Genomic DNA, 72,089 nt, shown 5'->3' with positions numbered 1-72,089 from the left:
GCATGTTTTAGCTGAAGGAAGAATCCCTTAAACCTGGAGAGTTGAGAACCATGGAATGGGTACCATGCAATATGAATTCAAAGGGTCTGCATTTGCTCACCGAACCTCACCAATCCTATCACTGCTGCGTTTATGCCGCTGTACACACGCTTGATTCTCTTTCGAAGACATATAAATCCATAGGTTTTAAGATTCTTACTAGTCAGGTATATTCTTAGGCGTATAATATGGGGTGTTGAGTCCACTTCGTTGAGCAAGCAGTAGCTCTTGTCTATTACATATTTGGCTTATGGAAAGGTATCTGTGGTAATTTCAACCTCTGGTTTTATGCAGCACCCCAACTCACCTTTCCCCTTAAGCAAGCAGAAGTTGGTTTTCTACATTTGAGACCCTATTCTGTTTTGTAATTCAGTTCCTGTGTAGCCAAGTTTACATTCCGTGTATTAGTGATATCTTATGATGTTTCTTTTTCTGTGTGACTTATTTCACTTAGAATCATCGTACCTGAATCCACTCATTATGCTGCTACTGGCCTGATGACATAGATTTCATTGCTGAGTGATATTGCATTGTACGTAAGTACCACAACTTCTTTATCCATTTTTCGCTTTCTGCCATATTGAACTTGTACCGTAAACGAGGTTCTTGTAAACAGAGCCGTTCCAAACTTACTGGTGGCTGTGTCTTTTTGATTTTAATTTCCCTAATCTATAGGACCATAAGTGGAAGTGCCCTAGGCTCTGTTGCTTTGTTTTTTAGATGTTTCAGGAAACACCATACACTTCTCCAGAGTGGCTGTTGGCAATTTACATCATGCCCATCAGCATAACAAGGCTCCCAGTTCTCCATGGCCTGTCCTGCCTTTCTGGATTTTACACTTTTTTCAGATGGCCCTTTTGACCGGGGGGCAGTGAGACTTCATTGTAGTGCAGATTTCCTTTGCAAGCTTGCTTGGTTGGCCAAAAAGGGCGTATGCGTTTTTTCCTGAATATATTCAGGAAAAAACGCATACGCCCTTTTTGGCCAAGTGCATCATTGTGGACGTTCTGCCTCTTTTCCTATGCTTTACATGCAATTCCAGTCTACCTCCTGAAATCGGTTTCCTGCAATTCTGCCCCGCTTTCAAGTCCTCTTGACAGCCTTACTTCAATATATTTTTGGACGATAGCTGTCATTTAGAACTCTGCAGGTGTGTGAATTACAGGGCCCCTGAGCTCCTTTCTTCAACTCGCTTTCTTGTGAGCTGGCCGCAACACCGCAGGATTGCTTCAGGCCCTAGTGTGGTTCCGGCATGGCTCGCTGAGCCTTTGGTTAATTCCTCTTCTTGGTGGGAAATGAGAGTTAAATTTACCTCTCCAGACACCTCCAGCTAGTCTCTCATTGGTTCTCCCTATTCCTGTTCATTTTCCGCAGAAATTGCAAACTGGGCCAAACAGGAGGTTAAAGGCACTGACTCTCCAAGTGGGGAGAGTGTTAGTAAAGCGTCTGGAATGTTGCACCCGAGTACCAGGGGACGAAAACTGAGACACATATGAACACGTTTCCCGATCACACGGTGGATCATACTCTGGGTTCCACATGCATGTTTTAGCTGAAGGAAGAATCCCTTACCTGGAGAGTTGAGACGCATGGAATGGGTACCATGCAATATGACTTCAAAGGGTCTGCATTTGCTCACCGAACCTCACCAATCCTATAACTGCTGCGTTTATGCTGCTGTACACACGCTTGATTCTCTTTCGGAGACATATAAATCCATAGGTTTTAAGATTCTTACTAGTCAGGTATATTCTTAGGCGTTTAATATGGGGTGTTGAGTCCACTTCATTGAGCAAGCAGTAGCTCTTGTCTATTACATATTTGACTTATGGAAAGGTATCTGTGGTAATTTCAATCTCTGGTTTTATGCAGCACCCCAACTCACCTTTCCCCTTAAGCAAGCATAAGTTGGTTTTCTACATTTGAGACCCTATTCTGTTTTGTAATTCAGTTCCTGTGTAGCCAAGTTTACATTCCGTGTATTAGTGATATCTTATGATGTTTCTTTTTCTGTGTGACTTATTTCACTTAGAATCATCGTACCTGAATCCACTCATTATGCTGCTATGGGCCTGATGACAGAGATTTCATTGCTGAGTGATATTGCATTGTACGTTAGTACCACAACTTCTTTATCCATTTTTCGCTTTCTGCGATATTGAACTTGTACCGGAAACGAGGTTCTTGTAAACAGAGCCGTCCCAAACTTTGGGGTGGCTGTGTCTTTTTGATTTTAATTTCCCTAATCTATAGGACCATAAGTGGAAGTGCCCTAGGCTCTGTTGCTTTGTTTTTTAGATGTTTCAGGAAACACCATACACTTCTCCAGAGTGGCTGTTGGCAATTTACATCCCGCCCATCAGCATAACAAGGCTCCCAGTTCTCCATGGCCTGTCCTGCCTTTCTGGATTTTACACTTTTTTCAGATGGCCCTTTTGACCGGGGGGCAGTGAGACTTCATTGTAGTGCAGATTTCCTTTGCAAGCTTGCTTGGTTGGCCAAAAAGGGCGTATGCGTTTTTTCCTGAATATATTCAGGAAAAAACGCATACGCCCTTTTTGGCCAAGTGCATCATTGTGGACGTTCTGCCTCTTTTCCTATGATTTACATGCAATTCCAGTCTACCTCCTGAAATCGGTTTCCTGCAATTCTGCCCCGCTTTCAAGTCCTCTTGGCAGCCTTACTTCAATATATTTTTGGACGATAGCTGTCATTTAGAACTCTGCAGGTGTGTGAATTACAGGGCCCCTGAGCTTCTTTCTTCAACTCGCTTTCTTGTGAGCTGGCCGCAACACCGCAGGATTGCTTCAAGCACTAGTGTAGTTTCGGCATGGCTCGCTGAGCCTTTGGTTAATTCCTCTTCCTGTTGGGAAATGAGAGTTAAATTTGCCCGTCCAGACACCTCCAGCTAGTCTGTCATTGGTTCTCCCTATTCCTGTTAATTTTCCACAGAAATTGCAAACTGGGCCAAACAGGAGGTTAAAGGCACTGACTCTCCAAGTGGGGAGAGTGTTAGTAAAGCGTCTGGAATGTTGCACCCGAGTACCAGGGGACGAAAACTGAGACACATATGAACACGATTCCCGATCACACGGTGGATCATACTCTGGGTTCCACATGCATGTTTTAGCTGAAGGAAGAATCCCTTACCTGGAGAGTTGAGACGCATGGAATGGGTACCATGCAATATGACTTCAAAGGGTCTGCATTTGCTCACCGAACCTCACCAATCCTATCACTGCTGCGTTTATGCTGCTGTACACACGCTTGATTCTCTTTCGGAGACATATAAATCCATAGGCTTTAAGATTCTTACTAGTCAGGTATATTCTTAGGCGTTTAATATGGGGTGTTGAGTCCACTTCATTGAGCAAGCAGTAGCTCTTGTCTATTACATATTTGACTTATGGAAAGGTATCTGTGCTAATTTCAATCTCTGGTTTTATGCAGCACCCCAACTCACCTTTCCCCTTAAGCAAGCATGAGTTGGTTTTCTACATTTGAGACCCTATTCTGTTTTGTAATTCAATTCCTGTGTAGCCAAGTTTACATTCCGTGTATTAGTGATACCTTATGATGTTCCTTTTTCTGTGTGACTTATTTTACTTAGAATCATCGTACCTGAATCCACTCATTATGCTGCTACTGGCCTGATGACATAGAGTTCATTGCTGAGTGATATTGCATTGTACGTAAGTACCACAACTTCTTTATCCATTTTTCTCTTTCTGCGATATTGAACTTGTACTGTAAATGAGGTTCTTGTAAACAGAGCCGTCCCAAACTGTGGGGTGGCTGTGTCTTTTTGATTTTAATTTCCCTAATCTATAGGACCATAAGTGGAAGTGCCCTAGGCTCTGTTGCTTTGTTTTTTAGATGTTTCAGGAAACACCATACACTTCTCCAGAGTGGCTGTTGGCAATTTACATCCCGCCCATCAGCATAAGAAGGCTCCCAGTTCTCCATGGCCTGTCCTGCCTTTCTGGATTTTACACTTTTTTCAGATGGCCCTTTTGACCGGGGGGCAGTGAGACTTCATTGTAGTGCAGATTTCCTTTGCAAGCTTGCTTGGTTGGCCAAAAAGGGCGTATGCGTTTTTTCCTGAATATATTCAGGAAAAAATGCATACGCCCTTTTTGGCCAAGTGCATCATTGTGGACGTTCTGCCTCTTTTCCTATGCTTTACATGCAATTCCAGTCTACCTCCTGAAATCGGTTTCCTGCAATTCTGCCCCGCTTTCAAGTCCTCTTGGCAGCCTTACTTCAATATATTTTTGGACGATAGCTGTCATTTATAACTCTGCAGGTTTGTGAATTACAGGGCCCCTGAGCTCCTTTCTTCAACTCGCTTTCTTGTGAGCTGGCCGCAACACCGCAGGATTGCTTCAGGCCCTAGTGTGGTTCCGGCATGGCTCGCTGAGCCTTTGGTTAATTCCTCTTCTTGGTGGGAAATGAGAGTTAAATTTGCCCGTCCAGACACCTCCAGCTAGTCTCTCATTAGTTCTCCCTATTCCTGTTCATTTTCCGCAGAAATTGCAAACTGGGCCAAACAGGAGGTTAAAGGCACTGACTCTCCAAGTGGGGAGAGTGTTAGTAAAGCGTCTGGAATGTTGCACCCGAGTACCAGGGGACGAAAACTGAGACACATTTGAACACGTTTCCCGATCACACGGTGGATTATCCTCTGGGTTCCACATGCATGTTTTAGCTGAAGGAAGAATCCCTTAAACCTGGAGAGTTGAGAACCATGGAATGGGTACCATGCAATATGAATTCAAAGGGTCTGCATTTGCTCACCGAACCTCACCAATCCTATCACTGCTGCGTTTATGCCGCTGTACACACGCTTGATTCTCTTTCGAAGACATATAAATCCATAGGTTTTAAGATTCTTACTAGTCAGGTATATTCTTAGGCGTATAATATGGGGTGTTGAGTCCACTTCGTTGAGCAAGCAGTAGCTCTTGTCTATTACATATTTGGCTTATGGAAAGGTATCTGTGGTAATTTCAACCTCTGGTTTTATGCAGCACCCCAACTCACCTTTCCCCTTAAGCAAGCAGAAGTTGGTTTTCTACATTTGAGACCCTATTCTGTTTTGTAATTCAGTTCCTGTGTAGCCAAGTTTACATTCCGTGTATTAGTGATATCTTATGATGTTTCTTTTTCTGTGTGACTTATTTCACTTAGAATCATCGTACCTGAATCCACTCATTATGCTGCTACTGGCCTGATGACATAGATTTCATTGCTGAGTGATATTGCATTGTACGTAAGTACCACAACTTCTTTATCCATTTTTCGCTTTCTGCCATATTGAACTTGTACCGTAAACGAGGTTCTTGTAAACAGAGCCGTTCCAAACTTACTGGTGGCTGTGTCTTTTTGATTTTAATTTCCCTAATCTATAGGACCATAAGTGGAAGTGCCCTAGGCTCTGTTGCTTTGTTTTTTAGATGTTTCAGGAAACACCATACACTTCTCCAGAGTGGCTGTTGGCAATTTACATCATGCCCATCAGCATAACAAGGCTCCCAGTTCTCCATGGCCTGTCCTGCCTTTCTGGATTTTACACTTTTTTCAGATGGCCCTTTTGACCGGGGGGCAGTGAGACTTCATTGTAGTGCAGATTTCCTTTGCAAGCTTGCTTGGTTGGCCAAAAAGGGCGTATGCGTTTTTTCCTGAATATATTCAGGAAAAAACGCATACGCCCTTTTTGGCCAAGTGCATCATTGTGGACGTTCTGCCTCTTTTCCTATGCTTTACATGCAATTCCAGTCTACCTCCTGAAATCGGTTTCCTGCAATTCTGCCCCGCTTTCAAGTCCTCTTGACAGCCTTACTTCAATATATTTTTGGACGATAGCTGTCATTTAGAACTCTGCAGGTGTGTGAATTACAGGGCCCCTGAGCTCCTTTCTTCAACTCGCTTTCTTGTGAGCTGGCCGCAACACCGCAGGATTGCTTCAGGCCCTAGTGTGGTTCCGGCATGGCTCGCTGAGCCTTTGGTTAATTCCTCTTCTTGGTGGGAAATGAGAGTTAAATTTACCTGTCCAGACACCTCCAGCTAGTCTCTCATTGGTTCTCCCTATTCCTGTTCATTTTCCGCAGAAATTGCAAACTGGGCCAAACAGGAGGTTAAAGGCACTGACTCTCCAAGTGGGGAGAGTGTTAGTAAAGCGTCTGGAATGTTGCACCCGAGTACCAGGGGACGAAAACTGAGACACATATGAACACGTTTCCCGATCACACGGTGGATGATACTCTGGGTTCCACATGCATGTTTTAGCTGAAGGAAGAATCCCTTACCTGGAGAGTTGAGACGCATGGAATGGGTACCATGCAATATGACTTCAAAGGGTCTGCATTTGCTCACCGAACCTCACCAATCCTATAACTGCTGCGTTTATGCTGCTGTACACACGCTTGATTCTCTTTCGGAGACATATAAATCCATAGGTTTTAAGATTCTTACTAGTCAGGTATATTCTTAGGCGTTTAATATGGGGTGTTGAGTCCACTTCATTGAGCAAGCAGTAGCTCTTGTCTATTACATATTTGACTTATGGAAAGGTATCTGTGGTAATTTCAATCTCTGGTTTTATGCAGCACCCCAACTCACCTTTCCCCTTAAGCAAGCATAAGTTGGTTTTCTACATTTGAGACCCTATTCTGTTTTGTAATTCAGTTCCTGTGTAGCCAAGTTTACATTCCGTGTATTAGTGATATCTTATGATGTTTCTTTTTCTGTGTGACTTATTTCACTTAGAATCATCGTACCTGAATCCACTCATTATGCTGCTATGGGCCTGATGACAGAGATTTCATTGCTGAGTGATATTGCATTGTACGTTAGTACCACAACTTCTTTATCCATTTTTCGCTTTCTGCGATATTGAACTTGTACCGGAAACGAGGTTCTTGTAAACAGAGCCGTCCCAAACTTTGGGGTGGCTGTGTCTTTTTGATTTTAATTTCCCTAATCTATAGGACCATAAGTGGAAGTGCCCTAGGCTCTGTTGCTTTGTTTTTTAGATGTTTCAGGAAACACCATACACTTCTCCAGAGTGGCTGTTGGCAATTTACATCCCGCCCATCAGCATAAGAAGGCTCCCAGTTCTCCATGGCCTGTCCTGCCTTTCTGGATTTTACACTTTTTTCAGATGGCCCTTTTGACCGGGGGGCAGTGAGACTTCATTGTAGTGCAGATTTCCTTTGCAAGCTTGCTTGGTTGGCCAAAAAGGGCGTATGCGTTTTTTCCTGAATATATTCAGGAAAAAACGCATACGCCCTTTTTGGCCAAGTGCATCATTGTGGACGTTCTGCCTCTTTTCCTATGATTTACATGCAATTCCAGTCTACCTCCTGAAATCGGTTTCCTGCAATTCTGCCCCGCTTTCAAGTCCTCTTGGCAGCCTTACTTCAATATATTTTTGGACGATAGCTGTCATTTAGAACTCTGCAGGTGTGTGAATTACAGGGCCCCTGAGCTTCTTTCTTCAACTCGCTTTCTTGTGAGCTGGCCGCAACACCGCAGGATTGCTTCAAGCACTAGTGTAGTTTCGGCATGGCTCGCTGAGCCTTTGGTTAATTCCTCTTCCTGGTGGGAAATGAGAGTTAAATTTGCCCGTCCAGACACCTCCAGCTAGTCTGTCATTGGTTCTCCCTATTCCTGTTAATTTTCCACAGAAATTGCAAACTGGGCCAAACAGGAGGTTAAAGGCACTGACTCTCCAAGTGGGGAGAGTGTTAGTAAAGCGTCTGGAATGTTGCACCCGAGTACCAGGGGACGAAAACTGAGACACATATGAACACGATTCCCGATCACACGGTGGATCATACTCTGGGTTCCACATGCATGTTTTAGCTGAAGGAAGAATCCCTTACCTGGAGAGTTGAGACGCATGGAATGGGTACCATGCAATATGACTTCAAAGGGTCTGCATTTGCTCACCGAACCTCACCAATCCTATCACTGCTGCGTTTATGCTGCTGTACACACGCTTGATTCTCTTTCGGAGACATATAAATCCATAGGCTTTAAGATTCTTACTAGTCAGGTATATTCTTAGGCGTTTAATATGGGGTGTTGAGTCCACTTCATTGAGCAAGCAGTAGCTCTTGTCTATTACATATTTGACTTATGGAAAGGTATCTGTGCTAATTTCAATCTCTGGTTTTATGCAGCACCCCAACTCACCTTTCCCCTTAAGCAAGCATGAGTTGGTTTTCTACATTTGAGACCCTATTCTGTTTTGTAATTCAATTCCTGTGTAGCCAAGTTTACATTCCGTGTATTAGTGATACCTTATGATGTTCCTTTTTCTGTGTGACTTATTTTACTTAGAATCATCGTACCTGAATCCACTCATTATGCTGCTACTGGCCTGATGACATAGAGTTCATTGCTGAGTGATATTGCATTGTACGTAAGTACCACAACTTCTTTATCCATTTTTCTCTTTCTGCGATATTGAACTTGTACTGTAAATGAGGTTCTTGTAAACAGAGCCGTCCCAAACTGTGGGGTGGCTGTGTCTTTTTGATTTTAATTTCCCTAATCTATAGGACCATAAGTGGAAGTGCCCTAGGCTCTGTTGCTTTGTTTTTTAGATGTTTCAGGAAACACCATACACTTCTCCAGAGTGGCTGTTGGCAATTTACATCCCGCCCATCAGCATAAGAAGGCTCCCAGTTCTCCATGGCCTGTCCTGCCTTTCTGGATTTTACACTTTTTTCAGATGGCCCTTTTGACCGGGGGGCAGTGAGACTTCATTGTAGTGCAGATTTCCTTTGCAAGCTTGCTTGGTTGGCCAAAAAGGGCGTATGCGTTTTTTCCTGAATATATTCAGGAAAAAATGCATACGCCCTTTTTGGCCAAGTGCATCATTGTGGACGTTCTGCCTCTTTTCCTATGCTTTACATGCAATTCCAGTCTACCTCCTGAAATCGGTTTCCTGCAATTCTGCCCCGCTTTCAAGTCCTCTTGGCAGCCTTACTTCAATATATTTTTGGACGATAGCTGTCATTTAGAACTCTGCAGGTTTGTGAATTACAGGGCCCCTGAGCTCCTTTCTTCAACTCGCTTTCTTGTGAGCTGGCCGCAACACCGCAGGATTGCTTCAGGCCCTAGTGTGGTTCTGGCATGGCTCGCTGAGCCTTTGGTTAATTCCTCTTCCTGGCGGGAAATGAGAGTTCAATTTACCCGTCCAGACACCTCCAGCTAGCCTCTCATTGGTTCTCCCTATTCCTGTTCATTTTCCGCAGAAATTGCAAACTGGGCCAAACAGGAGGTTAAAGGCACTGACTCTCCAAGTGGGGAGAGTGTTAGTAAAGCTTCTGGAATGTTGCACCCGAGTACCAGGGGACGAAAACTGAGACACATTTGAACACGTTTCCCGATCACACGGTGGATCATACTCTGGGTTCCACATGCATGTTTTAGCTGAAGGAAGAATCCCTTAAACCTGGAGAGTTGAGACCCATGGAATGGGTACCATGCAATATGACTTCAAAGGGTCTGCATTTGCTCACCGAACCTCACCAATCCTATCACTGCTGCGTTTATGCCGCTGTACACACGCTTGATTCTCTTTCGTAGACATATCAATCCATAGGTTTTAAGATTCTTACTAGTCAGGTATATTCTTAGGCGTTTAATATGGGGTGTTGAGTCCACTTCGTTGAGCAAGCAGTAGCTCTTGTCTATTACATATTTGTCTTATGGAAAGGTATCTGTGCTAATTTCAATCGCTGGTTTTATGCAGCACCCCAACTCACCTTTCCCCTTAAGCAAGCATAAGTTGGTTTTCTACATTTGAGACCCTATTCTGTTTTGTAATTCAGTTCCTGTGTAGGCAAGTTTACATTCCGTGTATTAGTGATATCTTATGATGTTTCTTTTTCTGTGTGATTTATTTCACTTAGAATCATCGTACCTGAATCCACTCATTATGCTGCTACTGGCCTGATGACATAGATTTCATTGCTGAGTGATATTGCATTGTACGTAAGTACCACAACTTCTTTATCCATTTTTTGCTTTCTGCGATATTGAACTTGTACCGTAAATGAGGTTCTTGTAAACAGAGCCGTCCCAAACTTTGGGGTGGCTGTGTCTTTTTGATTTTAATTTCCCTAATCTATAGGACCATAAGTGGAAGTGCCCTAGGCTCTGTTGCTTTGTTTTTTAGATGTTTCAGGAAACACCATACACTTCTTCAGAGTGGCTGTTGGAAATTTACATCCCGCCCATCAGTCTAACTAGGCTCCCAGTTCTCCATGGCCTGTCCTGCCTTTCTGGATTTTACACTTTTTTCAGATGGCCCTTTTGACCGGGGGGCAGTGAGACTTCATTGTAGTGCAGATTTCCTTTGCAAGCTTGCTTGGTTGGCCAAAAAGGGCGTATGCGTTTTTTCCTGAATATATTCAGGAAAAAACGCATACGCCCTTTTTGGCCAAGTGCATCATTGTGGACGTTCTGCCTCTTTTCCTATGCTTTACATGCAATTCCAGTCTACCTCCTGAAATCGGTTTCCTGCAATTCTGCCCCAGTTTCAAGTCCTCTTGGCAGCCTTACTTCAATATATTTTTGGACGATAGCTGTCATTTTTAACTCTGCAGGTTTGTGAATTACAGTGCCCCTGAGCTCCTTTCTTCAACTCGCTTTCTTGTGAGCTGGCCGCAACACCGCAGGATTGCTTCAGGCCCTAGTGTGGTTTCGGCATGGCTCGCTGAGCCTTTGGTTAATTCCTCTTCCTGGTGGGAAATGAGAGTTAAATTTGCCCGTCCAGACACCTCCAGCTAGTCTCTCATTGGTTCTCCCTATTCCTGTTCATTTTCCACAGAAATTACAAACTGGGCCAAACAGGAGGTTAAAGGCACTGACTCTCCAAGTGGGGAGAGTGTTAGTAAAGCGTCTGGAATGTTGCACCCGAGTACCAGGGGACGAAAACTGATACACATTTGAACACGTTTCCCGATCACACGGTGGATCATACTCTGGGTTCCACATGCATGTTTTAGCTGAAGGAAGAATCCCTTAAACCTGGAGAGTTGAGAACCATGGAATGGGTACCATGCAATATGACTTCAAAGGGTCTGCATTTGCTCACCGAACCTCACCAATCCTATCACTGCTGCGTTTATGCCGCTGTACACACGCTTGATTCCCTTTCGGAGACATATAAATCCATAGGTTTTAAGATTCTTACTAGTCAGGTATATTCTTAGGCGTTTAATATGGGGTGTTGAGTCCACTTCGTTGAGCAAGCAGTAGCTCTTGTCTATTACATATTTGGCTTATGGAAAGGTATCTGTGTTAATTTCAATCTCTGGTTTTATGCAGCACCCCAACTAACCTTTCCTCTTAAGCAAGCGTAAGTTGGTTTTCTTCATTTGAGACCCTATTCTGTTTTGTAATTCAGTTCCTGTGTAGCCATGTTTACATTCCGTGTATTAGTGATACCTTATGATTTTTCTTTTTCTGTGTGATTTATTTCACTTAGAATCATCGTACCTGAATCCACTCATTATGCTGCTACTGGCCTGATGACATAGATTTCATTGCTGAGTGATATTGCATTGTACGTAAGTACCACAACTTCTTTATCCATTTTTCGCTTTCTGCGATATTGAACTTGTACCGTAAACGAGGTTCTTGTAAACAGAGCCGTCCCAAACTTTGGGGTGGCTGTGTCTTTTTGATTTTAATTTCCCTAAGCTATAGGACCATAAGTGGAAGTGCCCTAGGCTCTGTTGCTTTGTTTTTTAGATGTTTCAGGAAACACCATACACTTCTCCAGAGTGGCTGTTGGCAATTTACATCCCGCCCATCAGCATAAGAAGGCTCCCAGTTCTCCATGGCCTGTCCTGCCTTTCTGGATTTTACACTTTTTTCAGATGTCCCTTTTGACCGGGGGGCAGTGAGACTTCATTGTAGTGCAGATTTCCTTTGCAAGCTTGCTTGGTTGGCCAAAAAGTGCGTTTGCGTTTTTTCCTGAATATATTCAGGAAAAAACGCATACGCCCTTTTTGGCCAAGTGCATCATTGTGGACGTTCTGCCTCTTTTCCTATGCTTTACATGCAATTCCAGTCTACCTCCTGAAATCGGTTTCCTGCAATTCTGCCCCGCTTTCAAGTCCTCTTGGCAGCCTTACTTCAATATATTTTTGGACGATAGCTGTCATTTAGAACTCTGCAGGTTTGTGAATTACAGGGCCCCTGAGCTCCTTTCTTCAACTCGCTTTCTTGTGAGCTGGCCGCAACACCGCAGGATTGCTTCAGGCCCTAGTGTGGTTCTGGCATGGCTCGCTGAGCCTTTGGTTAATTCCTCTTCCTGGCGGGAAATGAGAGTTCAATTTACCCGTCCAGACACCTCCAGCTAGTCTCTCATTGGTTCTCCCTATTCCTGTTCATTTTCCGCAGAAATTGCAAACTGCGCCAAACAGGAGGTTAAAGGCACTGACTCTCCAAGTGGGGAGAGTGTTCGTAAAGGGTCTGGAATGTTGCACCCGAGTACCAGGCGTCGAAAACTGAGACAAATTTGAACACGTTTCCCGATCACACGGTGGATCATACTCTGGGTTCCACATGCATGTTTTAGCTGAAGGAAGAATCCCTTAAACCTGGAGAGTTGAGACGCATGGAATGTGTACCATGCAATATGACTTCAAAGGGTCTGCATTTGCTCACCGAACCTCACCAATCCTATCACTGCTGCGTTTATTCCCCTGTACACATGCTTGATTCTCTTTCGGAGACATATAAATCCATAGGTTTTAAGATTCTTACTAGTCAGGTATATTCTTAGGCGTTTAATATGGGGTGTTGGGTCCACTTTGTTGAGCCAGGAGTAGCTCTTGTCTATTACATATTTGGCTTATGGAAAGGTATCTGTGTTAATTTCAATCTCTGGTTTTATGCAGCACCCCACCTCACCTTTCCCCTTAAGCAAGCATAAGTTGGTTTTCTACATTTGAGACCCTATTCTGTTTTGTAATTCAGTTCCTGTGTAGCCAAGTTTACATTCCGTGTATTAGTGATATCTTATGATGTTTCTTTTTCTGTGTGACTTATTTCACTTAGAATCATCGTAGCTGAATCCACTCATTATGCTGCTACGGGCCTGATGACATAGATTTCATTGCTGAGTGATATTGCATTGTACGTAAGTACCACAACTTCTTTATCCATTTTTCGCTTCTGCGATATTGAACTTGTACCGTAAAAGAAGTTCTTGTAAACAGAGCCGTCCCAAACTTTGGGGTGGCTGTGTCTTTTTGATTTTAATTTCCCTAAGCTATAGGACCATAAGTAGAAGTGCCCTAGGCTCTGTTGCTTTGTTTTTTAGATGTTTCAGGAAACAGCATACACTTCTCCAGAGTGGCTGTTGGCAATTTACATCCCACCCATCAGCATAAGAAGGCTCCCAGTTCTCCATGGCCTGTCCTGCCTTTCTGGATTTTACAATTTTTTCAGATGGCCCTTTTGACCGTGGAGCAGTGAGACTTCATTTTAGTGCAGATTTCTTTGCAAGCTTGTTTGGTTGGCCAAAAAGGGCGTATGCGTTTTTTCCTGAATATATTCAGGAAAAAACGCATACGCCCTTTTTGGCCAAGTGCATCATTGTGGACGTTCTGCCTCTTTTCCTATGCTTTACATGCAATTCCAGTCTACCTCCTGAAATCGGTTTCCTGCAATTCTGCCCCACTTTCAAGTCGTCTTGACAGCGTTACTTTAATATATTTTTGGACGATAGCTGTCATTTATAACTCTGCAGGTTTGTGAATTACAGGGCCCCTGAGCTCCTTTCTTCAACTCGCTTTCTTGTGAGCTGGCCCCAACACCGCAGGATTGCTTCAGGCCCTAGTGTGGTACCGGCATGGCACGCTGAGCCTTTGGTTAATTCCTCTTCCTGGTGGTAAATGAGAGTTAAATTTGCCCGTCCAGACACCTCCAGCTAGTCTCTCATTGGTTCTCCCTATTCCTGTTCATTTTCCGCAGAATTTGCAAACTGGGCCAAACAGGAGGTTAAAGGCACTGACTCTCCAAGTGGGGAGAGTGTTAGTAAAGCATCTGGAATGTGGCACCCGAGTACCAGGGGACGAAAACTGAGACACATTTGAACAGGTTTCCCGATCACACGCTGGATCATACTCTGGGTTCCACATGCATGTTTTAGCTGAAGGAAGAATCCCTTAAACCTGGAGAGTTGAGACCCATGGAACGGGTACCATGCAATATGACTTCAAAGAGTCTGCATTTGCTAACCGAACCTCAGCAATCCTATCACTGCTGCGTTCATGCCGCTGTACACACTCTTGATTCGCTTTCGGAGACATATAAATCCATAGGTTTTAAGATTCTTACTAGTCAGGTATATTCTTAGGCGTTTAATATGTGGTGTTGTGTGTCCCTCGTTGAGCAAGGAGTAGCTCTTGTCTATTACATATTTGGCTTATGGAAAGGTATCTGTGTTAATTTCAATCTCTCGTTTTATGCAGCACCCCAACTCACCTTTCCCCTTAAGCAAGCATAAGTTGGTTTTCTACATTTGAGACCCTATTCTGTTTTGTAATTCAGTTCCTGTGTAGCCATGTTTACATTCCGTGTATTAGTGATACCTTATGATGTTTCTTTTTCTGTGTGACTTAAATCACTTAGAATCATCGTACCTGAATCCACTCATTATGATTCAACGGGCCTGATGACATAGATTTCATTGCTGAGTGATATTGCATTGTACGTAAGTTCCACAACTTCTTTATCCATTTTTCGCTTTCTGAGATATTGAACTTGTACCGTAAATGAGGTTCTTGTAAAGAGAGCAGTCCCAAACCTTGGGGTGGCTGTGTCTTTTTGATTTTAATTTCCCTAAGCTATAGGACCATAAGTAGAAGTGCCCTAGGCTCTGTTGCTTTGTTTTATAGATGTTTCAGGAAACACCATACACTTCTCCAGAGTGGCTGTTGGCAATTTACATCCCGCCCATCAGCATAACAAGGCTCCCAGTTCTCCATGGCCTGTCCTGCCTTTCTGGATTTTACACTTTTTTCAGATGGCCCTTTTGAAAGGGGAGCAGTGAGAGTTCATTTTAGTGCAGATTTCCATTGCAAGCTTGCTTGGTTGGCCAAAAAGGACGTATGCGTTTTTTCCTGAATATATTCAGGAAAAAACGCATACGCCCTTTTTGGCTAAGTGCATCATTGTGGACGTTCTGCCTCTTTTCCTAGGCTTTACATGCAATTCCACTCTGCCTCCTGAAATTGGTTTCCTACAATTCTGCCTCGCTTTCAAGTCCTCTTGGCAGCCTTACTTCAATATATTTTTGGACGATAGCTGTCATTTATAACTCTGCAGGTTTGTGAAATACAGTGCCCCTGAGCTCATTTCTTCAACTCGCTTTCTTGTGAGCTGGCCGCAACACCGCAGGATTGCTTCAGGCCCTAGTGTGGTTCCGGCACGGCACGCTGAGCCTTTGGTTAATTCCTCTTCCGGGTGGGCAATGAGAGTTAAATTTGCCCATCCAGACACCTCCAGCTAGTCTCTCATTGGTTCTCCCTATTCCTGTTCATCTTACGCAGAAATTGCAAACTGGGCCAAACAGGAGGTTAAAGGCACTGACTCTCCAAGTGGGGAGAGTGTTAGGAAAGCGTCTGGAATGTTGCACCCGAGTACCAGGGGACGAAAACTGAGACACATTTGAACACGTTTCCCGATCACACGTTGGATCATACTCGGGGTTCCATATACATGTTTTATATGAAGGAAGAATACCTTAAACCTGGAGAGTTGAGACCCATGGAATGTGTACCATGCAATATGACTTGAAAGGGTCTGCATTTGCTCACCGAACCTCACCAATCCTATCACTGCTGCGTTTATGCCGCTGTGCACACGCTTGATTCTCTTTTGGAGACATATAAATCCATAGGTTTTAAGATTCTTACTAGTCAGGTATATTCTTAGGCGTTTAATATGGGGTGTTGAGTCCACTTCGTTGAGCAAGCAGTAGCTCTTGTCTATTACATATTTGGCTTATGGAAAGGTATCTGTGGTAATTTCAATCTCTGGTTTTATGCAGCACCCCAACTCACCTTCCTCTTAAGCAAGCATAAGTTGGTTTTCTACATTTGAGACCCTATTCTGTTTTGTACTTCAGTTCCTGTGTAGCCAAGTTTACATTCCGTGTATTAGTGATACCTTATGATGTTTCTTTTTCTGTGTGACTTAAATCACTTAGAATCATCGTACCTGAATCCACTCATTATGCTGCTACTGGCCTGATGACATAGATTTCATTGCTGAGTGATATTGCAGTGTACGTAAGTACCACAACTTCTTTATCCATTTTTCGCTTTCTGTGATATTGAACTTGTACCATAAACGAGGTTCTTGTAAACAGAGCCGTCCCAAACTTTGGGGTGGCTGTGTCTTTTTGATTTTAATTTCCCTAATCTATAGGACCATAAGTGGAAGTGCCCTAGGCTCTGTTGCTTTGTTTTTTAGATGTTTCAGGAAACACCATACACTTCTCCAGAGTGGCTGTTGGCAATTTACATCCCGCCCATCAGCATAAGAAGGCTCCCAGTTCTCCATGGCCTGTCCTCCCTTTCTGGATTTTACACTTTTTTCAGATGGCCCTTTTGACCGGGGGGCAGTGAGACTTCATTGTAGTGCAGATTTCCTTTGCAAGCTTGCTTCCTTGGCCAAAAAGGGCGTATGCGATTTTTCCTGAATGTATTTAGGAAAAAACGCATACGCCCTTTTTGGCCAAGTGCATCATTGTGGATGTTCTGCCTCTTTTCCTATGCTTTACATGCAATTCCAGTCTACCTCCTGAAATCGGTTTCCTGCAATTCTGCCCCGCTTTCAAGTCCTCTTGGTAGCCTTACTTCAATATATTTTTGGACGATAGCTGTCATGTATAACTCTGCAGGTTTGTGAATGACAGTGCCCCTGAGCTCCTTTCTTCAACTCGCTTTCTTGTGAGCCGGCCGCAACACCGCAGGATTGCTTCAGGCCCTAGTGTGGTTCCAGCATATCTCAGTGAGCCTTTGGTTAATTCCTCTTCCTGGTGGGAAATGAGAGTTAAATTTACCCGTCCAGACACCTCCAGCTAGTCTCTCATTGGTTCTCCCTATTCCTGTTCATTTTCCGCAGAAATTGCAAACTGGGCCAAACAGGAGGTTAAAGGCACTGACTCTCCAAGTGGGGAGAGTCTTAGTAAAGTGTCTGGAATGTTGCACCCGAGTATCAGGGGACGAAAACTGAGACACATTTGAACACGTTTCCCGATCACACGGTGGATCATACTCTGGGCTCCACATGCATGTTTTAGCTGAAGGAAGAATCCCTTAAACCTGGAGAGTTGAGACCCATGGAATGGGTACCATGCAATACGACTTCAAAGGGTCTGCATTTGCTCACCGAACCTCACGAATCCTATCACTGCTGCGTTTATGCCGCTGTACACACGCTTGATTCTCTTTCGGAGACATATCAATCCATAGGTTTTAAGATTCTTACTAGTCAGGTATATTCTTAGGTGTTTAATATGGGGTGTTGAGTCCACTTCGTTGAGCAAGCAGTAGCTCTTGTCTATTACATATTTGGCTTATGGAAAGGTATCTGTGCTAATTTCAATCTCTGGTTTTATGCAGCACCCCAACTCACCTTTCCCCTTAAGCAAGTATAAGTTGGTTATCGACATTTGAGACCCTATTCTGTTTTGTAATTCAGTTCCTGTGTAGCCAAGTTTACATTCCGTGTATTAGTGATACCTTATGATGTTTCTTTTTCTCTGTGACTTATTTCACTTAGAATCATTGTACCTGAATCCACTCATTATGCTGCTACTGGCCTGATGACATAGATTTCAATGCTGAGTGATATTGCATTGTACGTAAGTACCACAACTACTTTATCCATTTTTCGCTTTCTGCGATATTGAACTTGTACCGTAAATGAGGTTCTTGTAAACAGAGCCGTCCCAAACTTTGGGGTGGCTGTGTCTTTTTGATTTTAATTTCCCTAATCTATAGGACCATAAGTGGAAGTGCCCTAGGCTCTGTTTCTTTGTTTTTTAGATGTTTCAGGAAACACCATACACTTCTCCAGAGTGGCTGTTGGCAATTTACATCCCGCCCATCAGCATAAGAAGGCTCCCAGTTCTCCATGGCCTGTCCTGCCTTTCTGGATTTTACACTTTTTTCAGATAGCCCTTTTAACCGGGGGGCAGTGAGACTTCATTGTAGTGCAGATTTCCTTTGCAAGCTTCCTTGGTTGGCCAAAAAGGGCGTATGCGTTTTTTCCTGAATATATTCAGGATAAAACGCATACGCCCTTTTGGCCAAGTGCATCATTGTGGACGTTCTGCCTCTTTTCCTATGCTTTACATGCAATTCCTGTCTACCTCCTGAAATCGGTTTCCTGCAATTCTGCCCCACATTCAAGTCCTCTTGGCAGCCTTACTTCAATATATTTTTGGACGATAGCTGTCATTTATAACTCTGCAGGTTTGTGAATTACAGTGACCCTGAGCTTCTTTCTTCAACTCGCTTTCTTGTGAGCTGGCCGCAACACCGCAGGATTGCTTCAGGCCCTAGTGTGGTTCCTGCATATCTCACTGAGCCTTTGGTTAATTCCTCTTCCTGGTGGGAAATGAGAGTTAAATTTGCCCGTCCAGACACCTCCAGCTAGTCTCTCATTGGTTCTCCCTATTCCTGTTCATTTTCCGAAGAAATTGCAAACTGGGCCAAACAGGAGGTTAAAGGCACTGACTCTCCAAGTGGGGAGAGTGTTAGTAAAGCGTCTGGAATGTTGCACCCGAGTACCAGGGGCCGAAAACTGAGACACATTTGAACACGTTTCCCGATCACACGGTGGATCATCCTCTGGGTTCCACATGCATGTTTTAGCTGAAGGAAGAATCCCTTAAACCTGGAGAGTTGAGAACCATGGAATGGGTACCATGCAATATGACTTCAAAGGGTCTGCATTTGCTCACCGAACCTCACCAATCCTATCACTGCTGCGTTTATGCCGCTGTACACACGCTGGATTCTCTTTCGGAGACATATAAATCCATAGGTTTTAAGATTCTTACTAGTCAGGTATATTCTTAGGCGTTTAATATGGGGTGTTGAGTCCACTTCGTTGAGCAAGCAGTAGCTCTTGTCTATTACATATTTGGCTTATGGAAAGGTATCTGTGTTAATTTCAATCTCTGGTTTTATGCAGCACCCCAACTCACCTTTCCCCTTAAGCAAGCATAAGTTGGTTTTCTACATTTGAGACACTATTCTGTTTTGTAATTCAGTTCCTGTGTAGCCAAGTTTACATTCCGTGTATTAGTGATATCTTATGATGTTTCTTTTTCTGTGTGACATATTTCACTTAGAATCATCGTACCTGAATCCACTCATTATGCTGCTACTGGCCTGATGACATAGATTTAATTGCTGAGTGGTATTGCATTGTACGTAAGTACCACAACTTCTTTAATCATTTTTCGCTTTCTGCAATATTGAACTTGTACCGTAAATGAGGTTCTTGTAAACAGAGCCGTCCCAAACTCTGGGGTGGCTGTGTCTTTTTGATTTTAATTTCCCTAATCTATAGGACCATAAGTGGAAGTGCCCTAGGCTCTGTTGCTTTGTTTTTTAGATGTTTCAGGAAACACCATACACTTCTCCAGAGTGGCTGTTGGCAATTTACATCCCGCCCATCAGCATAAGAAGGCTCCCAGTTCTCCATGGCCTGTACTGCCTTTCTGGATTTTACACTTTTTTCAGATGGCCCTTTTGACCGGGGGGCAGTGAGACTTCATTGTAGTGCAGATTTCCTTTGCAAGCTTGCTTGGTTGGCCAAAAAGGGCGTTTGCGTTTTTTCCTGAATATATTCAGGAAAAAACGCATACGTCCTTTTTGGCCAAGTGCATCATTGTGGACGTTCTGCCTCTTTTCCTATGCTTTTCATGCAATTCCAGTCTACCTCCTGAAATCGGTTTCCTGCAATTCTGCCCCGCTTTCAAGTCCTCTTGGCAGCCTTACTTCAATATATTTTTGGATGATAGCTGTCATTTATAACTCTGCAGGTTTGTGAATTACAGTGCCCCTGAGCTCCTTTCTTCAACTCGCTTTCTTGTGAGCTGGCCGCAACACCGCAGGATTGCTTCAGGCCCTAGTGTGGTTTCGGCATGGCTCGCTGAGCCTTTGGTTAATTCGTCTTCCTGGTGGGAAATGAGAGTTAAATTTGCCCGTCCAGACACCTCCAGCTAGTCTGTCATTGGTTCTCCCTATTCCTGTTAATTTTCCACAGAAATTGCAAACTGGGCCAAACAGGAGGTTAAAGGCACTGACTCTCCAAGTGGGGAGAGTGTTAGTAAAGCGTCTGGAATGTTGCACCCAAGTACCAGGGGACGAAAACTGAGACACATTTGAACACGTTTCCCGATCAAACGGTGGATCATACTCTGGGTTCCACATGCATGTTTTAGCTGAAGGAAGAATCCCTTACCTGGAGAGTTGAGACGCATGGAATGGGTACCATGCAATATGACTTCAAAGGGTCTGCATTTGCTCACCGAACCTCACCAATCCTATCACTGCTGCGTTTATGCCGCTGTACACACACTGGATTCTCTTTCGGAGACATATAAATCCATAGGTTTTAAGATTCTTACTAGTCATGTATATTCTTAGGCGTTTAATATGGGGTGTTGAGTCCACTTCGTTGAGCAAGCAGTAGCTCTTGTCTATTACATATTTGGCTTATGGAAAGGTATCTGTGTTAATTTCAATCTCTGGTTTTATGCAGCACCCCAACTCACCTTTCCCCTTAAGCAAGCATAAGTTGGTTTTCTACATTTGAGACCCTATTCTGTTTTGTAATTCAGTTCCTGTGTAGCCAAGTTTACATTCCGTGTATTAGTGATATCTTATGATGTTTCTTTTTCTGTGTGACATATTTCACTTAGAATCATCGTACCTGAATCCACTCATTATGCTGCTACTGGCCTGATGACATAGATTTCATTGCTGAGTGGTATTGCATTGTACGTAAGTACCACAGCTTCTTTAATCATTTTTCGCTTTCTGCAATATTGAACTTGTACCGTAAATGAGGTTCTTGTAAACAGAGCCGTCCCAAACTCTGGGGTGGCTGTGTCTTTTTGATTTTAATTTCCCTAATCTATAGGACCATAAGTGGAAGTGCCCTAGGCTCTGTTGCTTTGTTTTTTAGATGTTTCAGGAAACACCATACACTTCTCCAGAGTGGCTGCTGGCAATTTACATCCCGCCCATCAGCATAAGAAGGCTCCCAGTTCTCCATGGCCTGTACTGCCTTTCTGGATTTTACACTTTTTTCAGATGGCCCTTTTGACCGGGGGGCAGTGAGACTTCATTGTAGTGCAGATTTCCTTTGCAAGCTTGCTTGGTTGGCCAAAAAGGGCGTTTGCGTTTTTTCCTGAATATATTCAGGAAAAAACGCATACGTCCTTTTTGGCCAAGTGCATCATTGTGGACGTTCTGCCTCTTTTCCTATGCTTTTCATGCAATTCCAGTCTACCTCCTGAAATCGGTTTCCTGCAATTCTGCCCCGCTTTCAAGTCCTCTTGGCAGCCTTACTTCAATATATTTTTGGACGATAGCTGTCATTTATAACTCTGCAGGTTTGTGAATTACAGTGCCCCTGAGCTTCTTTCTTCAACTCGCTTTCTTGTGAGCTGGCCGCAACACCGCAGGATTGCTTCAGGCCCTAGTGTGGTTCCTGCATATCTCACTGAGCCTTTGGTAAATTCGTCTTCCTGGTGGGAAATGAGAGTTAAATTTGCCCGTCCAGACACCTCCAGCTAGTCTGTCATTGGTTCTCCCTATTCCTGTTAATTTTCCACAGAAATTGCAAACTGGGCCAAACAGGAGGTTAAAGGCACTGACTCTCCAAGTGGGGAGAGTGTTAGTAAAGTGTCTGGAATGTTGCACCCGAGTACCAGGGGACGAAAACTGAGACACATTTGAACACGTTTCCCGATCAAACGGTGGATCATACTCTGGGTTCCACATGCATGTTTTAGCTGAAGGAAGAATCCCTTACCTGGAGAGTTGAGACGCATGGAATGGGTACCATGCAATATGACTTCAAAGGGTCTGCATTTGCTCACCGAACCTCACCAATCCTATCACTGCTGCGTTTATGCCGCTGTACACACGCTGGATTCTCTTTCGGAGACATATCAATCCATAGGTTTTAAGATTCTTACTAGTCAGGTATATTCTTAGGCGTTTAATATGGGGTGTTGAGTCCACTTCGTTGAGCAAGCAGTAGCTCTTGTCTATTACATATTTGGCTTATGGAAAGGTATCTGTGTTAATTTCAATCTCTGGTTTTATGCAGCACCCCAACTCACCTTTCCCCTTAAGCAAGCATAAGTTGGTTTTCTACATTTGAGACCCTATTCTGTTTTGTAATTCAGTTCCTGTGTAGCCAAGTTTACATTCCGTGTATTAGTGATATCTTATGATGTTTCTTTTTCTGTGTGACATATTTCACTTAGAATCATCGTACCTGAATCCACTCATTATGCTGCTACTGGCCTGATGACATAGATTTCATTGCTGAGTGGTATTGCATTGTACGTAAGTACCACAACTTCTTTATCCATTTTTCGCTTTCTGCAATATTGAACTTGTACCGTAAATGAGGTTCTTGTAAACAGAGCCGTCCCAAACTCTGGGTTGGCTGTGTCTTTTTGATTTTAATTTCCCTAATCTATAGGACCATAAGTGGAAGTGCCCTAGGCTCTGTTGCTTTGTTTTTTAGATGTTTCAGGAAACACCATACACTTCTCCAGAGTGGCTGTTGGCAATTTACATCCCGCCCATCAGCATAAGAAGGCTCCCAGTTCTCCATGGCCTGTACTGCCTTTCTGGATTTTACACTTTTTTCAGATGGCCCTTTTGACCGGGGGGCAGTGAGACTTCATTGTAGTGCAGATTTCCTTTGCAAGCTTGCTTGGTTGGCCAAAAAGGGCGTATGCGTTTTTTCCTGAATATATTCAGGAAAAAACGCATACGTCCTTTTTGGCCAAGTGCATCATTGTGGACATTCTGCCTCTTTTCCTATGCTTTTCATGCAATTCCAGTCTACCTCCTGAAATCGGTTTCCTGCAATTCTGCCCCGCTTTCAAGTCCTCTTGGCAGCCTTACTTCAATATATTTTTGGATGATAGCTGTCATTTATAACTCTGCAGGTTTGTGAATTACAGTGCCCCTGAGCTCCTTTTTTCAACTGGCTTTCTTGTGAGCTGGCCGCAACACCACAGGATTGCTTCAGGCCCTAGTGTTGTTCCAGCATGGCTCGCTGAGCCTTTGGTTAATTCCTCTTCCTGGTGGGAAATGAGAGTTAAATTTGCCCGTCCAGACACCTCCAGCTAGTCTCTCATTGGTTCTCCCTATTCCTGTTCATTTTCCGCAGAAATTGCACACTGGGCCAAACAGGAGTATAAAGGCGCTGACTCTCCAAGTGGGGAGAGTGTTAGTAAAGCATCTGGAATGTTGCACCCGAGTACCAGGGGACGAAAACTGAGACACATTTGAACACGTTTCCCGATCACACGGTGGATCATACTCTGGGTTCCACATGCATGTTTTAGCTGAAGGAAGAATCCCTTAAACCTGGAGAGTTGAGAACCATGGAATGGGTACCATGCAATATGACTTCAAAGGGTCTGCATTTGCTCACCGAACCTCACCAATCCTAACACTGCTGCGTTTATGCCGCTGTACACACGCTTGATTCTCTTTCGGAGACATATAAATCCATAGGTTTTAAGATTCTTACTAGTCAGGTATATTCTTAGGCGTTTAATATGGGGTGTTGAGTCCACTTCGTTGAGCAAGCAGTAGCTCTTGTCTATTACATATTTGGCTTATGGAAAGGTATCTGTGCTAATTTCAATCTCTGGTTTTATGCAGCACCCCAACTCACCTTTCCCCTTAAGCAAGCATAAGTTGGTTTTCTACATTTGAGACCCTATTCTGTTTTGTAATTCAGTTCCTGTGTAGCCAAGTTTACATTCCGTGTATTAGTGATATCTTATGATGTTTCTTTTTCTGTGTGACTTATTTCACTTAGAATCATCGTACCTGAATTCACTCATTATCCTTCTATGGGCCTGATGATATAGATTTCATTGCTGAGTGATATTGCATTGTACGTTAGTACCACAACTTCTTTATCCATTTTTCGCTTTCTGTGATATTGAACTTGTACCGTAAATGAGGTTCTTGTAAACAGAGCCGTCCCAAATTTTGGGGTGGCTGTGTCTTTTTGATTTTAATTTCCCTAAGCTATAGGACTATAAGTGGAAGTACCCTAGGCTCTGTTGCTTTGTTTTTTAGATGTTTCAGGAAACACCATACACTTCTGCAGAGTGGCTGTTGGCAATTTACATCCCGCCCATCAGCCTAACTAGGCTCCCAGTTCTCCATGGCCTGTCCTGCCTTTCTGTGTTTTACACTTTTTTCAGATGGCCCTTCTGACCGGGGGGCAGTGAGACTTCATTGTAGTGCAGATTTCCTCTGCAAGCTTGCTTGCTTGGCCAAAAAGGGCGTATGCGTTTTTTCCTGAGTATATTCAGGAAAAAACGCAGACGCCCTTTTTGGCCAAGTGCATCATTGTGGACGTTCTGCCTCTTTTCCTATGCTTTACATGCAATTCCAGTCTACCTCCTGAAATCGGTTTCCTGCAATTCTGCCCCGCTTTCAAGTCCTCTTGGCAGCCTTACTTCAATATATTTGTGGACGATAGCTGTCATTTAGAACTCTGCAGGTGTGTGAATTACAGTTCCCCTGAGCTCCTTTCTTCAACTCGCTTTCTTGTGAGCTGGCCGCAACACCGCAGAATTGCTTCAGGCCCTAGTGTGGTTCCGGCATGGCTCGCTGAGCCTTTGGATAATTCCTCTTCTTGGTGGGAAATGAGAGTTAATTTTGCCCGTCCAGAACCCTCCAGCTAGTCTCTCATTGGTTCTCCCTATTCCTGTTCATTTTCCGCAGAAATTGCAAACTGGGCCAAACAGGAGGTGAAAGGCACTGACTCTCCAAGTGGGGGAGAGTGTTAGTAAAGCGTCTGGAATGTTGCACCCGATTACCAGGGGATGAAAACTGAGACACATTTGAACACGTTTCCCGATCACACGGTGGATCATACTCTGGGTTCCACATGCATGTTTTAGCTGAAGGAAGAATCCTTTAAACCTGGAGAGTTGAGAACCATGGAATGGGTACCATGCAATATGACTTCAAAGGGTCTGCATTTGCTCACCGAACCTCACCAATCCTATCACTGCTGCGTTTATGCCGCTGTAAACACGCTTGATTCTCTTTCGGAGACATATAAATCCATAGGTTTTAAGATTCTTACTAGTCAGGTATATTCTTAGGCGTTTAATATGTGGTGTTGAGTCCACTTCGTTGAGCAAGGAGTAGCTCTAGTCTATTACATATTTGGCTTATTGAACGGTATCTGTGCTCATTTCAATCTCTTGTTTTATGCAGCACACCAACTCACCTTTCCCCTTTAGCAAGCATAAGTTGGTTCTACATTTGAGACCCTGTTCTGTTTTGTAATTCATTTCCTGGGTAGCCAAGTTTACATTCCGTGTATTAGGGATATCTTATGATGTTTCTTTTTCTGTGTGACTTATTTCACTTAGAATCATCGTACCTGAATCCACTCATTATGCTGCTATGGGCCTGATGACATAGATTTCATTGCTGAATGATATTGCATTCTACGTATGTACCACAACTTCTTTATCCATTTTTTGCTTTCTACGATATTGAACTTGTACCGTAAACGAGGTTCTTGTAAACAGAGCCGTCCCAAACTTTGGGGTGGCTGTGTCTTTTTGATTTTAATTTCACTAAGCTATAGGACCATAAGTGGAAGTGCCCTAGGCTCTGTTGCTTTGTTTTTTAGATGTTTCAGGAAACACCATACACTTCTCCAGAGTGGCTGTTGGCAATTTACATCCTGCCCATAAGCACAAAAAGGCTCCCAGTTCTCCATGGCCTGTCCTGCCGTTCTGGATTTTACACTTTTTTCAGATGGCCCTTTTGACCGGGGGGCAGTGAGACTTCATTGTAGTGCAGATTTCCTTTGCAAGCTTGCTTGGTTGGCCAGAAAGGGCGTATGCGTTTCTTCCTGAATATATTCAGGAAGAAACGCATACGCCCTTTTTGGCCAAGTGCATCATTGTCGACGTTCTGAGTCTTTTCATATGTTTTCAATGCAGTTCCTGTCTACCTCTTGAAATCGGTTTCCTGCAATTCTGCCTTGCTGTCAGTGCCTCTTCATAGCCTTACCTCAATATACTTTTGGCAAATAGTTGGCCTTTATAACTCTGCAGGTTTTTGAATTGCAGTGGCCCTTAGCTCCATTTTTCAGCTCTTATTTTTGTGATCTTGCCTCATATCCACAGGATTTCTTCAGGCCCTATCCTTCTTCTGGGGCGCCTTGCTCTGCCTTTGGTTAATTCTTCTTCCTGATGTGAAATTAGAGTGACATGTGCCCATTGAAACCGCTACAGCTATTTTCTCACTGGTTCCCCCTATTCCCATTCATCCTCCGCACTAACTGCAGACTGTGTGATACCGGAACTTAAAGGCATTGACTCTCCATGTGGAGATGTTGTTAGTAAAGTGGCTGGAATGTTGATCCGGAGCCCCAGGAGAGGAAAATGAGGTGCGTTTTAGAAACCTTTCCCGATCATATGGTATACCATCTGCTGGATTCCCCATGCATGGTTTAGCTGTAGGAAGATTCCCTTCAACCTGGAGTGTTGGGACCCTTGGAATGAGTAGTATGAAGTATTGCATTAAACTTTCGGCAGTTGCTCACCAAAGCTCACCAATGCTCTCAGCCCCAAGTGTCCAGCCTTATGTCTTATCCAGCTGTGGGTTTATATGTGGTCATTACAGGTTGCATCACAGCCCCTGAGCGAATTTTGTAAGAATTTTTCTCTCTTTCATTGTTTCTGCGTTTTGGTTTTAAAATTTATTTCTATAATGGGGTTTAGCTCATTTTCACTGCTGTGTTTGTGCCGCTCTGCACACACTTGATTCCCTTATGGAGATATATCAATACATGGGTTTTAAGATTCTTATTACTCAGATATATTTCTCTGCGGTGTATAGGGTGTGTTGAGGCCAGTTCATTGAGCAAGGTGTAGATCTTGTCTAATACCTATTTGGTTTATTGAACGGTATCTGTGCTAATTTCAAACTCTGGTTTTATGCATCACCCCACCTCTCCTTTCCCCTTAAGCTGACATAAGTGTGTTTTCTAAATGTGAGACACTGTTCTGTTTTGTAATTCATTTTTTGTGCAGCCATATTTATCCTCCCTCTATAAGTGATATCTTATGATATGTTTCTTTTTCTGTTTGACTTATTTCAAGTAGTATTATCGGACCTAAATCCACTCTTTATCCTTCTACTAGCCTTATTACATTGATTTCATGGTGAAGAGATATTCCATTGTACATAAGTACCACATTTTCTTTATCCATTGTTCTCTTTCCTGGGATATTTAAGGTGTACTGAAGTTGAGGTTCTTGTAAACAGAGTAGCCCTAAACTGTGGTGTGCTTGTGTCTTGTTGATTTTTAGACTTCCCTAGATATACTTCCATGATTGGAAGTGCCCTATGCTCTGTAGCTCTGTTTTTTAGATGATTTAGGAACCACCATACACTTCTCCAGAGTGGCTCTCGGCAGTTCACACACTGTCCATCAGCGTATAAAGGCTCCCTGTTCTCCATGGCCTGTCCTGCATTTCTGGTTTTTACAATTTTTTCGGATGGCCCTTTTGACCGGTGGGAAATGAGACTTCTTTGTTGTGCACATTTGCATTGCTTGCTTGCTTGGTTGCCCATAAAGTGCGTATGCATTTTTTCCTGGATATATTCAGGAAAAAACGCATACTCCCTTTTGGGCCAACTACATCATTGTCGAAATTCTGCCGCTTTTCATGTACTTTAAGGACGAGTCCAATCTATCTCTTGAAATCTGTTTCTTGCAATTCTGTCTTGCATTCAGATCCTCTTCTTTGCCTTACCTCAACATATTTTTGGACGTTAGTTTTCATTTATAACTCTGCAGGTTTGTGAATTGCAGTGACCCTGAGCTCCATTTTTTAAGTTGCTCTTTTGTGAGCTGGCCTCAAAGCCGCAGGATTGCTTCAGGCCCTATTTTGGCTCCGGCGAGGCGGGCTGAGCCTTTTTTTAATTCTTACTCTTAATGGGAAATTAGAGTGACATGTGCCCGTCCAAACCCCTACAACTATTCTCTCATTGGTTCCCCCCTTCCCGTTCATCCTCCTCACAATTTGCAAAATGTGTGAAACAGACGTTTAAATGTGCTGATTCTCTAAGTGGGGAGATTCTAAGTAACGTGGCTGGAATGATGAACAGGAGCACCAGGAGAGGATAAATGAGGTGCATTTTAGACACATCTCCCGATCACATGGTGTTTTCCATGCATGTTTTCCATGCATGTTTTAGCTGTAGGAAGATTCCTTGAACCTGCAGATTTGGGACCCATTGAATGGGTACCAGGTAGTATTACTTTAAAGGGTGTGCATTTCCTCACCCAACCTCACATTTCTCTTAGCGCGAACAGTTTCCAGCCTTATGTCTCATCCTGCTGTGGGTCTAGATGTGTTCAATCCATGTTGCATCACCGTCCCTGAGGAAAAGTTGTAAGAGGTTTTCTCTGTCTCTCTGTCATTTATTTTTTTCAATTTATTACTATATTGGTTACAACTGATTTTCAAAGCTCTGTTTCTTGCTGCTGTACATCCACTTGATTCACGTACAGAGAGACATCAATAAATTCTTTTTCAGATTCTTACCAGTCATAGATATTCTTTTCCGGTGACTTGAGTGTGCTGAGTGCAGTTCTTTTAGCTACCGTGTAGGCCTTGTTGATTATCAGTTTGGTATTTGGAATGGTATCTTTGCTAATTTCAACCTCCTGGATGATGCCTCACCCCTCCCCACCTTTCCCGTTTAGCAGCCTTATGCGTGTTTTCTACATATTTGACTATGTTTTTGTTTTGTAATTTATTTCATGTGTAGCCATTTTGGATTCCACCTTTAAGTGATATCTTATGATATGTGTCTTTTTCTTTTTGAATTATGTCACTTAGAATGATCATACGTAACTCCTCCGGAGTTGTTACAACTGGCCATATTTCATTGATTTCCAGGCTGAGTAATATTCCACTCTACATAAGTACCACATCTCTATCCATTTTTTCCCTCCAGAGACATTTAAGTTATATCCTAGTCGAGGATCTTTTAAACAGAGAGGCAGTAAACATTGGGGTGCCTGTGTCCTCTCGATTTTTGTTTTTCCCAAGATATACGCCCATGAGTGCAAGTGCCCTATGCTCTGTAGCTCATTTTTTAGATGCTTTAGTAAACACAATACACTTCTCCAGAATGGCCGTTGGCAATATACATTTCCACTATAAGCCTCACAGGGCTCCCTCTTCTCCTTGCCCTGTCCTGCATTTCTGGTGTTTACACTTTATGAGGATGGCTTTTCTGACTGATGCGAAGTGATATCTTTTGTAGTATTGATTTCCAGTGCCCACCTGTTTGGTTGGCTAAAAAAGTGTATGCCCTTTTCTTGAATATATACAGAAAAAAACGCATACAGCCTTTTTGGCCAACTGCAATGTTGGCAATGTTCAGCCCCTTTTCTTGTGCTTAATGGCGAGTCCTTTCTACCTCCTCAAATCCCTTTCCTGCCATTCTCCCTTGCTTACCAATCCTTTTCTTTGACTTTCCTCAAGACATTTTTCAGTGATAGATATTTTCAACTCTGCAGTTTCGTGAATTTTACTGCCCCTGAGTTCCATTGTTCAACTTGTGTTTATGGGAACTGGCCACAAAGCAGTGGGATTTCCTCAAGCCCTATACTGTTTCCATGGGCAACCCTAGCCTTTGGTCAATTCGTCTTCCTGATTGGAAATTAGAGTGACATGTGCCTGTCTGAACACCTAGGACTTGTCTCTCATTGTTCCTCATCCTTCCGCTTCATCCTCTGGGCAAATTCCAAACTGTACGCAACAGGATGTTGACAGTGCTGACATCTCCAAGTGGGGAGACTGTTAGTAAAGACGCTGGAGGGGTGAACCCGAGCACCAGGAGATGAGGAGATGAGATGCCTTTTCCAAATTCTTCCCGATCAGACGGTATACCATCCTCTGGGTGTGACAGACATGTTTTAGCAGTAGGAAGGGTCCCATTCATGTAAGGAGAACACCAGGGCTTTTTCAAAATCAGTGTCTCCCCGAAACCCAAACTGGGGAAATTTTTAAGCTACGGCTACACATATGTTCATTAAGGGCCTTGGGAAGTAGGCAGAGTCCAAACTTTAGATGATTGAAGTCTTCAGGGTCAGAAGCACTCACCACCGGCTTCCCTTAGGTTACACTTTAACTGTCATTGATAGATGATGTCAATAAAAATATCTATTCTTTTTCCGATTATTTCCCCTTATAGGTTATTGCAAAATATTGAGTGTAGTTCCCTGTGCTATACAGTAGTTCCTTGTTGATGATCTATTTTATACATAGCAGTGTGTATGTTTTAATTCCAAACTGTTAATTTATCCCTCCTCCCACCTTTCCCCTTTGGTAATAATAAATTATAAGATTTTATACTTCTCAGAAATGGGGGAGCTGAAAGAGAGGTATCATTTTCAATGGAAAAGCATTTAAAACAAGATTGAAGCTTTAACCAAGATTATTAGATGTACATCCTTGGAAAGAAATCACTTCATTTCTCTAATATTGACCTGACAAATAAGACAAACCTTTTCACTGAACTTGCTTATAATAAAGTGATGGAAATATCAAATGGAAGTGTTAGAAACATCTTATTTTACCCGAGCCTTATAAACTGTTCTATGTTAACTACAGTTTGGCTCACACATCTGTTCATTGAAGTTACAGTAGTCTCAATTTCTGTTACTGATCCTCCAGAGTGGACCCCAACAAGTGTCCCCCTGCCCAGTGTCATTGGGGCCAACAGATCGAGACTGAGTTTGGTTCACAAGCAAAGGAAACTTTATATTTTGATCAGAGAATGGAGAGGTGAGAGCATGCACTACCCCGTGGGCTGTGGGCTGGGCTGCTGTGTAGAGATCCTGTCAGAGTCAGTGGGAGGGAGGGGGCGGAGCTCTCGAGGGCTGGGTTGGCTGCAGCTCAGGCTCTATATCTCGGAGTCTGCACTGGGCCCCAGGAGCTGAGGTGTCGACCCAGCCATTCTGCACTAGGAAATCTGGTCTGAAGTGCCGGGTGTGGAACCTCTGTATGCGGGACCCTAGGAGCACGTGAAATTAGACAAAGCACAAAGGATAAAAAAGGTCAGACTTGACTTTATTGCCCAGATTCTATTTTTATCTCCCAGGGATTTTTAATGGGCTTTGCTGGGGACAAACCCCTCCTCTGCCTTTTGTCCCATTCCTCATTCTTGGAGTGCTGAGGGTGCAGACCCTTCTTCTGTAACTGCTGAGTGCTGAGTTGGGAGCCCTCATACCAGGGGACGAGGGTCAGAACTTCTCCCCAGCAGCCTCCAGGTGACGTTGATTGGCCCCAGGACCCCTGCCTCCCTGCTCGTCCGCCTGAGCACCAGCATTGGAAGTGTTATAGATTCTAATGACCTTTAAGGGTCCAGGAAAGAGATGTGCAGAGACGCTGTGGGGGCCGGTTTCACCCCGCCCCACATTTGTTCGGCCACCTTAGGCTGACCGTTTCTGCCAGCCTAGATGCTCTGACCAGTAGTCTGCTCTTTCTTCAATTAGGTCCCTGAATTAACGTAAAAACAGCACCAGGTGTCAGAGCCCTGCCCGCTCAACTCCCAGACAGTCCAGGGTCAGTGGTGATCAAGGACCATGATGGCCACTGAGTCAACAGCCTTTTGAAGTAAACAGGAGTCCAGCCGGTCTTATTGGCCACCATCATCACGGTGTCTGTAGGCTTTTCTATGGTGACAGTGTGATATACGGTTCCCCCGCCAAGATTATTAGCTCCCCTCCGGGTGCAGTAAGTCCTGCAAGCAGTAGTCTACTCCTTCGGGACACACTATTGTTGTTTTATGAGAGAAACTCCAGGTCAAGTGATGTTCACACGAGTCGTCATGGTGCCCTGCTGCCCCCGGTTATCTCTCTGGTTGTTGGAGTTGGAGGGCCTCCTCACTCGAGGTCGGTGTGCCCACGGAGCGAACCCTGCAACTTCAGGGCATGGTTGGTGATTAGGATCACCACGTGGGGTCCTTTTCCCTTAGGAGGGAGGTGGCCTTTTGGGCTGCTGATTTCCAGGTTTTTAGATACCGCCAGTATCTTGGCCAGATGTGGCAGTGGGCCAAGCCCCTTGGTGACTGTAGTTTATCCTACCTGGATGGCATTCTTGCGTTGTTCCATTTCAAGTGGTCCCAGTTTTTGCACTAATTCTCCAATGGCGATTCACCTTTCACCGGGAATGGAAAGGTCAAAGGGTTTAGCTCAATTAGGGAGTTCCAGGGCAAGGGTCTGAATTGACTGCTCTTTCCATTCTTGAAAGGCCACTTCTGGATTCTGTTCAAAAGGATCATCATCTTTTCCTTTCAGTGTTTCATATAGAGGCCCAGCTAGTAGACTGTAGTTAGGGATCCAGAAGCAGCAAACCCTGGCCTCCCCAGGAACCCCTAAGCTGTCTTCTCGTTTTAGAAAGGGGTAAGGCTGCAAATGGTTTCTTCCCTTTCCTGGGATGGGCTTCTCCGACCTTGTGTGAGAATGAAGCCCAGGCAGGTCACCGCAGTCTGTGATATTTGAGCTTTTTCTTGGACAACTTCTATCCTTTATTGGCTTGGTAGTTCAGAGGCCTCCTTAGTAGGGCTGGCGATCAGAATGTCGTCTGCATATTGAAGGAGGGTTTCCTTTTCCAGAGGTAGAACTTTTCGGTCTTTAGCTAAGCTTTCCCCAAAGATGGTGTGGGAATTTTTGAACCCTTGGGGCAAGACGGCCCGGAAGTATTGTTTTAGTTGTATGTTGAGTCCTGCCACTCACAAGCCAAAATTTCTTGTGACTCTGGGACTAATGGAATACAAAAGAAGGCATCATTGAAGACTAATACAGAATACCATGTCCTGGTGGTTGGTAGAATGACCAGCAGGGTGTAGGAATTAGGAGCAACTGGAGGTATATCCTCGGTGGCTTCACTGACTGTCCTGACATCCTTTACCAGGTCCCCAGCAGCCCATGGAGCTCTCGTGGTCAGGCCAATCCCAGGATATGGAGCTCTCCTGGGCAGGTACCCCACCCCCAAGCCAGCCCACGGGGCTCTCGTGGTCAGGCCCCTCCCAGGATACAGAGCTACCCTTGCAGGTACCGTGGCAGGGCTGGGCACACAGGAACCGTGCACATAGCCCTCATTGAAGAGCACCCCCAGCTCACCTGTCGCTCAGAGCTGACACAGAGCACCTCAGAGCAGGACTTGAACTAACAAACAGCAGCTCCGACAGGTCTGTGACCCTGGGCATCACTCTGTGTGGCCTCCCTCCACCTGGTCTTCCAGAGACTTCCACTGCACCCGGGGCACCAGGCCTCTGTCTCCAACCACCACCCACCCCTCCTCTCCCTGACTCCTGGGTTCCTCTCATTAGGAGAGGGTTTTCTTGAAGTTGTCTCCCACTCATGGGCCAGATAAAATGATTAGAAAACAAGCCAAAGCTGCAGCCCCTTGTCTATCCTGACTCTCAGGAGCCCACACCTGTTCCTTGGACCTGGCCGGTTCAGCAAGTTCCATTTTCTGCAACTGTGAGCCCCTGAGGGGTGACGATTGGCTGACCTGGGCAGCCTTACGGTGCCGGCCAGCCCTCCCCAGGTGTGCCTGGGTTGAGATCAATATAAATACCACTCCAGGCAGCAAGAGCCCCTGCAGCTGTGTCTGACGCCATTTTCTCTGCCCTGTCAGCAGTCTCGGGGCTGGGCTGGTGGGAGGGAGTGAGAGGCCACGGCTTTGTGGGTGGCCCAGTGTGAGTGGGGCTCTGCTGGACTTTCTGCAGCAGTTGCCAGGCTGCCACCTGCTAAAGAAGAGGATGTGTCACCCATACCTGCTGCTGGAATTGCTCCCTGGGCAGAGGTGAGGAAGGAAAAAAGCAGTGGGGGCAGGGACAGGACGGGTATCTCAGGCAGGGAAATGGAAATCTTCCAGAAGAGCACCCAGGGCCAGGACCATCCTGGCTGGCCTGCAGGCACCAAGTCAGCTGGCATGCTGTCACTCGTGTGGCTCCATGGCCCTTCCTCTAGGCTTTCAAGTCCTTGTATATATTCAGGTGTTTTACCTGGGAAGGGTGGGAACAGTTCAGCAGCAACTGGCCTGGGGCTCAGCTCACGTTTACTCACAGATGCCTCGGCACGGTGCCCCAGCTTTGCAATGAGGACGCTTGTTGTGTGGGGGCTGCTGGCTGAATGGGAGACGATTCCCCACCACTGACCAACTTCAGAATTGTTTACAACTGGAGCAAGTGCCCTGATACGGTTTTCCTCTGAGTAACTGGTGGGTTCTGTTTTTTTTTTCTCTTTTTTGTTTTTGGTTCAAGGTAGATTTTATTCCTCTTTTTTGTATTTACAGATATAAGCATGGAAATAATTTATTCATATAAATACATGTATGTGAAGGGAATAATTGTTTTTTCTGTTTTATTTTTTAAATTTTATTTCTTTTTAATTTTGAATTTTATTTTATATTTTTATACAGCAGGTTCTTATTGGTTATCTATTTTATACATATAAATGTTTACATGCCAATCCCAATCTCTCAACTCCTCCCACCACCACCACCCCCAAGAGCTTTCCCCCCTTGTTGTCCATACGATTGTTGTCTACATCTGTTGCTCTATTTATGCCTTGCAAAACGGTTAATCTGTACAGTTTTTCTAGGTTCCACATATATGCATGAATATACAAGATTTGTTTTTCTCTTTCTGACTTACTTCACTCTGTATGACAGTCTCTAGATCCATCGACGTCTCTACAAATGACCCAATTTCATTCCTTTCATGGCTTAGTAATATTCCATTTTATATATGTACCACATCTTTATGCATTCGTCTGTCTGTGGGCATTTAGGTTGCTTCCATTACCTCGATATTGTAAATAGTGATGCAATGAACATTACGGTGAATGTCTCTTTTTGATTTATGGTTTTGTCTGGGTATATGTCCAGTACTGGGATTGCTGTATCATATGGTAATTCTATTATTAGTTTCTTAAGAAACTCCATATTGTTCTCCATAGTGACTGTATCAATTTATATTCCCAACAATAGTGGAAGAGGCTTCCTTTTCTCCACACCCTTTCCAGCATTTGTTGTTTGTAGATTTTCAGATGATGCCCATTCTAACAGGTGTGAGGTGATACCTCATTGTTGAGTCCATTTCGATGAACAAGGGGTAGGTCTTGTCTATTACATATTTGGCTTATGGAACGGTATCTGTGCTAATTTCAAACTCTGGTTTTATGCAGCACCCCAACTCACCTTTCCCCTTAAGCAAGCATAAGTTGGTTTTCTAAACTTGAGACCCTGTTCTGTTTTGTAATTCAGTTCATGTGTAGCCAAGTTTACATTCCGTGCATTAGTGATACCTTATGATGTTTCTTTTTCTGTGTTACTTATTTCACTTAGAATCACCGTGCCTCAATCCACTCATTATGCTGGTACAGGCCTGGTGACACAGATTTCATTGCTGAGTGATATTGCATTGTACATAAGTACCACAACTTCTTTATCCAGTTTTTGCTCTCTGTGATATTGAACTTGGACCGTAAACGAGGTTCTTGTAAACAGAGCCGTCCCAAATTTTGGGGTGGCTGTGTCTTTTTGATTTTAATTTCCCTAAGCTATAGGACCATAAGTGGAAATGCCCTAGACTCTGTTGCTTTGTTTTTCAGATGTTTCAGGAAACACCATACACTTCTCCAGAGTGGCTGTTGGCAATTTACATCCCACCCATCAGCATAACAAGGCTCCTTTTTCCCCATGGCCTGTCTTGCCTTTCTGGATTTTACACTTTTTTCAGATGGCCCTTTAGACCGGGGGGAAATGACACTTCATAGTAGTTCGGATTTCCATTGCAAGCTTGCTTGGTTTGCCAAAAAGGGCGTATGTGTTTTTTCCTGAATATATTCAGGAACAAACTCATACGCCCTTTTTTTGCCAAGTGCATCATTGTCGATGTTCTGCCTCTTTTCCTATGCTTTAAATGCAAATCCAGTCTACCTCCTGAAATCGGTTTCCTGAAATTCTGCCCCGCTTTCAAGTCCTCTTGGCAGCCTTACTTCAATATATTTTTGGACGTTATCTGTCATTTATAACTCTGCAGGTTTGTGAATTACAGGGCCCCTGAGCTCCTTTCTTCAACTCGCTTTCTTGTGAGCTGGCCGCAAACCCGCAAGACTGCTTCAGGCCCTAATCTGCTTCTGGCAGGGCACGCTGAGCCTTTGGTTAATTCCTCTTCCTGGTGGGAAATGAGTGTTAAATATGCCCGTCCAGACACCTACCTCACTCTCAACCCCTTGGTGATGTGGGTCCTCTGGTTTGTGGCCACCTTTGCTGGGTTCCTCACCTTTCGATGATGTGGCCCCACTAGTGTGAGGACACTCCTGCCTGGTTCTCATCTACGTGGTTATGTGGACCCCCTGGTGAGAGTCTGTTCCTGGCTGTGTTCCTCACCCTTCTCTGAGGGAGGTCACTGCTGATAGGTCACTCCTGCATGGCTGGCACACATTGCCTTGGTGAAGTCAGCCATGTGGTGGCAGTAGGAGCGTGCTGAGGATCTCCTCCCCTCGGTGATGAGGGCCCTCTTGCGTCAGGCCCTAACTGCTGGGCTCACCAACTTTTCTTAGTGAGCCCAATGATGCTTGGGCACTCCTCTTAGGATCCCATCTCGATGGGGATGTGGGCCTTCTGCTCTGAAGTCCCAACGGCTGGGTTGTTCACATTTTCATGATGTGGGCTCTCTGGTGTTAGTTCACAGAGGCCTGGATCCCATAGCCTCTGTGCTCTTGGCCACCTGTTGGGAGGTTCCAACTGCTGGATTCCTCACTTTTTTAATTTTTTGGGTCTTCTGTTGTGAGGATCCTCCTGCCTGCCTCACTCCCAGCCCCTTCGTGATGTGTGTCGTCTGGTCTGAGGCCACATGTGCTGGGTTCCTCACCTTTCGATGATGTGGGACCAATGGTCTTAGGAGACTCCTGCCTGGTTCACATCCCCTTGGTGATGTGGGCCCTCTGTTGAGAGTCTGATCCTGGCTGGGTTCCTCACCCATCTGTGAGGTGGGCCGTCTGCTGTGAGGTCAGTCCTGCCTGGCTTGCTCACCTCGCCTTGTGGACATGAGCCCTCTGGTGGCACTTGGAGCCTGCTGGGAGCCTCCTCCCCTCGGTGATGAGGGCCCTCTGGCGTCAGGCCCTAACTGCTGGTCTCCCCACATTTTGTGATGTGCGCCCAGTGGTGCGAGGACACTCCAGCCAGGTTCACCTCCCCATTGGGATGTGGGCCTTCTGCTCTGAGGTACCAACGCCTGGGTTGCTCACAGTTTCATGATGTGGGCTCTCTGCTATTAGTTCACTCCTGCCTGCATCCCATAGCTTCTGTGCTCTCGGCCACCTGCTGGGAGGTTCCAACTGCTGGATTCCTCACCTTTCTTATTCTTTGGGCCCTCTGTTTTTAGGCTACTCCTGCCTGCCTCACTCCCATTCCCTTTGTGATATGTGTCCTCTGATTTGAGGCCACATGTGCTGGGTTCCGCACCTTTCGATGATGTGGCCCCACTGGAGGGAAGACAGTCCTGACTGGTTCCCATCCCCTTGCTGATGTGGGCCCTCAGGTGAGAGTCTGATCCTGGCTGGGTTCCCCACCCGTCTGTGAGGTGGCCCCTCTGCTGTGAGGTCATTCATGCCTGTCTGGCACACATCACCTTGGTGACGTGGGCCCTCTGGTGGCAGTTGGAGTGTGCTGGGATCCTCCTCCCCTCAGTGATGAGGGCCCTCTTGCCTTAGGCCATAACTGCTGGGCTCCCCACATTTTCTGATGTGTGCCAAGTGAGTGAGGACACTCTTGCCAGGTTCCCATCCCCATGGGGATATGGGCCTTCTGCTCTGAGGTCAAAACGGCTGGCTTGCTCACAGTACCATGATGTGGGCCCTCTGCTGTGAGTTCACTCCGGCAAGGATCCCTTATCATCGGTGCTCTGAGCCGCCTGCTGGGAGGTTCCAACTGCTGGATTCCTCAACTTTTTTATTCTATGTGCCCTCTGTTGTGAGGCTCCTCCTGCCTGCCTCACTGCCAGCCCCTTGGTGATGACTGTCCTATGGCTTGAGGCCACATGTGCTGCGTTCCTCACCTTTCGATGATGTGGCCCCACTCGTGTGAGGACACTCCTGCCTGGTTCCCATCCCCTTGGTGAGGTGGGCCCTCTGGCGAGAGTCTAATCCTGGCTGGGTTCCTCAACGTTCTGTGAGGTAGGCCCTCTGCTGTGAGGTCACTCCTGCCTGGCTGGCACACGTCACCTTGGAGACGTGAGCCCTCTGGTGGCAGTTGGAGCGTGCAGGGTGCCTCCTCCTCTCGGTGATGACGGCCCTCTGGCATCAGGCCCTAAATGGTGGGCTCCCCACATTTTCTGATGTGCGCCCAGTGGTGCGAGGACACTCCAGCCAGGTTCCCATTCCCATGGGGATGTGGGCCTTCTGCGCTGAGGTCCCAACGCCTGGGTTGCTCACAGTTTTATGATGTGGGCCCTCTGCTGTGAGTTCACTGCGGCCTGGATCCCATAGCCTCGGTGTTCTGAGCCGCCTGCTGGAAGGTCTAAATGCTGGAATCCTCACGTTTTTTATATTATGTGCCCTGTGTTGTGAGGCTGGCTACTCCTGCCTGCCTCACTCCAAGGCCCTTGGTGATGTGGGTCCTCTGGTTTGAGGACACATGTGCTGGGTTCCTCACCTTAAGATGATGAGGCCCCACTGGTGTGAGGATAATCCTGACTGGTTCCCATCCCCTTTGTGATGTGGGCCCTCTGGTGAGAGTCTGATCCTGGCTGGGTTCCTCACCCATCTGTGAGGTGGGCCCTCTACTATCAGGTAACTCTTGCCTGGCTTGCTCACCTCGCCTTGTTAACATGAGCCCTCTGGTGGCACTTGGACCCTGCTGGGAGCCTCCTCACCTCTGTGATGAGGGCCCTCTGACGTCAGGCCCTAACTGCTGGGCTCCCCAACTTTTCTTAGTGAGCCCAGTGATGCTCGGGCACTCCTCTTAGGTTCCCATCTCCATGGGGATGTGGGCCTTCTGCTCTGAGGTTCCAACGGCTGGGTTGATCACAATTTCATGATGTGGGCTCTCTGGTGTTAGTTCACTGTGGCCTGGATCCCATAGCCTCTGTGCTCTTGGCCGCCTGCTGGGAGGTTCCAACTGCTGGATTCCTCACTTTTTTAATTTTTTAGGCCCTCTGTTGTGAGGATCCTCCTGCCTGCCTCACTCCCAGCCCCTTCGTGATGTGTGTCGTCTGGTTTGAGGCCACATGTGCTGGGTTCCTCACCTTTCGATGATGTGGGACCAATGGTCTTAGGAGACTCCTGCCTGGTTCACATCCCCTTGGTGATGTGGGCCCTCTGTTGAGAGTCTGATCCTGGCTGGGTTCCTCACCCTTCTGTGAGGTGGGCCGTCTGCTGTGAGGTCACTCCTGCTTGGCTTGCTCACCTCGCCTTGTGGACATGAGCCTTCGGTGGCACTTGGAGCCTGCTGGGAGCCTCCTCCCCTTGGTGATGAGGGCCCTCTGGCGTCAGGCCCTAACTGCTGGGCTCCCCACATTTTGTGATGTGCGCCCAGTGGTTCGAAGACACTCTATCCAGGTTCACATCCCCATTGGGATGTGGGTATTCTGCTCTGAAGTCCCAACGGCTGGGTTGTTCACAGTTTCATGATGTGGGCTCTCTGCTGTTAGTTCACTCTGGCCTGGATGCCATAGCCTCTGTGCTCTGGGCCGCCTGCTGGGAGGTTCCAACTGCTCGATTCCTCAACTTTTGTATTCTATGGGTCCTGTGTTGCGATGCTCCTCCTGCCTGCCTCACTCGCAACCCCTTCGTGATGTGGGTCCTCTGGTTTGAGGCCACATGTGCTGGGTTCCGCAACTTTCAATGATGTGGCCCCACTGGTGTGAGGACACTCCTGCCTGGTTCCCATCCCCTTGGTGATGTGGGCCTTCTGGTGACAGTCTTATCCTGGCTGGGTTCCTCACTCTTCTGTGAGGTAGGCCCTCTGCTGTGAGGTCAATCCTGCCTGACTTGCACACATCACCTTGGCGACGTGGGCCCTCTGTTGGCACATGGAACCTGCTGGGAGCCTCCTGCCCTCGGTGATGACGGCCCTCTAGCATCAGGCCATAACTGCTGGGCTCCCCACGTTTTCTGATGTGAGCCCAGTGATGCCAGGACACTCCTGTCAGGTTCCCATCCCCATGGGGATGTGGGCTTTCTGCTCTGAGGTCCCAACGCCTGGGTTGCTCACAGTTTCATGATGTGGGCTCTCTGGTGTTAGTTCACTCCTGCCTGCATCCCATAGCTTCTGTGCTCTCGGCCGCCTGCTGGGAGGTTCCAAATGCTGGATTCCTCACCTTTTTTATTCTTTGGGCCCTCTGTATTTAGGCTACTCCTACCTGCCTCACTCCCATCCCCTTTGTGATGTATGTCCTCTGATATGAGGCCGCATGTGCTGGGTTCCTCACCTTTCGATGATGTGGCCCCACTGGTGGGAGGACAGTCCTGACTGGTTTCCATCCCCTTGGTGTTGTGGGCCCTCTGGCGAGAGTCTCATCCTGCCTCGGTTCCTCACCCTTCTGTGAGATAGGCCCTCTGCTGTGAGGTCACTACTGCCTGGCTGACGCATGCCTCCTTGTAGACGTGGGCCCTCTGTTGGCAGTTGGAACCTGCTGGGAGTCTCCTCCCCTCAGTTATGAGGGCCCCCTGGCGTCAGGCCCTAACTGCTGGGCTCCTAACATTTTCTGATATGTGCTAAGTGGTGCGAGGCCACTCCTGCCAGGTTCCCATCCCAATGGGGATGTGGGCCTTCTGTTCTGAGGTCCCAACGGCTGGGCTGCTCACAGGTTCATGATGTGGGCCATCTGTTGTGAGTTCACTGCGGCCTGGATCTCATAGCCTCGGTGCTCTGGGCCACTTGCTGGGAGGTTCCAACTGCTGGATTCCTCAACTTTTATATTCTATGGACCCTGTGTTGTGAGGCTGGTCCTGCCAGCCTCGTTCCGAACCCCTTAGTGATGTGGTTCCTCTGGTTTGAGGCTACATGTGCTGGGATCCTCACCTTTCGATGATGTTGTCCCACTGGTTTGGGGACACTCCTGCCTTGTTCCCATCCCCTTGGTGATGTGGACCCTCTGGTGAGAGTCTGATCCTGGCTGTGTTCCTCACCCTTCTGTGAGGTGGGCCCTCTGCTGTGAGGTCACTCCTCACCTTTCTTATTTTTGGGCCCTCTTTTGTGAGGCTCCTCCTGCCTGCCTCACTCCCAGCCCATTGATGATGGGTGTCCTATGGTTTGAAGCCACATGTTCTGGGTTCCTCAACTTTAGATGATGTGGCCCTACTCATGTGAGGACACTCCTGCCTGGTTCGAATCCATTTGGTGATGTGGGCCCTCTGGTGCGAGTGTGATCCTGACTGGGTTCATCACACTTCTCTGAGGTGGGCCCTCTGCTGTGAGGTCATTCGTGCCTGGTTGGCACACATCACCTTGGCGATGTCAGCCCTCTGGTGGCAGTTGGAGCCTGCTGGGAGCCTCCTTCCCTTGGTGATGAGGGTCCTCTGGCGTCAGGCCCTAACTGCTGGTCTCCCAAAATTTTCTGATACGTTCTCAGTGGTGCGAGGACACTCCTACCAGATTTATATCCCCATGGGGATGTGGGCCTCCTGCTCTGAGGTCCCAATGGCTGGGTTGCTCAGTTTCATGACATGGGCCCTCTTCTGTGAGTTCACTGTGGCCTGGATCCCATAGCCTCGGTGCTCTGGGCCGCCTGCTGGGAGGTTCCAACTGCTGGATTCCTCACTTTTTTGTTCTATGGGCCCAGTGTTGTGAGGCTACTCCTGCCTGCCTCACTCCGAGGCCCTTGGTGATGTGGGTCCTCTGGTTTGAGGACACATGTGCTGAGTACCTCACCTTTCGATGATGTGGCCCCACTGGTGTGAAGACACTCGTGCCTGGTTCCCATCCCCTTGGTGATGTGGGCCCTCTGGTGAGAGTCTGATGTTGGCTGATTTTCTCACCCTTCTGTGAGCTGGGACCTCTGCTGTGAGGTAACTCCTGCCTGGCTTGCTCACGTTGCCTTGACAACGTGAGCCTTCAGGTGGCAGTTGGAGCCTGCTGGGAATCTCCTCCCCTCGGTTATGAGAGCTCTGGATAAAACACATATGCCCTCTTTTGCCAAGTGCATTATTTTCCAAGTTCTGTCTCTTTTCCTATGCTTTAAGAGCGACTCCCGTGTACCTTCTGAAATCGGTTTCCAGCAATTCTGCACCGTTTTCAAGTCCTCTTCACAGCCTTAATTCAGTATAATTTTGGATGATACCTGTCATTTATAACTCTGCAGGTTTGTGAATTACAGTGCCCCTGAGCTCCTTTCTTCAACACGCTTTCTTGTGAGCTGGCCGCAACACCGCAGGATTGCTTCAGGCCCTAGTGTGGTTCCGGCATGGCTCGCTGAGCCTTTGGTTAATTCCTCTTCCTGGTGGGAAATGAGAGTTAAATTTGCCCGTCCAGACTCCTCCAGCTAGTCTCTCATGTGTTCTCCCTATTCCTGTTCATTTTACGCAGAAATTGCAAACTGGGCCAAACAGGAGGTTAAAGGCACTGACTCTCCAAGTGGGGAGAGTGTTAGTAAAGCGTCTGGAATGTTGCACCCGAGTACCAGGGGACGAAAACTGAGACACATTTGAACACGTTTCCCGATTACACGGTGGATCATACTCTGGGTTCCACATGCATGTTTTAGATGAAGGAAGAATCCCTTAAACCTGGAGAGTTGAGAACCATGGAATGGGTACCATGCAATATGACTTCAAAGGGTCTGCATTTGCTCACCGAACCTCACCAATCCTATCACTGCTGCATTTATGCCGCTGTACACACGCTTGATTCTCTTTCGGAGACATATAAATCCATAGGTTTTAAGATTCTTACTAGTGAGGTATATTCTTAGGCGTTTAATATGGGGTGTTGAGTCCACTTCGTTGAGCAAGCAGTAGATCTTGTCTATTACATATTTGTCTTATGGAAAGTTATCTGTGCTAATTTCAATCTCTGGTTTTATGCAGCACCCCAACTCACCTTTCCCCTTAAGCAAGCATAAGTTGGTTTTCTACATTTGAGACCCTATTCTGTTTTGTAATTCAGTTCCTGTGTAGCCAAGTTTACATTCCGTGTATTAGTGATATCTTATGATGTTTCTTTTTCTGTGTGACATATTTCACATAGAATCATCATACCTGAATCCACTCATTATGCTGCTATGGGCCTGATGACATAGATTTAATTGCTGAGTGATATTGCATTGTACGTTAGTACCACAACTTCTTTATCCATTTTTCGCTCTCTGCGATATTGAACTTGTACCGTAAACGTGGTTCTTGTAAACAGAGCCGTCCCAAACTTTGGGGTGGCTGTGTCTTTTTGATTTTAATTTCCCTAAGCTATAGGACCATAAGTGGAAGTGCCCTAGGCTCTGTTGCTTTGTTTTTTAGATGTTTCAGGAAACACCATACACTTCTCCAGAGTGGCTGTTGGCAATTTACATCCCGCCCATCAGCATAACAAGGCTCCCAGTTCTCCATGGACTGTCCTGCCTTTCTGGATTTTACACTTTTTTCAGATGGCCCTTTTGACCGGGGGGCAGTGAGACTTCGTTGTAGTGCAGATTTCCCTTGCAAGCTTGCTTGGTTGGCCAAAAAGGGCGTATGCGTTTTTTCCTGAATATATTCAGGAAAAAACGCATACGCCCTTTTTGGCCAAGTGCATCATTGTGGACGTTCTGCCTCTTTTCCTATGCTTTACATGCAATTCCAGTCTACCTCCTGAAATCGGTTTCCTGCAATTCTGCCCAACTTTCAAGTCCTCTTGGCAGCCTTACTTCAATATATTTTTGGACGATAGCTGTCATTTATAACTCTGCAGGTTTGTGAATTACAGGGCCCCTGAGCTCATTTCTTCAACTCGCTTTCTTGTGAGCTGGCCGCAACACTGCAGGATTGCTTCAGGCCCTAGTGTGGTACTGGCATGGCATGCTAAGCCTTTGGTTAATTCCTCTTCCTGGTGGGAAATGAGAGTTAAATTTGCCCGTCCAGACACCTCCAGCTAGTCTCTCATTGGTTCTCCCTATTCCTGTTCATTTTCCGCAGAAATTGCAAACTGGGCCCAACAGCAGGTTAAAGGCACTGACTCTCCAAGTGGGGAGAGTGTTAGTAAAGCGTCTGGAATGTTGCACCCGAGTACCAGGGGACGAAAACTGAGACACATTTGAACACGTTTCCCGATCACACAGTGGAACATACTCTGGGTTCCACATGCATGTTTTAGCTGAAGGAAGAATCCCTTAAACCTGGAGAGTTGAGACCCATGGAATGGGTACCATGCAATATGACTTCACAGGGTCTGCATTTGCTCACCGAACCTCACCAATCCTATCACTGCTGCGTTTATGCCACTGTACACACGCTTGATTCTCTTTCGGAGACATATAAATCCATTGGTTTTAATATTCTTACTAGTCAGGTATATTCTTAGGCGTTTAATATGGGGTGTTGAGTCCACATCGTTGAGCAAGGAGTAGCTCTTGTCTATTACATATTTAGCTTATGGAAAGGTATCTGTGCTAATTTCAATCTCTGGTTTTATGCAGCACCCCAACTCACCTTTCCCCTTAAGCAAGCATAAGTTGGTTTTCTACATTTGAGACCCTATTCTGTTTTGTAATTCAGTTCCTGTGTAGCCAAGTTTACCTTCTGTGTATTAGTGATATCTTATGATGTTTCTTTTTCTGTGTGACTTATTTCACATAGAATCATCCTACCTGAATCCACTCATTATGCTGCTACGGGCCTGATGACATAGATTTAATTGCTGAGTGATATTGCATTGTACGTAAGGACCACAACTTCTTTATCCATTTTTCGCTTTCTGCGATATTGAACTTGTACCGTAAACGAGGTTCTTGTAAACAGAGCCGTCCCAAACTTTGGGGTGGCTGTTTCTTTTTGATTTTAATTTCCCTAAGCTATAGGACCATAAGTGGAAGTGCCCTAGGCTCTGTTGCTTTGTTTTTTAGATGTTTCAGGAAACACCATACACTTCTCCAGAGTGGCTGTTGGCAATTTACATCCCGCCCATCAGCATAAGAAGGCTCCCAGTTCTCCATGGCGTGTCCTGCCTTTCTGGATTTTACATTTTTTTCAGATGACCCTTTTGACCGGGGGTCAGTGAGACTTCATTGTAGTGCAGATTTCTTTGTAAGCTTGCTTGGGTGGCCAAAAAGGGCGTATGCGTTTTTTCCTGAATATATTCAGGAAAAAACGCATACGCCCTTTTTGGCCAAGTGCATCATTGTGGACGTTCTGCCTCTTTTCCTATGCTTTACATGCAATTCCAGTCTACCTCCTGAAATCGGTTTCCTGCAATTCTGCCCCGCTTTCAAGTCCTCTTGGCAGCCTTACTTCAATATATTTTTGGACGATAGCTGTCATTTATATCTCTGCAGGTTTGTGAATTACAGTGCCCCTGAGCTCCTTTCTTCAACTCGCTTTCTTGTGAGCTGGCCGCAACACAGCAGGATTGCTTCAAGCCCTAGTGTGATACTGGCATGGCATGCTGAGCCTTTGGTTAATTCCTCTTCCTGGTGAGAAATGAGAGTTAAATTTGCCCATCCAGACACCTCCAGCTAGTCTCTCATTGGTTCTCTCTATTCCTGTTCATTTTCCGCCGAAATTGCAAACTGGGCCCAACAGCAGATTAAAGGCACTGACTCTGCAAGTGGGGAGAGTGTTAGTAAAGCGTCTGGAATGTTGCACCCGAGTACCAGGGGACGAAATCTGAGACACATTTGAACACATTTCCCGATCACACGGTGGATTATACTCTGGGTTCCACATGCATGTTTTAGCTGAAGGAAGAATCCCTTAAACCTGGAGAGTTGAGAACCATGGAATGGGTACCATGCAATATGACTACAAACTGTCTTCATTTGCTCACCGAACCTCACCAATCCTTTCACTGCTGCCTTTATGCCGCTGTACACATACTTGATTCTCTTTCGGAGACATATAAATCCATAGGTTTTAAGATTCTTACTAGTCAGGTATATTCTTAGGCGTTTAATATGGGGTGTTGAGTCCGCTTCGTTGAGCAAGGAGTAGCTCTTGTCTATTACATATTTGTCTTATGGAAAGGTATCTGTGTTAATTTCAATCTCTGGTTTTCTGCAGCACCCCAACTCACCTTTCCCCTTAAGCAAGCATAAGTTGGTTTTCTACATTTGAGACCCTGTTCTGTTTTGTAATTCAGTTCCTGTGTAGCCAAGCTTACATTCCGTGTATTAGTGATATCTTATGATGTTTCTTTTTCTGTGTGACTTATTTCACTTAGAATCATCGTACCTGAATCCACTCATTATGCTGCTACTGGCCTGATGACATAGATTTCATTGTTGAGTGATATTGCATTGTACCAAAGTACCACAACTTCTTTATCCATTTTTCGCTTTCTGCGATATTGAACTTGTACCATAAACGAGCTTCTTGTAAACAGAGCCGTCCCAAACTTTGGGGTGGCTGTGTCTTTTTGATTTTAATTTCCCTAAGCTATAGGACCATAAGTGGAAATGCCCTAGGCTCTGTTGCTTTGTTTTTTAGATGTTTCAGGAAACACCATACACTTCTCCAGAGTGGCTGTTGGCAATTTACATCCCGCCCATCAGCATAAGAAGGCTCCCAGTTCTCCATGGCCTGTCCTGCCTTTCTGGATTTTACACTTTTTTCAGATGGCCCTTTTGACCGGGGGGCAGTGAGACTTCATTGTAGTGCAGATTTCCTTTGCAAGCTTGCTTGGTTGGCCAAAAAGTGCGTATGCGTTTTTACCTGAATATATTCAGGAAAAAACGCATACTCCCTTTTTGGCCAAGTGCATCATTGTGGACGTTCTGCCTCTTTTCCTATGCTTTACATGCAATTCCAGTCTACCTCCTGAAATCGGTTTCCTGCAATTCTGCCCCGCTTTCAAGTCCTCTTGGCAGCCTTACTTCAATATATTTTTGGATGATAGCTGTCATTTAGAACTTTGCAGGTGTGTGAATTACAGGGCCCCTGAGCTCCTTTCTTCAACTCGCTTTCTTGTGAGCTGGCCGCAACACCGCAGGATTGCTTCAGGCCCTAGTGTGGTTCCGGCATGGCTCGCTGAGCCTTTGGTTAATTCCTCTTCTTGGTGGGAAATGAGAGTTAAATTTACCCGTGCAGACACCTCCAGCTAGTCTCTCATTGGTTCTCCCTATTCCTGTTCATTTTCCGCAGAAATTGCAAACTGGGCCAAACAGGAGGTTAAAGGCACTGACTCTCCAAGTGGGGAGAGTGTTAGTAAAGCGTCTGGAATGTTGCACCCGAGTACCAGGGGACGAAAACTGAGACACATTTGAACACGTTTCCCGATCACACGGTGGATCATACTCTGGGTTCCACATGCATGTTTTAGCTGAAGGAAGTATCCCTTAAACCTGGAGAGTTGAGAACCATGGAATGGGTACCATGCAATATGACTTCAAAGGGTCTGCATTTGCTCACCGAACCTCACCAATCCTATCACTGCTGCGTTTATGCCGCTGTACACATGCTTGATTCTCTTTCGGAGACATATAAATACATAGGTTTTAAGATTCTTACTAGTCAGGTATATTCTTAGGCGTTTAATATGGGGTGTTGAGTCCACTTCGTTGAGCAAGCAGTAGCTCTTGTCTATTACATATTTGGCTTATGGAAAGGTATCTGTGCTAATTTCAATCTCTGGTTTTATGCAGCACCCCAACTCACCTTTCCCCTTAAGCAAGCATAAGTTGGTTTTCTACATTTGAGACCCTATTCTGTTTTGTAATTCAGTTCCTGTGTAGCCAAGTTTACATTCCGTGTATTAGTGATATCTTATGATGTTTCTTTTTCTGTGTGGCGTATTTCACTTAGAATCATCGTACCTGAATCCACTCATTATGCTGCTATGAGCCTGATGAAAGAGATTTCATTGCTGAGTGATATTGCATTGTACGTTAGTACCACAACTTCTTTATCCATTTTTCGCTTTCTGCGATATTGAACTTGTACCGTAAACGAGGTTCTTGTAAACAGAGCCGTCCCAAACTTTGGGGTGGCTGTGTCTTTTTAATTTTAATTTCCCTAAGCTATAGGACCATAAGTGCAAGTGCCCTAGGCTGTGTTGCTTTGTTTTTTAGATGTTTCAGGAAACACCATACACTTCTCCAGAGTGGCTGTTGGCAATTTACATCCCGCCCATCAGCATAAGAAGGCTCCCAGTTCTCCATGGCCTGTCCTGCCTTTCTCGATTTTACACTTTTTTCAGATGTCCCTTTTGACCGGGGGGCAGTGAGACTTCATTGTAGTGCAGATTTCCTTTGCAAGCTTGCTTGGTTGGCCAAAAAGGGCGTATGCGTTTTTTCCTGAATATATTCAGGAAAAAACGCATACGCCGTTTTTGGCCAAGTGCATCATTGTGGACGTTCTGCCTCTTTTCCTATGCTTTACATGCAATTCCAGTCTACCTCCTGAAATCGGTTTCCTGCAATTCTGCCCCGCTTTCAAGTCCTCTTGGCAGCCTTACTTCAATATATTTTTGGACGATAGCTGTCATTTACAACTCTGCAGGTGTGTGAATTACAGGGCCCCTAAGCTCCTTTCTTCAACTCGCTTTCTTGTGAGCTGGCCGCAACACCGCAGGATTGCTTCAGGCCCTAGTGTGGTTCTGGCATGGCTCGCTGAGCCTTTGGGTAATTCCTCTTCTTGGTGGGAAATGAGAGTTAAATTTACCCGGGCAGACACCTCCAGCTAGTCTCTCATTGGTTCTCCCTATTCCTGTTCATTTTCCGCAGAAATTGCAAACTGGGCCAAACAGGAGGTTAAAGGCACTGACTCTCCAAGTGGGGAGAGTGTTAGTAAAGCGTCTGGAATGTTGCACCCGAGTACCAGGGGACAAAAACTGAGACATATTTGAACACGTTTCCCGATCACACGGTGGATCATCCTCTGGGTTCCACATGCATGTTTTAGCTGCAGGAAGAATCCCTTAAACCTGGAGAGTTGAGAACCATGGAATGGGTACCATGCAATATGACTTCAAAGGGTCTGCATTTGCTCACCGAACCTCACCAATCCTATCACTGCTGCGTTTATGCCGCTGTACACACGCTTGATTCTCTTTTGGAGACATATAAATCCATAGGTTTTAAGATTCTTACTAGTCAGGTATATTCTTAGACGTTTAATATGGGGTGTTGAGTCCACTTCGTTGAGCAAGCAGTAGCTCTTGTCTATTACATATTTGGCTTATGGATAGGTATCTGTGCTAATTTCAATCTCTGGTTTTATGCAGCACCCCAACTCACCTTTCCCCTTAAGCAAGCATAAGTTGGTTTTCTACATTTGAGACCCTATTCTGTTTTGTAATTCAGTTCCTGTGTAGCCAAGTTTACATTCCGTGTATTAGTGATATCTTATGATGTTTCTTTTTCTGTGTGACTTATTTCACTTAGAATCATCGTACCTGAATCCACTCATTATGCTGCTACTGGCCTGATGACATAGATTTCATTGTTGAGTGATATTGCATTGTACCAAAGTACCACAACTTCTTTATCCATTTTTCGCTTTCTGCGATATTGAACTTGTACCATAAACGAGCTTCTTGTAAACAGAGCCGTCCCAAACTTTGGGGTGGCTGTGTCTTTTTGATTTTAATTTCCCTAAGCTATAGGACCATAAGTGGAAATGCCCTAGGCTCTGTTGCTTTGTTTTTTAGATGTTTCAGGAAACACCATACACTTCTCCAGAGTGGCTGTTGGCAATTTACATCCCGCCCATCAGCATAAGAAGGCTCCCAGTTCTCCATGGCCTGTCCTGCCTTTCTGGATTTTACACTTTTTTCAGATGGCCCTTTTGACCGGGGGGCAGTGAGACTTCATTGTAGTGCAGATTTCCTTTGCAAGCTTGCTTGGTTGGCCAAAAAGTGCGTATGCGTTTTTACCTGAATATATTCAGGAAAAAACGCATACTCCCTTTTTGGCCAAGTGCATCATTGTGGACGTTCTGCCTCTTTTCCTATGCTTTACATGCAATTCCAGTCTACCTCCTGAAATCGGTTTCCTGCAATTCTGCCCCGCTTTCAAGTCCTCTTGGCAGCCTTACTTCAATATATTTTTGGACGATAGCTGTCATTTAGAACTCTGCAGGTTTGTGAGTTACAGGGCCCCTGAGCTCCTTTCTTCAACTCGCTTTCTTGTGAGCTGGCCGCAACACCGCAGGATTGCTTCAGGCCCTAGTGTGGTTCCGGCATGGCTCGCTGAGCCTTTGGTTAATTCCTCTTCTTGGTGGGAAATGAGAGTTAAATTTACCCGTCCAGACACCTCCAGCTAGTCTCTCATTGGTTCTCCCTATTCCTGTTCATTTTCCGCAGAAATTGCAAACTGGGCCAAACAGGAGGTTAAAGGCACTGACTCTCCAAGTGGGGAGAGTGTTAGTAAAGCGTCTGGAATGTTGCACCCGAGTACCAGGGGACGAAAACTGAGACACATTTGAACACGTTTCCTGATCACACGGTGGATCATACTCTGGGTTCCACATGCATGTTTTAGCTGAAGGAAGAATCCCTTAAACCTGGAGAGTTGAGAACCATGGAATGGGTACCATGCAATATGACTTCAGAGGGTCTGCATTTGCTCACCGAACCTCACCAATCCTATCACTGCTGCGTTTATGCCGCTGTACACATGCTTGATTCTCTTTCGGAGACATATAAATACTTAGGTTTTAAGATTCTTACTAGTCAGGTATATTCTTAGGCGTTTAATATGGGGTGTTGAGTCCACTTCGTTGAGCAAGCAGTAGCTCTTGTCTATTACATATTTGGCTTATGGAAAGGTATCTGTGCTAATTTCAATCTCTGGTTTTATGCAGCACCCCAACTCACCTTTCCCTTTAAGCAAGCATAAGTTGGTTTTCTACATTTGAGACCCTATTCTGTTTTGTAATTCAGTTCCTGTGTAGCCAAGTTTACATTCCGTGTATTAGTGATATCTTATGATGTTTCTTTTTCTGTGTGACGTATTTCACTTAGAATCATCGTACCTGAATCCACTCATTATGCTGCTATGAGCCTGATGAAAGAGATTTCATTGCTGAGTGATATTGCATTGTACGTTAGTACCACAACTTCTTTATCCATTTTTCGCTTTCTGCGATATTGTACTTGTACCGGAAACGAGGTTCTTGTAAACAGAGCCGTCCCAAACTTTGGGGTGGCTGTGTCTTTTTAATTTTAATTTCCCTAAGCTATAGGATCATAAGTGCAAGTGCCCTAGGCTGTGTTGCTTTGTTTTTTAGATGTTTCAGGAAACACCATACACTTCTCCAGAGTGGCTGTTGGCAATTTACATCCCGCCCATCAGCATAAGAAGGCTCCCAGTTCTCCATGGCCTCTCCTGCCTTTCTAGATTTTACACTTTTTTCAGATGTCCCTTTTGACCGGGGGGCAGTGAGACTTCATTGTAGTGCAGATTTCATTTGCAAGCTTGCTTGGTTGGCCAAAAAGGGCGTATGCGTTTTTTCCTGAATATATTCAGGAAAAAACGCATACGCCCTTTTTGGCCAAGTGCATCATTGTGGACGTTCTGCCTCTTTTCCTATGCTTTACATGCAATTCCAGTCTACCTCCTGAAATCGGTTTCCTGCAATTCTGCCCCGCTTTCAAGTCCTCTTGGCAGCCTTACTTCAATATATTTGTGGACGATAGCTGTCATTTACAACTCTGCAGGTGTGTGAATTACAGGGCCCCTAAGCTCCTTTCTTCAACTCGCTTTCTTGTGAGCTGGCCGCAACACCGCAGGATTGCTTCAGGCCCTAGTGTGGTTTCAGCATGGCTCGCTGAGCCTTTGGTTAATTCCTCTTCTTGGTGGGAAATGAGAGTTAAATTTACCCGGGCAGACACCTCCAGCTAGTCTCTCATTGGTTCTCCCTATTCCTGTTAATTTTCCACAGAAATTGCAAACTGGGCCAAACAGGAGGTTAAAGGCACTGACTCTCCAAGTGGGGAGAGTGTTAGTAAAGCGTCTGGAATGTTGCACCCGAGTACCAGGGGACAAAAACTGAGACATATTTGAACACGTTTCCCGATCACATGGTGGATCATACTCTGGGTTCCACATGCATGTTTTAGCTGAAGGAAGAATCCCTTAAACCTGGAGAGTTGAGAACCATGGAATGGGTACCATGCAATATGACTTCAAAGGGTCTGCATTTGCTCACCGAACCTCACCAATCCTATCACTGCTGCATTTATGCCGCTGTACACACGCTTGATTCTCTTTCGGAGACATATAAATCCATAGGTTTTAAGATTCTTACTAGTCAGGTATATTCTTAGGCGTTTAATATGGGGTGTTGAGTCCACTTCGTTGAGCAAGCAGTAGCTCTTGTCTATTACATATTTGGCTTATGGAAAGGTATCTGTGCTAATTTCAATCTCTGGTTTTATGCAGCACCCCAACTCACCTTTCCCCTTAAGCAAGCATAAGTTGGTTTTCTACATTTGAGACCCTATTCTGTTTTGTAATTCAGTTCCTGTGTAGCCAAGTTTACATTCCGTGTATTAGTGATATCTTATGATGTTTCTTTTTCTGTGTGACTTATTTCACTTAGAATCATCGTACCTGAATCCACTCATTATGCTGCTACTGGCCTGATGACATAGATTTCATTGCTGAGTGATATTGCATTGTACGTAAGTACCACAACTTCTTTATCCATTTTTTGCTTTCTGCGATATTGAACTTGTACCGTAAACGAGGTTCTTGTAAACAGAGCTGTCCCAAACTTTGGGGTGGCTGTGTCTTTATTTTCATTTCCCTAAGCTATAGGACCATAAGTGGAAGTGCCCTAGGCTCTGTTGCTTTGTTTTTTAGATGTTTCAGGAAACACCATACACTTCTCCAGAGTGGCTGTTGGCAATTTACATCCCGCCCATCAGCATAACAAGGCTCCCAGTTCTCCATGGCCTGTCCTGCCTTTCTGGATTTTACACTTTTTTCAGATGGCCCTTTTGACCGGGGGGCAGTGAGACTTCATTGTAGTGCAGATTTCCTTTGCAAGCTTGCTTGGTTGGCCAAAAAGGGCGTATGCGTTTTTTCCTGAATATATTCAGGAAAAAACGCATACGCCCTTTTTGGCCAAGTGCATCATTGTGGACGTTCTGCCTCTTTTCCTATGCTTTACATGCAATTCCAGTCTACCTCCTGAAATCGGTTTCCTGCAATTCTGCCCCGCTTTCAAGTCCTCTTGGCAACATTACTTCAATATATTTTTGGACGATAGCTGTCATTTATAACTCTGCAGGTGTGTGAGTTACAGGGCCCCTGAGCTCCTTTTTTCAACTGGCTTTCTTGTGAGCTGGCCGCAACACCGCAGGATTGCTTCAGGCCCTAGTGTGGTTCCGGCATGGCTCGCTGAGCCTTTGGTTAATTCCTCTTCTTGGTGGGAAATGAGAGTTAAATTTACCCGTCCAGACACCTCCAGCTAGTCTCTCATTGGTTCTCCCTATTCCTGTTCATTTTCCGCAGAAATTGCAAACTGGGCCAAACAGGAGGTTAAAGGCACTGACTCTCCAAGTGGGGAGAGTGTTAGTAAAGCGTCTGGAATGTTGCACCCGAGTACCAGGGGACGAAAACTGAGACACATTTGAACACGTTTCCCGATCACACGGTGGATCATACTCTGGGTTCCACATGCATGTTTTAGCTGAAGGAAGAATCCCTTAAACCTGGAGAGTTGAGACCCATGGAATGGGTACCATGCAATACGACTTCAAAGGGTCTGCATTTGCTCACCGAACCTCACCAATCCTATCACTGCTGCGTTTATGCCGCTGTACACACGCTTGATTCTCTTTCGGAGACGTATAAATCCATAGGTTTTAAGATTCTTACTAGTCAGGTATATTCTTAGGTGTTTAATATGGGGTGTTGAGTCCACTTCGTTGAGCAAGCAGTAGCTCTTGTCTATTACATATTTGGCTTATGGAAAGGTATCTGTGCTAATTTCAATCTCTGGTTTTATGCAGCACCACAACTCACCTTTCCCCTTAAGCAAGCATAAGTTGGTTTTCTGCATTTGAGACCCTATTCTGTTTTGTAATTCAGTTCCTGTGTAGCCAAGTTTACATTCCGTGTATTAGTGATATCTTATGATGTTTCTTTTTCTGTGTGACTTATTTCACTTAGAATCATCGTACCTGAATCCACTCATTATGCTGCTACTGGCCTGATGACATAGATTTCATTGCTGAGTGATATTGCATTGTACGTAAGTACCACAACTTCTTTATCCATTTTTTGCTTTCTGCGATATTGAACTTGTACCGTAAACGAGGTTCTTGTAAACAGAGCTGTCCCAAACTTTGGGGTGGCTGTGTCTTTATTTTAATTTCCCTAAGCTATAGGACCATAAGTGGAAGTGCCCTAGGCTCTGTTTCTTTGTTTTTTAGATGTTTCAGGAAACACCATAAACTTCTCCAGAGTGGCTGTTGGCAATTTACATCACGCCCATCAGCATAACAAGGCTCCCAGTTCTCCATGGCCTGTCCTGCCTTTCTGGATTTTACACTTTTTTCTGATGGCCCTTTTGACCGGGGGGCAGTGAGACTTCATTGTAGTGCAGATTTCCTTTGCAAGCTTGCTTGGTTGGACAAAAAGGGCGTATGCGTTTTTTCCTGAATATATTCAGGAAAAAACGCATACGCCCTTTTTGGCCAAGTGCATCATTGTGGACGTTCTGCCTCTTTTCGTATGCTTTACATGCAATTCCAGTCTACCTCCTGAAATCGGTTTCCTGCAATTCTGCCCCGCTTTCAAGTCCTCTTGGCAGCCTTACTTCAATATATTTTTGGACGATAGCTGTCATTTATAACTCTGCAGGTGTGTGAATTACAGGGCCCCTGAGCTCCTTTCTTCAACTCGCTTTCTTGTGAGCTGGCCGCAACACTGCAGGATTGCTTCAGGCCCTAGTGTGGTTCCGGCATGGCTCGCTGAGCCTTTGGTTAATTCCTCTTCTTGGTGGGAAATGAGAGTTAAATTTACCCGTCCAGACACCTCCAGCTAGTCTCTCATTGGTTCTCCCTATTCCTGTTCATTTTCCACAGAAATTGCCAACTGGGCCAAACAGGAGGTTAAAGGCACTGACTCTCCAAGTGGGGAGAGTGTTAGTAAAGCGTCTGGAATGTTGCACCCGAGTACCAGGGGACGAAAACTGAGACACATTTGAACACGTTTCCCGATCACACGGTGGATCATCCTCTGGGTTCCACATGCATGTTTTAGCTGAAGGAAGAATCCCTTAAACCTGGAGAGTTGAGACCCATGGAATGGGTACCATGCAATACGACTTCAAAGGGTCTGCATTTGCTCACCGAACCTCACCAATCCTATCACTGCTGCGTTTATGCCGCTGTACACACGCTTGATTCTCTTTCAGAGACATATAAATCCATAGGTTTTAAGATTCTTACTAGTCAGGTATATTCTTAGGCGTTTAATATGGGGTGTTGAGTCCACTTCGTTGAGCAAGCAGTAGCTCTTGTCTATTACATATTTGGCTTATGGAAAGGTATCTGTGCTAATTTCAATCTCTGGTTTTATGCAGCACCCCAACTCACCTTTCCCCTTAAGCAAGCATAAGTTGGTTTTCTACATTTGAGACCCTATTCTGTTTTGTAATTCAGTTCCTGTGTAGCCAAGTTTACATTCCGTGTATTAGTGATATCTTATGATGTTTCTTTTTCTGTGTGACTTATTTCACTTAGAATCATCGTACCTGAATCCACTCATTATGCTGCTACTGGCCTGATGACATAGATTTCATTGCTGAGTGATATTGCATTGTACGTAAGTACCACAACTTCTTTATCCATTTTTTCCTTTCTGCGATATTGAACTTGTACTGTAAACGAGGTTCTTGTAAACAGAGCTGTCCCAAACTTTGGGGTGGCTGTGTCTTTATTTTCATTTCCCTAAGCTATAGGACCATAAGTGGAAGTGCCCTAGGCTCTGTTGCTTTGTTTTTTAGATGTTTCAGGAAACACCATACACTTCTCCAGAGTGGCTGTTGGCAATTTACATCCCGCCCATCAGCATAACAAGGCTCCCAGTTCTGCATGGCCTGTCCTGCCTTTCTGGATTTTACACTTTTTTCAGATGGCCCTTTTGACCGGGGGGCAGTGAGACTTCATTGTAGTGCAGATTTCCTTTGCAAGCTTGCTTGGTTGGCCAAAAAGGGCGTATGCGTTTTTTCCTGAATATATTCAGGAAAAAACGCATACGCCCTTTTTGGCCAAGTGCATCATTGTGGACGTTCTGCCTCTTTTCCTATGCTTTACATGCAATTCCAGTCTACCTCCTGAAATCGGTTTCCTGCAATTCTGCCCCGCTTTCAAGTCCTCTTGGCAACATTACTTCAATATATTTTTGGACTATAGCTGTCATTTATAACTCTGCAGGTGTGTGAGTTACAGGGCCCCTGAGCTCCTTTTTTCAACTGGCTTTCTTGTGAGCTGGCCGCAACACCGCAGGATTGCTTCAGGCCCTAGTGTGGTTCCGGCATGGCTCGCTGAGCCTTTGGTTAATTCCTCTTCTTGGTGGGAAATGAGAGTTAAATTTACCCGTCCAGACACCTCCAGCTAGTCTCTCATTGGTTCTCCCTATTCCTGTTCATTTTCCGCAGAAATTGCAAACTGGGCCAAACAGGAGGTTAAAGGCACTGACTCTCCAAGTGGGGAGAGTGTTAGTAAAGCGTCTGGAATGTTGCACCCGAGTACCAGGGGACGAAAACTGAGACACATTTGAACACGTTTCCCGATCACACGGTGGATCATACTCTGGGTTCCACATGCATGTTTTAGCTGAAGGAAGAATCCCTTAAACCTGGAGAGTTGAGACCCATGGAATGGGTACCATGCAATACGACTTCAAAGGGTCTGCATTTGCTCACCGAACCTCACCAATCCTATCACTGCTGCGTTTATGCCGCTGTACACACGCTTGATTCTCTTTCAGAGACATATAAATCCATAGGTTTTAAGATTCTTACTAGTCAGGTATATTCTTAGGCGTTTAATATGGGGTGTTGAGTCCACTTCGTTGAGCAAGCAGTAGCTCTTGTCTATTACATATTTGGCTTATGGAAAGGTATCTGTGCTAATTTCAATCTCTGGTTTTATGCAGCACCCCAACTCACCTTTCCCCTTAAGCAAGCATAAGTTGGTTTTCTACATTTGAGACCCTATTCTGTTTTGTAATTCAGTTCCTGTGTAGCCAAGTTTACATTCCGTGTATTAGTGATATCTTATGATGTTTCTTTTTCTGTGTGACTTATTTCACTTAGAATCATCGTACCTGAATCCACTCATTATGCTGCTACTGGCCTGATGACATAGATTTCATTGCTGAGTGATATTGCATTGTACGTAAGGACCACAACTTCTTTATCCATTTTTTGCTTTCTGCGATATTGAACTTGTACCGTAAACGAGGTTCTTGTAAACAGAGCTGTCCCAAACTTTGGGGTGGCTGTGTCTTTATTTTAATTTCCCTAAGCTATAGGACCATAAGTGGAATTGCCCTAGGCTCTGTTGCTTTGTTTTTTAGATGTTTCAGGAAACACCATACACTTCTCCAGAGTGGCTGTTGGCAATTTACATCCCGCCCATCAGCATAACAAGGCTCCCAGTTCTCCATGGCCTGCCCTGCCTTTCTGGATTTTACACTTTTTTCAGATGGCCCTTTTGACCGGGGGGCAGTGAGACTTCATTGTAGTGCAGATTTCCTTTGCAAGCTTGCTTGGTTGGCCAAAAAGGGCGTATGCGTTTTTTTCCTGAATATATTCAGGAAAAAACGCATATGCCCTTTTTGGCCAAGTGCATCATTGTGGACGTTCTGCCTCTTTTCCTATGCTTTACATGCAATTCCAGTCTACCTCCTGAAATCGGTTTCCTGCAATTCTGCCCCGCTTTCAAGTCCTCTTGGCAGCCTTACTTCAATATATTTTTGGACGATAGCTGTCATTTACAACTCTGCAGGTGTGTGAATTACAGGGCCCCTGAGCTCCTTTCTTCAACTCGCTTTCTTGTGAGCTGGCCGCAACACCGCAGGATTGCTTCAGGCCCTAGTGTGGTTCCGGCATGGCTCGCTGAGCCTTTGGTTAATTCCTCTTCTTGGTGGGAAATGAGAGTTAAATTTACCCGTCCAGACACCTCCAGCTAGTCTCTCATTGGTTCTCCCTATTCCTGTTCATTTTCCGCAGAAATTGCAAACTGGGCCAAACAGGAGGTTAAAGGCACTGACTCTCCAAGTGGGGAGAGTGTTAGTAAAGCGTCTGGAATGTTGCACCCGAGTACCAGGGGACGAAAACTGAGACACATTTGAACACGTTTCCCGATCACACGGTGGATCATCCTCTGGGTTCCACATGCATGTTTTAGCTGAAGGAAGAATCCCTTAAACCTGGAGAGTTGAGACCCATGGAATGGGTACCATGCAATACGACTTCAAAGGGTCTGCATTTGCTCACCGAACCTCACCAATCCTATCACTGCTGCGTTTATGCCGGTGTACACACGCTTGATTCTCTTTCGGAGACATATAAATCCATAGGTTTTAAGATTCTTACTAGTCAGGTATATTCTTAGGCGTTTAATATGGGGTGTTGAGTCCACTTCGTGGAGCAAGCAGTAGCTCTTGTCTATTACGTATTTGGCTTATGGAAAGGTATCTGTGCTAATTTCAATCTCTGGTTTTATGCAGCACCCCAACTCACCTTTCCCCTTAAGCAAGCATAAGTTGGTTTTCTACATTTGAGACCCTATTCTGTTTTGTAATTCAGTTCCTGTGTAGCCAAGTTTACCTTCCGTGTATTAGTGATATCTTATGATGCTTCTTTTTCTGTGTGACTTATTTCACTTAGAATCATCGTACCTGAATCCACTCATTATGTTGCTACTGGCCTGATGACATAGATTTCATTGCTGAGTGATATTGCATTGTACGTAAGGACCACAACTTCTTTATCCATTTTTTGCTTTCTGCGATATTGAACTTGTACCGTAAACGAGGTTCTTGTAAACAGAGCTGTCCCAAACTTTGGGGTGGCTGTGTCTTTATTTTAATTTCCCTAAGCTATAGGACCATAAGTGGAAGTGCCCTAGGCTCTGTTGCTTTGTTTTTTAGATGTTTCAGGAAACACCATACACTTCTCCAGAGTGGCTGTTGGCAATTTACATCACGCCCATCAGCATAACAAGGCTCCCAGTTCTCCATGGCCTGTCCTGCCTTTCTGGATTTTACACTTTTTCCAGATGGCCCTTTTTACCGGGTGGCAGTGAGACTTCATTGTAGTGCAGATTTCCTTTGCAAGCTTGCTTGGTTGGCCAAAAAGGGCGTATGCGTTTTTTCCTGAATATATTCAGGAAAAAACGCATACGCCCTTTTTGGCCAAGTGCATCATTGTGGACGTTCTGCCTCTTTTCCTATGCTTTACATGCAATTCCAGTCTAACTCCTGAAATCGGTTTCCTGCAATTCTGCCCCGCTTTCAAGTCCTCTTGGCAGCCTTACTTCAATATATTTTTGGACGATAGCTGTCATTTAGAACTCTGCAGGTGTGTGAATTACAGGGCCCCTGAGCTCCTTTCTTCAACTCGCTTTCTTGTGAGCTGGCCGCAACACCGCAGGATTGCTTCAGGCCCTAGTGTGGTTCCGGCATGGCTCGCTGAGCCTTTGGTTAATTCCTCTTCTTGTTGGGAAATGAGAGTTAAATTTACCCGTCCAGACACCTCCAGCTAGTCTCTCATTGGTTCTCCCTATTCCTGTTCATTTTCCGCAGAAATTGCAAACTGGGCCCAACAGCAGGTTAAAGGCACTGACTCTCCAAGTGGGGAGAGTGTTAGTAAAGCGTCTGGAATGTTGCACCCGAGTACCAGGGGACGAAAACTGAGACACATTTGAACACGTTTCCCGATCACACGGTGGATCATCCTCTGGGTTCCACATGCATGTTTTAGCTGAAGGAAGAATCCCTTAAACCTGGAGAGTTGAGACCCATGGAATGGGTACCATGCAATACGACTTCAAAGGGTCTGCATTTGCTCACCGAACCTCACCAATCCTATCACTGCTGCGTTTATGCCGCTGTACACATGCTTGATTCTCTTTCGGAGACATATAAATCCATAGGTTTTAAGATTCTTACTAGTCAGGTATATCCTTAGGCATTTAATATGGGGTGTTGAGTCCACTTCGTTGAGCAAGCAGTAGCTCTTGTCTATTACATATTTGGCTTATGGAAAGGTATCTGTGCTAATTTCAATCTCTGGTTTTATGCAGCACCACAACTCACCTTTCCCCTTAAGCAAGCATAAGTTGGTTTTCTACATTTGAGACCCTATTCTGTTTTGTAATTCAGTTCCTGTGTAGCCAAGTTTACATTCCGTGTATTAGTGATATCTTATGATGTTTCTTTTTCTGTGTGACTTATTTCACTTAGAATCATCGTACCTGAATCCACTCATTATGCTGCTACTGGCCTGATGACATAGATTTCATTGCTGAGTGATATTGCATTGTACGTAAGTACCACAACTTCTTTATCCATTTTTTGCTTTCTGCGATATTGAACTTGTACCGTAAACGAGGTTCTTGTAAACAGAGCTGTCCCAAACTTTGGGGTGGCTGTGTCTTTATTTTAATTTCCCTAAGCTATAGGACCATAAGTGGAAGTGCCCTAGGCTCTGTTGCTTTGTTTTTTAGATGTTTCAGGAAACACCATACACTTCTCCAGAGTGGCTGTTGGCAATTTACATCACGCCCATCAGCATAACAAGGCTCCCAGTTCTCCATGGCCTGTCCTGCCTTTCTGGATTTTACACTTTTTTCAGATGGCCCTTTTGACCGGGGGGCAGTGAGACTTCATTGTAGTGCAGATTTCCTTTGCAAGCATGCTTGGTTGGCCAAAAAGGGCGTATGCGTTTTTTCCTGAATATATTCAGGAAAAAACGCATACGCCCTTTTTGGCCAAGTGCATCATTGTGGACGTTCTGCCTCTTTTCCTATGCTTTACATGCAATTCCAGTCTACCTCCTGAAATCGGTTTCCTGCAATTCTGCCCCGCTTTCAAGTCCTCTTGGCAGCCTTACTTCAATATATTTTTGGACGATAGCTGTCATTTACAACTCTGCAGGTGTGTGAATTACAGGGCCCCTGAGCTCCTTTCTTCAACTCGCTTTCTTGTGAGCTGGCCGCAACACCGCAGGATTGCTTCAGGCCCTAGTGTGGTTCCGGCATGGCTCGCTGAGCCTTTGGTTAATTCCTCTTCTTGGTGGGAAATGAGAGTTAAATTTACCCGTCCAGACACCTCCAGATAGTCTCTCATTGGTTCTCCCTATTCCTGTTCATTTTCCACAGAAATTGCAAACTGGGCCAAACAGGAGGTTAAAGGCACTGACTCTCCAAGTGGGGAGAGTGTTAGTAAAGCATCTGGAATGTTGCACCCGAGTACCAGGGGCCGAAAACTGAGACACATTTGAACACGTTTCCCGATCACACGGTGGATTATCCTCTGGGTTCCACATGCATGTTTTAGCTGAAGGAAGAATCCCTTAAAACTGGAGAGTTGAGACCCATGGAATGGGTACTATGCAATACGACTTCAAAGGGTCTGCATTTGCTCACCGAACCTCACCAATCCTATCACTGCTGTGTTTATGCCGCTGTACACACGCTTGATTCTCTTTCGGAGACATATAAATCCATAGGTTTTAAGATTCTTACTAGTCAGGTATATTCTTAGGCGTTTAATATGGGGTGTTGAGTCCACTTCGTTGAGCAAGCAGTAGCTCTTGTCTATTACATATTTGGCTTATGGAAAGGTATCTGTGCTAATTTCAATCTCTGGTTTTATGCAGCACCCCAACTCACCTTTCCCCTTAAGCAAGCATAAGTTGGTTTTCTGCATTTGAGACCCTATTCTGTTTTGTAATTCAGTTCCTGTGTAGCCAAGTTTACATTCCGTGTATTAGTGATATCTTATGATGTTTCTTTTTCTGTGTGACTTATTTCACTTAGAATCATCGTACCTGAATCCACTCATTATGCTGCTACTGGCCTGATGACATAGATTTCATTGCTGAGTGATATTGCATTGTACGTAAGTACCACAACTTCTTTATCCATTTTTTGCTTTCTGCGATATTGAACTTGTACCGTAAACGAGGTTCTTGTAAACAGAGCTGTCCCAAACTTTGGGGTGGCTGTGTCTTTATTTTAATTTCCCTAAGCTATAGGACCATAAGTGGAAGTGCCCTAGGCTCTGTTGCTTTGTTTTTTAGATGTTTCAGGAAACACCATACACTTCTCCAGAGTGGCTGTTGGCAATTTACATCACGCCCATCAGCATAACAAGGCTCCCAGTTCTCCATGGCCTGTCCTGCCTTTCTGGATTTTACACTTTTTTCAGATGGCCCTTTTGACCGGGGGGCAGTGAGACTTCATTGTAGTGCAGATTTCCTTTGCAAGCTTGCTTGGTTGGCCAAAAAGGGCGTATGCGTTTTTTCCTGAATATATTCAGGGAAAAACGCATACGCCCTTTTTGGCCAAGTGCATCATTGTGGACGTTCTGCCTCTTTTCCTATGCTTTACATGCAATTCCAGTCTACCTCCTGAAATCGGTTTCCTGCAATTCTGCCCCGCTTTCAAGTCCTCTTGGCAGCCTTACTTCAATATATTTTTGGACGATAGCTGTCATTTACAACTCTGCAGGTGTGTGAATTACAGGGCCCCTGAGCTCCTTTCTTCAACTCGCTTTCTTGTGAGCTGGCCGCAACACCGCAGGATTGCTTCAGGCTCTAGTGTGGTTCCGGCATGGCTCGCTGAGCCTTTGGTTAATTCCTCTTCTTGGTGGGAAATGAGAGTTAAATTTGCCCGTCCAGACACCTCCAGCTAGTCTCTCATTGGTTCTCCCTATTCCTCTTCATTTTCCGCAGAAATTGCAAACTGGGCCAAACAGGAGGTTAAAGGCACTGACTCTCCAAGTGGGGAGAGTGTTAGTAAAGCGTCTGGAATGTTGCACCCGAGTACCAGGGGGCGAAAACTGAGACACATTTGAACACGTTTCCCGATCACACGGTGGATCATACTCTGGGTTCCACATGCATGTTTTAGCTGAAGGAAGAATCCCTTAAACCTGGAGAGTTGAGAACCATGGAATGGGTACCATGCAATATGACTTCAAAGGGTCTGCATTTGCTCACCGAACCTCACCAATCCTATCACTGCTGCGTTTATGCCGCTGTACACACGCTTGATTCTCCTTCGGAGACATATAAATCCATAGGTTTTAAGATTCTTACTAGTCAAGTATATTCTTAGGCGTTTAATATGGGGTGTTGAGTCCACTTCGTTGAGCAAGCAGTAACTCTTGTCTATTACATATTTGGCTTATGGAAAGGTATCTGTGCTAATTTCCATCTCTGGTTTTATGCAGCACCCCAACTCACCTTTCCCCTTAAGCAAGCATAAGTTGGTTTTCTACATTTGAGACCCTATTCTGTTTTGTAATTCAGTTCCTGTGTAGCCAAGTTTACATTCCGTGTATTAGTGATATCTTATGATGTTTCTTTTTCTGTGTGACATATTTCACTTAGAATCATCGTACCTGAATCCACTCATTATGCTGCTACGGGCATGATGACATAGATTTCATTGCTGAATGATATTGCATTGTACGTAAGTCCCACAACTTCTTTATCCATTTTTCGCTTTCTGCGATATTGAACTTGTACCGGAAACGAGGTTCTTGTAAACAGAGCCGTCCCAAACTTTGGGGTGGCTGTGTCTTTTTAATTTTAATTTCCCTAAGCTATAGGACCATAAGTGCAAGTGCCCTAGGCTGTGTTGCTTTGTTTTTTAGATGTTTCAGGAAACACCATACACTTCTCCAGAGTGGCTGTTGGCAATTTACATCCCGCCCATCAGCATAAGAAGGCTCCCAGTTCTCCATGGCCTGTCCTGCCTTTCTCGATTTTACACTTTTTTCAGATGTCCCTTTTGACCGGGGGGCAGTGAGACTTCATTGTAGTGCAGATTTCCTTTGCAAGCTTGCTTGGTTGGCCAAAAAGGGCGTATGCGTTTTTTCCTGAATATATTCAGGAAAAAACGCATACGCCGTTTTTGGCCAAGTGCATCATTGTGGACGTTCTGCCTCTTTTCCTATGCTTTACATGCAATTCCAGTCTACCTCCTGAAATCGGTTTCCTGCAATTCTGCCCCGCTTTCAAGTCCTCTTGGCAGCCTTACTTCAATATATTTTTGGACGATAGCTGTCATTTAGAACTCTGCAGGTTTGTGAGTTACAGGGCCCCTGAGCTCCTTTCTTCAACTCGCTTTCTTGTGAGCTGGCCGCAACACCGCAGGATTGCTTCAGGCCCTAGTGTGGTTCCGGCATGGCTCGCTGAGCCTTTGGTTAATTCCTCTTCTTGGTGGGAAATGAGAGTTAAATTTACCCGTCCAGACACCTCCAGCTAGTCTCTCATTGGTTCTCCCTATTCCTGTTCATTTTCCGCAGAAATTGCAAACTGGGCCAAACAGGAGGTTAAAGGCACTGACTCTCCAAGTGGGGAGAGTGTTAGTAAAGCGTCTGGAATGTTGCACCCGAGTACCAGGGGACGAAATCTGAGACACATTTGAACACGTTTCCTGATCACACGGTGGATCATACTCTGGGTTCCACATGCATGTTTTAGCTGAAGGAAGAATCCCTTAAACCTGGAGAGTTGAGAACCATGGAATGGGTACCATGCAATATGACTTCAAAGGGTCTGCATTTGCTCACCGAACCTCACCAATCCTATCACTGCTGCGTTTATGCCGCTGTACACATGCTTGATTCTCTTTCGGAGACATATAAATACTTAGGTTTTAAGATTCTTACTAGTCAGGTATATTCTTAGGCGTTTAATATGGGGTGTTGAGTCCACTTCGTTGAGCAAGCAGTAGCTCTTGTCTATTACATATTTGGCTTATGGAAAGGTATCTGTGCTAATTTCAATCTCTGGTTTTATGCAGCACCCCAACTCACCTTTCCCTTTAAGCAAGCATAAGTTGGTTTTCTACATTTGAGACCCTATTCTGTTTTGTAATTCAGTTCCTGTGTAGCCAAGTTTACATTCCGTGTATTAGTGATATCTTATGATGTTTCTTTTTCTGTGTGACGTATTTCACTTAGAATCATCGTACCTGAATCCACTCATTATGCTGCTATGAGCCTGATGAAAGAGATTTCATTGCTGAGTGATATTGCATTGTACGTTAGTACCACAACTTCTTTATCCATTTTTCGCTTTCTGCGATATTGTACTTGTACCGGAAACGAGGTTCTTGTAAAGAGAGCCGTCCCAAACTTTGGGGTGGCTGTGTCTTTTTAATTTTAATTTCCCTAAGCTATAGGATCATAAGTGCAAGTGCCCTAGGCTGTGTTGCTTTGTTTTTTAGATGTTTCAGGAAACACCATACACTTCTCCAGAGTGGCTGTTGGCAATTTACATCCCTCCCATCAGCATAACAAGGCTCCCAGTTCTCCATGGCCTGTCTTGCCTTTCTGGATTTTACACTTTTTTCAGATGGCCCTTTTGACCGGGGGGCAGTGAGACTTCATTGTAGTGCAGATTTCCTTTGCAAGCATGCTTGGTTGGCCAAAAAGGGCGTATGCGTTTTTTCCTGAATATATTCAGGAAAAAACGCATACGCCCTTTTTGGCCAAGTGCATCATTGTGGACGTTCTGCCTCTTTTCCTATGCTTTACATGCAATTCCAGTCTACCTCCTGAAATCGGTTTCCTGCAATTCTGCCCCGCTTTCAAGTCCTCTTGGCAGCCTTACTTCAATATATTTTTGGACGATAGCTGTCATTTAGAACTCTGCAGGTGTGTGAATTACAGGGCCCCTGAGCTCCTTTCTTCAACTCGCTTTCTTGTGAGCTGGCCGCAACACCGCAGGATTGCTTCAGGCCCTAGTGTGGTTCCGGCATTGCTCGCTGAGCCTTTGGTTAATTCCTCTTCTTGGTGGGAAATGAGAGTTAAATTTACCCGGGCAGACACCTCCAGCTAGTCTCTCATTGGTTCTCCCTATTCCTGTTCATTTTCCGCAGAAATTGCAAACTGGGCCAAACAGGAGGTTAAAGGCACTGACTCTCCAAGTGGGGAGAGTGTTAGTAAAGCGTCTGGAATGTTGCACCCGAGTACCAGGGGACGAAAACTGAGACATATTTGAACACGTTTCCCGATCACACGGTGGATCATCCTCTGGGTTCCACATGCATGTTTTAGCTGAAGGAAGAATCCCTTAAACCTGGAGAGTTGAGAACCATGGAATGGGTACTATGCAATACGACTTCAAAGGGTCTGCATTTGCTCACCGAACCTCACCAATCCTATCACTGCTGTGTTTATGCCGCTGTACACACGCTTGATTCTCTTTCGGAGACATATAAATCCATAGGTTTTAAGATTCTTACTAGTCAGGTATATTCTTAGGCGTTTAATATGGGGTGTTGAGTCCACTTCACTGAGCAAGCAGTAGCTCTTGTCTATTACATATTTGGCTTATGGAAAGGTATCTGTGCTAATTTCAATCTCTGGTTTTATGCAGCACCCCAACTCACCTTTCCCGTTAAGCAAGCATAAGTTGGTTTTCTGCATTTGAGACCCTATTCTGTTTTGTAATTCAGTTCCTGTGTAGCCAAGTTTACATTCCGTGTATTAGTGATATCTTATGATGTTTCTTTTTCTGTGTGACTTATTTCACTTAGAATCATCGTACCTGAATCCACTCATTATGCTGCTACTGGCCTGATGACATAGATTTCATTGCTGAGTGATATTGCATTGTACGTAAGGACCACAACTTCTTTATCCATTTTTTGCTTTCTGCGATATTGAACTTGTACCGTAAACGAGGTTCTTGTAAACAGAGCTGTCCCAAACTTTGGGGTGGCTGTGTCTTTATTTTAATTTCCCTAAGCTATAGGACCATAAGTGGAAGTGCCCTAGGCTCTGTTGCTTTGTTTTTTAGATGTTTCAGGAAACACCATACACTTCTCCAGAGTGGCTGTTGGCAATTTACATCACGCCCATCAGCATAACAAGGCTCCCAGTTCTCCATGGCCTGTCCTGCCTTTCTGGATTTTACACTTTTTTCAGATGGCCCTTTTGACCGGGGGGCAGTGAGACTTCATTGTAGTGCAGATTTCCTTTGCAAGCATGCTTGGTTGGCCAAAAAGGGCGTATGCGTTTTTTCCTGAATATATTCAGGAAAAAACGCATACGCCCTTTTTGGCCAAGTGCATCATTGTGGACGTTCTGCCTCTTTTCCTATGCTTTACATGCAATTCCAGTCTACCTCCTGAAATCGGTTTCCTGCAATTCTGCCCCGCTTTCAAGTCCTCTTGGCAGCCTTACTTCAATATATTTTTGGACGATAGCTGTCATTTACAACTCTGCAGGTGTGTGAATTACAGGGCCCCTGAGCTCCTTTCTTCAACTCGCTTTCTTGTGAGCTGGCCGCAACACCGCAGGATTGCTTCAGGCCCTAGTGTGGTTCCGGCATGGCTCGCTGAGCCTTTGGTTAATTCCTCTTCTTGGTGGGAAATGAGAGTTAAATTTACCCGTCCAGACACCTCCAGCTAGTCTCTCATTGGTTCTCCCTATTCCTGTTCATTTTCCACAGAAATTGCAAACTGGGCCAAACAGGAGGTTAAAGGCACTGACTCTCCAAGTGGGGAGAGTGTTAGTAAAGCGTCTGGAATGTTGCACCCGAGTACCAGGGGCCGAAAACTGAGACACATTTGAACACGTTTCCCGATCACACGGTGGATTATCCTCTGGGTTCCACATGCATGTTTTAGCTGAAGGAAGAATCCCTTAAACCTGGAGAGTTGAGAACCATGGAATGGGTACTATGCAATACGACTTCAAAGGGTATGCATTTGCTCACCGAACCTCACCAATCCTATCACTGCTGCGTTTATGCCGCTGTACACACGCTTGATTCTCCTTCGGAGACATATAAATCCATAAGTTTTAAGATTCTTACTAGTCAAGTATATTCTTAGGCGTTTAATATGGGGTGTTGAGTCCACTTCGTTGAGCAAGCAGTAACTCTTGTCTATTACATATTTGGCTTATGGAAAGGTATCTGTGCTAATTTCCATCTCTGGTTTTATGCAGCACCCCAACTCACCTTTCCCCTTAAGCAAGCATAAGTTGGTTTTCTACATTTGAGACCCTATTCTGTTTTGTAATTCAGTTCCTGTGTAGCCAAGTTTACATTCCGTGTATTAGTGATATCTTATGATGTTTCTTTTTCTGTGTGACATATTTCACTTAGAATCATCGTACCTGAATCCACTCATTATGCTGCTACGGGCATGATGACATAGATTTCATTGCTGAATGATATTGCATTGTACGTAAGTCCCACAACTTCTTTATCCATTTTTCGCTTTCTGCGATATTGAACTTGTACCGTAAACGAGGTTCTTGTAAACAGAGCCGTCCCAAACTTTGGGGTGGCTGTGTCTTTTTGATTTTAATTTCCCTAAGCTATAGGACCATAAGTTGAAGTGCCCTAGGCTCTGTTGCTTTGTTTTTTAGATGTTTCAGGAAACACCATACACTTCTCCAGAGTGGCTGTTGGCAATTTACATCACGCCCATCAGCATAACAAGGCTCCCAGTTCTCCATGGCCTGTCCTGCCTTTCTGGATTTTACACTTTTTTCAGATGACCCTTTTGACCGGGGGGCAGTGAGACTTCATTGTAGTGCAGATTTCCTTTGCAAGCTTGCTTGGTTGGCCAAAAAGGGCGTATGCATTTTTTCCTGAATATATTCAGGAAAAAACGCATACGCCCTTTTTGGCCAAGTGCATCATTGTGGACGTTCTGCCTCTTTTCCTATGCTTTACATGCAATTCCAGTCTACCTCCTGAAATCGGTTTCCTGCAATTCTGCCCCGCTTTCAAGTCCTCTTGGCAGCCTTACTTCAATATATTTTTGGACGATAGCTGTCATTTACAACTCTGCAGGTGTGTGAATTACAGGGCCCCTGAGCTCCTTTCTTCAACTCGCTTTCTTGTGAGCTGGCCGCAACACCGCAGGATTGCTTCAGGCCCTAGTGTGGTTCCGGCATGGCTCGCTGAGCCTTTGGTTAATTCCTCTTCCTGGTGGGAAATGAGAGTTAAATTTGCCCGTCCAGACTCCTCCAGCTAGTCTCTCATTGGTTCTCCCTATTCCTGTTCATTTTCCGCAGAATTTGCAAACTGGGTCAAACAGGAGGTTAAAGGCACTGACTCTCCAAGTGGGGAGAGTGTTAGTAAAGCGTCTGGAATGTTGCACCCGAGTACCAGGGGACGAAAACTGAGACACATTTGAACACGTTTCCCGATCACACGGTGGATCATACTCTGGGTTCCACATGCATGTTTTAGCTGAAGGAAGAATCCCTTAAACCTGGAGAGTTGAGAACCATGGAATGGGTACCATGCAATATGACTTCAAAGGGTCTGCATTTGCTCACCGAACCTCACCAATCCTATCACTGCTGCGTTTATGCCACTGTAAACATGCTTGATTCTCTTTTGGAGACATATAAATCCATAGGTTTTAAGATTCTTACTAGTCAGGTATATTTTTAGGCGGTTAATATGGGGTGTTGAGTCCACTTCGTTGAGCAAGCAGTAGCTCTTGTCTATTACATATTTGGCTTATGGAAAGGTATCTGTGCTAATTTCAATCTCTGGTTTTATGCAGCACCCCAACTCACCTTTCCCCTTAAGCAAGCATAAGTTGGTTTTCTACATTTGAGACCCTATTCTGTATTGTAATTCAGTTCCTGTGTAGCCAAGTTTACATTCCGTGTATTAGTGATATCTTATGATGTTTCTTTTTCTGTGTGACTTATTTCACTTAGAATCATCGTACCTGAATCCACTCATTATGCTGCTACTGGCCTGATGACATAGATTTCATTGCTGAGTGATATTGCATTGTACGTAAGTACCACAACTTCTTTATCCATTTTTCGCTTTCTGCGATATTGAACATGTACCGGAAACGAGGTTCCTGTAAACAGAGCCGTCCCAAACTTACTGGTGGCTGTGTCTTTTTGATTTTAATTTCCCTAATATATAGGACCATAAGTGGAAGTGCCCTAGGCTCTGTTGCTTTGTTTTTTAGATGTTTCAGGAAACACCATACACTTCTCCAGAGTGGCTGTTGGCAATTTACATCACGCCCATCAGCATAACAAGGCTCCCAGTTCTCCATGGCCTGTCCTGCCTTTCTGGATTTTACACTTTTTTCAGATGGCCCTTTTGACCGGGGGGCAGTGAGACTTCATTGTAGTGCAGATTTCCTTTGCAAGCTTGCTTGGTTGGCCAAAAAGGGCGTATGCGTTTTTTCCTGAATATATTCAGGAAAAAACGCATACGCCCTTTTTGGCCAAGTGCATCATTGTGGACGTTCTGCCTCTTTTCCTATGCTTTACATGCAATTCCAGTCTACCTCCTGAAATCGGTTTCCTGCAATTCTGCCCCGCTTTCAAGTCCTCTTGGCAGCCTTACTTCAATATATTTTTGGACGATAGCTGTCATTTACAACTCTGCAGGTGTGTGAATTACAGGGCCCCTGAGCTCCTTTCTTCAACTCGCTTTCTTGTGAGCTGGCCGCAACACCGCAGGATTGCTTCAGGCCCTAGTGTGGTTCCGGCATGGCTCGCTGAGCCTTTGGTTAATTCCTCTTCCTGTTGTGAAATGAGAGTTAAATTTGCCCGTCCAGACACCTCCAGCTAGTCTCTCATTAGTTCTCCCTATTCCTGTTCATTTTCCGCAGAAATTGCAAACTGGGCCAAACAGGAGGTTAAAGGCACTGACTCTCCAAGTGGGGAGAGTGTTAGTAAAGCGTCTGGAATGTTGCACCCGAGTACCAGGGGACGAAAACTGAGACACATTTGAACACGTTTCCCGATCACACGGTGGATCATACTCTGGGTTCCACATGCATGTTTTAGCTGAAGGAAGAATCCCTTAAACCTGGAGAGTTGAGAACCATGGAATGGGTACCATGCAATATGACTTCAAAGGGTCTGCATTTGCTCACCGAACCTCACCAATCCTATCACTGCTGCGTTTATGCCCCTGTAAACATGCTTGATTCTCTTTTGGAGACATATAAATCCATAGGTTTTAAGATTCTTACTAGTCAGGTATATTTTTAGGCGGTTAATATGGGGTGTTGAGTCCACTTCGTTGAGCAAGCAGTAGCTCTTGTCTATTACATATTTGGCTTATGGAAAGGTATCTGTGCTAATTTCAATCTCTGGTTTTATGCAGCACCCCAACTCACCTTTCCCCTTAAGCAAGCATAAGTTGGTTTTCTACATTTGAGACCCTATTCTGTTTTGTAATTCAGTTCCTGTGTAGCCAAGTTTACATTCCGTGTATTAGTGATATCTTATGATGTTTCTTTTTCTGTGTGACTTATTTCACTTAGAATCATCGTACCTGAATCCACTCATTATGCTGCTACGGGCATGATGACA

Source organism: Pseudorca crassidens (assembly GCF_039906515.1).
Source record: "Pseudorca crassidens isolate mPseCra1 chromosome 1 unlocalized genomic scaffold, mPseCra1.hap1 SUPER_1_unloc_5, whole genome shotgun sequence".
Lineage (NCBI taxonomy): Eukaryota > Metazoa > Chordata > Mammalia > Artiodactyla > Delphinidae > Pseudorca > Pseudorca crassidens.
This window is presented reverse-complemented; position numbering follows the sequence as displayed.